Raw genomic sequence first — 60,948 nt, 5'->3', positions numbered from 1 at the left:
AGAATATGGTAAAAATAGGCTTGTTTGTAAAAGGGTCATATAAACATTTCTCAATTGTTTTTACAGGCAAAATACCTTAAATCCTATGTCAAAGCAGTATATGATTAATTTTCTCCCATTTGGAAACGACAGGCTGTCTTAGGTTAGTTATCTTTTTGGTTATTACTATACTTATGGCCCAACCCATTGGTTTCTGGGACCAATCAGACGGTCCGAATGTGTTCGCATTCAATAAAGGTCTAAGAGTCAAATCCAGACTCATTGCAGAGAAGAAACAAACCTTTGTGGGTGTGGCTTTCGGTCTGAGGAATTAGTCTGGGTAGCCAGGTAAGTATGTCAATACATTAGTTCATTAAAATAACCATATATTTATACACTTTTCCAGTTATGTTATTGCTAAATTTTAAGTAAACATATGAGGATTAAGGACCACTACTGCAATGATTTCCTTTATTATGATCTCATCTCTACGATTTGCTCAACACAGATTGCAGTCATTTTAGGGCACATAGATTTAACAGAATAACAATCAGCTTGAAGTATAAATAAATCAATGTTGTAAATCACAATAACAGTGGAGTGAATGTGTTTCTTTGGCTGTTTAAACCTGCCCTCTAGAGGCTAGAACCCTCCACTACCCTCCTATTAACCACACGATAGGACTAAACCAGAGTACATATACATTTTAGCAATTTCATGAAATCAGTGCATAGGTAAAACAACCAAACATCACAATCATTGCAAGAAAGAGAACCATCTAGGTCAGGAGGATGCTAGAGCAGACTTCAGACATGGTTGAGAGGAGACAGAGAGGACATCTCTGTGCTCTCTACTTGTGTTTGTTGCTGAGGCTGTGTATGTTGTCTTCGACTGACATTTCCCAGGAACCCCCGCCAGCTCTTCTCTGTAGAGAAAAAGGAGTTTGAAATGTTCATCTGTATGCACTCAAATGACTGATACAGTATATTAATGTCCATATACACTCAGTGGCCAGTTTATTAGGTACCCCGTTCACGAAAATGGTGGCCGTGGCTTGCTATATAAAGCAGGCAGGCGGGCATCGAGGCATCCCATTACTGTTCGATTGAACATTTGAATGAGCAAAAAGAGTGACCTAAGTGACTTTGAGCGTGGTATGATCGTTAGTGCCAGGTGTGCCGGTGTTGTGCCGAAAATCTCCCCCCTGACATAATTCTCCCCACTTTCAACGTTCTTCATTGCTGCCCATGTCGCTGTATTTGACTCTAGTGACAAAATTAAGGAAATTAGAAGGGGGGGATTCTGGCAGGGGCACAACACTGTTCCAGTATCTCAGAAATGGACACCCTCCTGGGCCTTTTACGCACAACAGTGTCTAGGGTTTACTGAGAATGGTGTGACAAACGAAACACATCCAGTCAACGGCAGTCCTGTGGGCAAAAACAGCTCGTTGATGAGAGAGGTCGAAGATGAATGGCAAGAATCGTGCAAGCTAACAGGTGGGCCACAAACAGGCAAATAACGGCGCAGAATGGCATCTCGGAATGAACAACTCGTCTGTTCTTGTCACAGATGGGCTATTGCAGAAGACCACACCAGGTTCCACTTCTATCAGCGAAAAACAAGCTGGGCCACCAACACTGTACAATTGAGGAGTGGAAAAACATTGCCTGTTCCGACGAATCACCGTTCTTGCGTCAATCTGATGGCAGAGTCAAGATTTGGCGTAAGCAGCATGAGTCCATGGCCCGATCCTGCCTGGTGTTAACGGTACAGGCTGATGGCATAGTCAAGATTTGGCGTAAGCAGCATGAGTCCATGGCCCCATCCTGCCTGGTGTCAACGGTACAGGCTGGTGACAGTGGTGTAATGGTGAAGGGAATATTTTCCTGGCACACGTTAGGTCTCTTGATACCAATTGAGCAACGTTTGAATGCCAGACCTTGTAGAATCCATGCCCTGAAGAATTCTGGAGGAAAAGGGTGGTCCTACTCGGTACTAGATTTGTGTACTTACATTTGAATAGTACTGATTAGGACAGAATAATATTATGTGATCCAGAAGGTGTAAAATTGCCTCCAACCAAAAACTCATAGTTTTTCTTTCTCTCCCAACTCACACACAAACGGACACACACACTAGGCCTATACCTCTGCCTAGCGTTCTGCTGCTGTGTGTAGGGGACAGCCTGGCCGTATCTCCGCTCCCTGGATCCTCATTGATTATTCCCAGGTTGGTGTTCCATTTGTTCCAGTTGACTTCCTCCACTCTGAGAGGACAGACAGATAGACAGACACATGCTCCAATTACTGTCCCTGAGTGTATGACACATCCATCAGCTGTCACAGAAAGCAAATCAATGATGCAGCACACCATGTACCAGGCTGTGGTGCTGCTGTGCACAGCGGCTGTGGAGTGCATTCAGTCATTTAATTCTAGACGCACAATTACACAGCTGGGGTTGTATGAGGGGCTTTAAATTATATTTTCCTGATATGATGGGTTCCTGTCGAAATGGGTTAGTGTTGGGAATGATTGTCATGCTATTGATATTGGACGCAATCAAATCTATAGAATGTTATCCAATAGGAATGTACAGGTATGTTCACTTGTACTTTTGTCAGAAACATTTTTTTAATTTGATCTATTCTCTCATCATTGATTCAACATCTACAGTATGTAAATAAATTGACTACCTGAAGCACCATCGGCAGTCTTTCTCTCCAGCCCTGGTCCCCAGGTCCTTGTCCACCCCAGAACGAAGCCTCCTTCTCAAGCAGCGAGGCAGGCTCCTTTCCAGATCCAGGATGGTGAGGGCCCGCTGTAGACACACGTGTTCATTACAATGAATGAGCTAAGATCAAACTATCCACAAAAACAAACACATAAAAAAATTGTGCCATTTTCCTGTCAGTCAGTACATCTGTCTGTCTGCCAGTGAACCCATGGAGGATCACCTGTAGTTTCCAGATGCTGGTGCTCTCCAGGGACATCTTCTCCACAGTGCGGCTCATGAGGGCGATGAGCATGTTGAGCAGCAGGATGTAGGTGAGCACGATGTAGGAGATTAGCAGCATGTAAAACACTTCCTTGTACTGGTACCTAGAAAAAACACATTCCTAATTGCCTAAATAACTGCCCATTTCCCCACCATGATAGCTAGTACAGTATATGGAAGCAAAAATAGCTGTTTTGGCATCACTCAGGTGGGTGCTAGACATGTCTATCTAAATAGCCTTTTAGCATCTGGAAAATCAATTATTACCCCTCTGTGAACTCCAGGTCTCCCATGCCGATGGTGAACTTGAACAGCTCCATGATAGTGTGAGAGATGTTCCTGAAGGTGGGTTTTATACATGAATCCTCAGTGGGAAGGAAAAATGTACGACCTCTTCCATCTGTACTGTCTATTGGCTGTGCTGTATTATTGGCTGGCAAATCAGGTTCCATCAACAAAGTGACCACCGCTGTGGAGGGACAGAGAATGCTTTACTACGGTCCATTCACAGAGTTTTGTTTACATACAGTACCAGTCAAAAGTTTGGACACACCTGCTCATTCAAGGTTTTTTTGTTTTTTCTACTATTTTCTACAGTGAAGACATCAACACATATGGAATCATGCTGTAACCACAAAAGTGTTAAACAAATCAAAATATGTTTTATATTTGAGATTCTTCAAAGCAGCCACCCTTTGGCTTGATGACAGCTTCTAATCACACTTTATTTGTCACTGCCAGTTCTCTGACGTCCTCCATATAGGCTGTCTCATTGTTGTCGGTGATCAAGCCTACCACTATTGTGTCGTCAGCAAACTTAGTGATGGTGTTGGAGTCATGTTTGGCCATGCAGTCGCGGATGAACAGGGAGTACAGGAAGGGACTAAGTACACATCCCTGAGGGGCCCCAGAGTTGAGGATCAGCGTGGCATACGTGTTGTTGCCTAACCTTACCACCTGGGGGAGGCCCGTCAGGAAGTCCAGGATCCAGTTGCAGAGGGAGGTGTTTAGTTCCAGGGTCCTTAGCTTAGTGACGAGCTTTGTGGGCACTATGGTGTTGAACGCTGAGCTGTAGTCAATGAACAGCATTCTCACATAGGTGTTCCTTTTGTCCAGCTGGGAAAGGGCAGTGTGGAGTGCGATTTAGATTGCGTCATCTATGGATCTGTTGGGGCAGTATGCGAATTGGAATGGGTCTACAGTATCTGGGAGGATGCTGTTGATGTGAGCCATGACCAGCCTTTCAAAGCAGTTCATGGCTACCAACGTGAGTGCTATAGGGCGGTAATAATTTAGGCAGGTTACCTTCACTTCCTTGGGCACAGGGACTATGGTGGTCTGCTTGAAACATGTAGGTATTTTCGACTCAGTCAGGGAGAGGTTGAAAATGTCAGTGAAGACACTTGCCAGTTGGTCCGGTCATGCTTTGAGTACACATCCTGGTAATCCATCTGGCCCCATGGCTTTGTGAATGTTGACTTGTCTAAAGGTCTTGCTCACATCGGCTACCGAGAGCGTAATCACACAGTCATCCAGAGCAGCTGGTGCTCTTGTGCATGCTTCAGTGTTGCTTGCCTCGAAGCGAGCATAAAAGGCATTTAGCTCATCTGGTAGGCTCGCGTCACTGGGCAGCCCGCGTCTGGGTTTCCGTTTGTAGTCCGTAATAGTTTTCAAGACCTGCCACATCCAACGAACGTCAGAGCTGGTGTAGTAGGATTCGATCTTAATCCTGTATTGGTGCTTTGCTTGTTTGATGATTCGTCTGAGGGCGTCTGGATTAGTGTCCCTCTCCTTGAAAGCAGCAGCTCTAGCCTTTAGATCAATGCGGATGATGCCTGTAATCCATGGCTTCTGGTTGGGATATGTACGTATGGTCACTGTGAGGACAACGTCGGCGTCAATGCACTTATTGATGAAGCCGGTGACTGAGGTGGTATACTCCTCAATGCCATTGGATAAATCCCGGAACATATTCCAGTCTGTACTAACTAAACAGTCCTGTAGCATAGCATTCGCGTCGTCTGACCACTTCCGTATTGAGTGAGTCACTGGTACTTCCTGCTTTAGTTTTTGCTTGTAAGCAGGAATCAGGAGGAAATAATTATGGTCAGATTTGCCAAATGGAGTGTGGGGGATAGCTTTGTATGCATTCTGTGTGGAATAAAGGTGTTGCACATGTGACATGCTGGTAATAAATTTGGTAAAACTGAATTAAGTTTGCCTGCATTAAAATCTCCGGCCACTAGGAGCGCTGCTTCTGGGTGAGCATTTGCTTGTTTGCTTATGGCCTTATAGAGTTGGTTGAGTGCGGTGTTAGTGCCAGCATCGGTCTGTGGTGGTAAATAGATGGCTACGAATAATATAGATGAGAACTCTCTTGGTAGATAGTGTGGTCTACAGCTTATCTTAAGGTACTTTGCCTAAGGCGAGCAATACCTCGAGACTTCTTTAATATTAGACGTCGCGCACCAGCTGTTATTGACAAAAAGGCGCACACCCCTACCCCTCGTCTAACCAGACATAGCTTCTCTGTGCTGCCGGTGCATTGAAAATCCCTCCAGCTCTATATTATCCTTGTCGTCGTTCAGCCACGACTCGGTGAAACACAGTTCTTAATGTTCCGTTGGTAAGACAATCGTAATCGTAGGTCATCAATTTTATTTTCCAATGATTGCATGTTAGGAAGTAGAATTGATGGATGTGGGAGTTTACTCGCTCGCCTACGGATTCTCAAAAGGCAGCCCAATCTGCGTCCTCTTTTCCTCTGTCTTTTCTCCACAAATGACGTGGATCTGGGCCTGTTGCCGGGAGAGCAGTTTATATTTTTTGGCGGATTCAAAGGAAAAAGCTTCTTCCAGTTCATGGTGGGTATTCCCAGTTCTGATGTCCAGAAGTTATTTTGGGGCATAAGAGACAGTAGCAGCAACATTATGTACAAAATAAGTAAAAAACAAAGTTACAAACAATGCAAAAAAGCAAACTAAATAGCACAATTGGTTACGACATGTAAAATGTCACCCATCCTCTTCGGCACCATCTTAACAAGAGCTTTGCACACTCTTGGTATTCTCTCAACCAGCTTCATTAGGTAGTCACCTAGAATGCATTTCAATTTAGAGGTGTGCCTTGTTAAAAGTTCATTTGTGGAATTTCTTTCCTTCTTAATGCATTTGAACCGATCAGTTGTGCTGTGACAAGGTAGGGGTGGTATACAGAAGATAGCCCTATTTGGTAAAAGACCACGTCCATATTATGGCAAAAAAACAGCTCAAATAATCAAAGAGAAACCATAGTCCATCATTACTTTAAGACATGAAGGTCAGTCAATCCGGAACATTTCAAGAACTAACCATCAAGCGCTATGATCCAATTGGCTCTCACGAGGATCGCCACAGGAAAGGAATACCCAGAGTTACCTCTGCTGCAGAGAGTAAGTTCATTAGAGTTAACTGCACCTCAGAAATTGCAGCCCAAATAAATGCTTCACAGAGTTCAAGTAACAGACACATCTCAACATCAACTGTTCAGAGAAGACTGTGTGAATCCAACCATGCTTGAATCGCTGCAAAGAAACCACTACTAAAGGACACCAATAATAAGAAGAGACTTGCTTGGGCCAAGAAACACGAGCAATGGACTTTAGACCAATGGAAATATCTCCTTTGGTCTGATGACTCCAAATTTGAGATATTTGGATCCAACCGCCGTGTCTTTGTGAGACGCAGAGTAGGTGAAGGGATGATTTCCGCATCTGTGGTTCCCAGCATGGAGGAGGAGGTGTCATGGTGTGGGGGTGCTTTGTTGGTGACATTGTCTGATATATTTAGAATTCAAGGCACACTTATCCAGCATGCCTACCACATCATTCTGCAGCGATACGCCATCCCATCTGGTTTGCGCTTAGTGGGACTATCATTTGTTTTTCAACAGGACAATGACCCAACACACCTCCAGGCTGTGTAAGGGCTATTATACTTAGAAGGAGTGTAATGGAGTGCTATGTCAGATGACCTGGCCTCCACAATCACCCAACCTCAACCCAGATTAGAATGTTTGGGATGAGTTGGACAGCAGAGTGAAAGGAAAAGCAGCCAACAAGTGCTCAGCATATGTGGGAACTCCTTCAAGACTGTTGGAAAAGCATTCCAGGTGAAGCTGGTTGAGAGAATGCCAAGCGTGCGCAAAGGGTGGCTACTTTGAAGAATATTTGTTTAACACTTTTTTTGGTTAGTACATGATTCCATATGTGTTATTTCATAGTTTTGATGTCTTCACTATTATTCTAAAATGTAGGAAATAGTAAAAAATAAAGAAAAACCCTTGAATTAGTAGGTGTGTCCAAACTTTTGACAGCTACTGTAAATATACCCTACCATTCAAAAGTTTGGGGTCACTTAGAAATGTCCTCGTTTTTGAAAGAAAAGCCATTTTTTGTCCATTAAAATAACATCCAATTGATCAGAAATACAGTGTAGACATTGTTAATGTTGTAAATGACTATTGTAGCTGGAAGCGGCTGATTTTTAATGGAATATCTACATAGGCGTACAGAGGCCCGTTATCAGCAACCATCACTCCTGTGATCCAATGGCACGTTGTGTTAGCTAATCTAAGTTGATCATTTTAAAAGGCTAATTAACTTTTGCAATTATGTTAGCACAGCTGAAAACTGTTGTTCTGATTCTGAGAGTACCTCTGTCCACTGTCGGTGTTCTTTTGCCCATCTTAATATTTAATTTTTATTGGCCAGTCAGAGATACCTATTTTCCTTTGCAACTCTGCCTAGAAGGCCAGCATCCATGAGTCGCCTCCTCACTGTTGATGTTAAGACTGGTGTTTTGCAGGTACTATTTAATGAAGCTGCAAGTTTAGGACAAACTAGAAACTCTGATGTACTCGTTTGTGCACCGGGGCCTCCCACTCCTCTTTCTATTCTGGTTAGAGCCAGTTTGCGCTGTTCTGTGAAAAGAGTAGTACACAGCATTGTATGAGATCTTCCGTTTCTTGGCAATTTCTCGCATGGAATGGCCTTTATTTCTCAGAGCAAGTATAGATTGACGAGTTTCAGAAGAAAGTTATTTGTTTCTGGCCATTTTCATCCTGTAATCGAACCCACAAAGGCTGAGTCTCCAGATACTCAACTTGTCTAAAGAAGGCCAGTTTTAATGCTTCTTTAAATAGAACAACAGTTTTCAGTTGTGCTAACATAATTGCAAAAGGCTTTTCTAATGATCAATTAGCCTTTTAAAATGATAAACGTGGATTAGCTAACAATGTGCCATTGGAACACAGGAATGATGTTTGCTGATAATGGGCCTCTTTATGCCTACGTAGATATTTCATAAAAAATCTGCTGTTTCCAGCTAAAATAGTCATTTACAACATTAACAATGTCTACACACTATTTCTGATCAATTTGATGTTATTTCAATGGACAACAAATGTGCTTTTCTTTCAAAAACAAGGACATTTCTAAGTGACCCCAAACGTTTAAACGTTAGTGTATATATATATAATTTTTATATATATATATATAAATAAATCATATTGTTTGCTTATATTCTCTAAATAGGTCTTTTGATGATGTTGGAAGAATAAACAAATACATTTTGAATTCATGAGCCACTGACAGGCTATGTTTGTGTCCCTGCGTGCAAAAGTGACAGAGGAAAGTTGAAATACCTGCTGAAAACCCAAAGAGGAAGGTAACGTAGACAAAGAGAAAGCGCAAGATATCACAAAGGATCATCTACAAAGGGAAAAAAAAAGAGAGTAAGAATGAGAGTATCAAATGAACTGTGGATTATAACTACAGCTCGGTCATAACACCAATGTTGTTCCAATGGTAGATACCCTGTGGCAATGAATCCTGTAGCTTCTCTGTAAGAGTGTCAAAGGGACTGAAGTCTAGAGTCTCAGTGCAGGAGTGCTGATCTAGGATCAGGTCCCCTCTCTACATAGAATTGTATTCCTTGTGTTCTAAAAGGCAAGTGTTCCTATTTCAACAACTCTGGTATCCAGTGTACCTTCTGTATCATGACACTGTAGATGCCCATGTGTCTGTATCCCCTGGAGAAGTAGAGCAGGTTGACCCAGCTGAGAGCCAGACACAGCACAAAAAAACCCAGGTACTCCTCCCTACCACAGCAGTACAGCACTGAGGAGGCCAGGAAGAAGATCGCCTGCAGAAAACTACACACAAAGGCAAGTTAAAGTCAAGCGTTGCATCAACTCACTGCAGAAGAGAGTTGGAATCACAGAGGGATAACCTCTGACACTAGTGAAACACAAACTTCCTACACACACATGCATAGAGCTGCCAAGAAACATTATCAACATGGCTTAGAAAAATGTATCCTAAGATGTCAGGATGAAAGATAGACTAGTACTGCGTTGGACCGCTCTGACTTCAGCATGTTATTATACAGTGTGTACCAGTAGGAGTGTGTGGGTCTAGCCCACAAGCTTGCAAGGCATTCTGAAAGATGTGGCGTTGTCCTTATTAGAAGTTCTTCTCATCCCTTAGTTATTGCTTAAGTATGCAGGGGCAGGTGATAGATAATCTATCAAATAATTAGTGCGTGTGGAGAGAGATTTTGTACAACTCACAAAAGGATTTCACTGTATCCGTCAATCAGCAAAGTGTCCAGGCTTGGACGTTTCCTCTTCAAGTCTAATATCTTGGGATAGAAAAAGAAAAACATTTGATCAACCACACTTTTGAATACAGTTTTGTTAAATTATATTTCAAACATTTAGGCCGGGATTCAATCCAATCGCGCTTGTAGACAACACAGCTTTTAAAGGCAATCTTACCGCGTTAATGGAGATAGCGTTCAAGGTAAACGCTGCAGGTGTCGGCTCAATTAGAAAATGCCTTTAAGTGTCAACAGCGCTATAACATGGATCTAGCGCGAATCGATTGAATCCTGGCCTTAATCCTCATATAATCAAAGCACATCACACATACCCCTCTTATGAAGAAATAGCAGGCTCCCACAGTTATAAAAAGCTGACCGGCGAGTCGCAGGTACTCCTGTCTGGTATGTTCCAGAGTAAAAGGTGGCTGGATATCAGAGGGTGAGAGAAGAAATTAAGCTGAAGTTAAAATAACTGTCTTTGGACAGCAGGTAGCCAGCCTAGTGGTTAGCGTGTTGGCCAAGTAACCAAAAGGTTGCTGGTTTAGATTTTTTTATTTAACCCTTATTTTACTAGGTAAGTTGACTGAGAACACATTCTCATTTACAGCAACGATCTGGGGAACGGTTAGAGGGGAGAGGAGGATGAATGAGCCAATTGTAAGCTGGGGATGATTGGGGATGATTAGGTGGCCAGATTGGGAATTTATAGCCAGGACATTGGGGTTAACACCCCTACTCTTACAATAAGTGCCATGGGATCTTTAGTGACCACAGAGAGTCAGGACACCTGTTTTATGTCCCATCCAAAAGACAGCACCCTACACAGGGCAATGTCCCAAATCACTGCCCTGGGGCATTGGGATATTTTTTTTAACTAGAGGAAAGGCTGCCATATGCAGTATCAGGTCTCCTATCCAGGGACTGACCACAACCAACCCTGCTTAGCTTCAGAAGCAAGCCAGCAGTGGGATGCAGGATGGTATGCTGCTAATACCTGGGCCATCAAGGTGACAAATCTGTCGATGTGTCCTTGAGCAAGGCATTTAACCCTAATTTGCTCCAAGGACACCATAATACTGTGGCTGACCCTGTAAAACACCACATTTCACTGCACCTGTATGTGACAAACAATTCATAAATAATCATTTGATCTCCTCTATATCTGAATGATATTTGCATGGATCCAAACATAATTGCTCTGGGACCAGCCAGGCTAGAATAATGTAGCTTATTGTGATAATGCAAAGACCTCACCGTTCCCTTCTTCCTGTAGTAGGCGACAGCAGTGAAGACGGAGAGGTAAACCAGGTAAACCATGAAGTTTAAGAAAAACATCCGAGCAGCAAACTTGTCCCACTTCTCCTCCAGTAGCCTGTTCAGAGGCTCAATCTGCAGCATCTCATGGCGATTCTGAAATGATATTTTATAATATTGATATAATATAGCCACACTTTTATGCTAGTATATCTATATTTTAGTCTTTCTCTCTTTAGAGACACAGATTCACAGAGAGGTTGGAGAACAGCTGCACAGGGTTAACCACAGTGCAGAACTCATGGAGCAGTTTAGGTGTTAAGTGCCTTGCTCAAGGGCACAACAGCAGGAAATGGAATCTAGAGCCCCATTTATACCTGGTGCTAACATGTGTCCTTCCTAATGTTGTCCACATTCTGATTAGTCAATGCTATCAGATAGCATGGATCCATTCTCAGTGTGCCCATATTCTTTAGACAGGTGTAGACTATTAAGATGCTCATATCCAGAATCATTTTACGTGTCTATTTTCAAAGGATAAAGCTAAGAATATTAATGACTTCAGAGTTGGAAGAAAATTCAATGTATTCTACAAGAACGAATATCACTCTCTAAAAACACAACTTTATGGACCAATCCTTGGATAGCTTATCAGAATTCACCGATAAATTGGTCCACATGTAAAAACTAAAGGCATAGAAACTGTACATGACTTGGTAATTCTGAAAAGCAATATTGTCAAATACATGCAACTTAAATGTTTTCGATCACAAAATTTTGATTCAAAATCTTTTGGATATGAGATCAATCTTGAGGAAATCCTATCTGAGTCAGAAAAGGATATTCATATGATAGGTAAGCTATACAAAACCTTGCAGAGAGTCTATCCAGCTGACAATCTCTTCGAAAAAAAGTATCAACTATTGGAACCCAGACTTAAAAATAAATAACTGATGTTGGCACAAGATGGAGGGAATGTTGGACCATAATTGAACAATATTACAGTTAACAAAAATGTACACTTAATCCAGTATCAATACATTTATAGAATAATATTGAGACAAAATTCACAAATTCTGCAGCACAACGGCAGAGTCATGTCTGAAGTGTAAAACGAATAATGACTCAATAAGTTATGGGCGGAGTTAGAAAGTTGGCTTTCAGAAGTATTACAATGTAAATGTACTTTTAATCTGTAAATCTGCATATTTCAAGACATGGCATAAGAGGGGGTGCAGTGAGATACCCGATGGGTTGGACGATACTTTACTCGTCAATCATCTTTTAAAAAATCACATCATAAAAACTGTAAATCAAGCAATCGTTCATCGTTAACACAGTGGAAAGGTCAAACACTTTACTATCTAAAAATTGAAAGTGAGTGCGCTATGGAGAGAAACAGAGTGATGGGGCGCTGGAGATGGGGGTGTGTGCTAATGGGTCGGGGCAGGTGTGATGTAGTTGATGTTTGTACGATGTTGTCATTTGTATGTGAATGTTTTGTATTGTTTATAAAAGATCAAAGAAAATCTACAAAAATAAATAAAAGATGCATTTTGATGTGATTGTGATCTGATCTTCCTGACCACCAGAGGTAGTCAGGCATGCATTGTGTCTGGAAGTGTAGCTGGATCTGGAAAGTGAAACCATTTAAATTATCATTATCCAGCCCTCTAAAATCATTGACAGGTGGTACCATTAACTCAGGCCATCAAAATGTGTCTTAAAATAAATAAATGTTATTTAAAAATAATACCTCTCAAATAATTTGCATAGAGGGAGGGATCAGCAAATTTGGTCACAACGCAGTGGATAGATGTGTAGACGAATGTCTGAAAATCTAGGCACAATCAGAATGTGGCCAAGATTAGGACAAAGGATGCATGATAGCACCAGGTATAAAGGGGCTTATGATTTGATCCTTTTGATATAAATGTGACTCACAGGAATGTCACTGCTGTAAACGATGATCTCCAGGACAGAGTTCTTCTCGTAGGAGTCCAGTGAGTCCAGGTCATACAGGGAGGAGTGGACAGGTCCGTAAACCCACTCAGTGAATTTACGGGACAGGTTTCTGGTCTCCCTCTCCTGGAACTCACGATGCATCATGTGCTTAAACAGCTAGATGAGGAATAAAACAATTGGTTTGCACATAATGGAAGGATGTAGCACATTATGATAAACACATACAGTGCATTCGGAAAGTATTCAGAATCTTGACTTTTTCCACATTTTGTTACGTTACAGCCTTATTCTAAAATGGATTCAATTGTTTTTTTCCCCTCATCCGTCTACACAAAATACCCGATAATGACAAAGCAAAAACAGGGTTTTAGAAATCTTTGTACATTTATAAAAAATGTAAAACTGAAATAGATATAAGTATTCAAACATTTTACTCAGTACTTTGAAACACCTTTGGCAGCGATTACAGCCTCAAATCTTCTGGGGTATACCGCTACAAGCTTGGCATACCTGTTTTTGGGGAGTTTCTTCCATTCTTCTCTGCAGATCCTCTCAAGCTTTGTCAGGTTGAATGGGGAGCATCGGTACACTGCTATTTTCATGTCTCTCCAGAGATGTTCGATCGGGTTCAAGTTCAGGCTCTGGGCCACCCAAGGACATTCAAAGACTTGTCCCGAAGCCACTCCGGCATTGTCTTGGCTGTGTGCTTAGAGTTGTTGTCCTGTTGGAAGATGAACCTTTGCCCCAGTCTGAGGTTCTGAGCGCTCTGGAGCAGGTTTTCATCAAGGATCTCTGTACTTTGTTCCTTTCATCTTTTCCTTGATTCTGACTAGTCTACCAGTCCCTGATGCTGAAAAACATCCCCACTGCATGATGCTGCCACCACCATGCTTGGTTTCATCAGACCAGAGAATCTTGTTTCTCAGGTTCTGAGTTTCTTTAGGTGCCTTTTGGCAAACTCCAAGTGGGCTGTCATGTGCATTTTACTGAGGAGTGCCTTCCATCTGGCCACTCTACCATAAAGGTGCTGCAGAGATGGTTGTCCTGCTGGAAGGTTCTCCCATCTCCACAGATGAACTCTGGAGCTCTGTCAGAGTGACCATTGGGGTCTTGGTCACCTCCCTGACCAAGGGCCTTCTCCCCCGATTGCTCAGTTTGGCTGGGCGGCCAGCTCTAGGAAACATCTTAGTGGTTCCAAACTTGTTCCATTTAAGAATGAAGGAGTCTACTTCATTCTTGGGGGCCTTCAATGCTGCAGAAATGTTTGGGTACCCTTCCCCAGATCTGTGCCTTGACAGCATCCTGTCTTGGAGCTCTACAGACAATTATTTCGACCTCATGGCTTGGGACCTTATATAGACAGGTATGTGCCTTTCAAAATAATGTCCAATCAATTGAATTTACCACAGGTGGACTCCAATCAAGTTGTAGAAACAGCTCAAGGATGATCAATGGAAACTGGATGCACCTGAGCTTAATTTCGAGACTCATAGCAAAGGGTCTGAATAGTTATGTAAATAAGGTATTTCTTTTTTAAATTTGTAATAAATTTGCAACATTTCTAAAAACCTGTTGCTTTGTCATTATGGGGTATAGTGTGTAGATTGATGAGGAAAAACATTTATTCAATTTTAGGACAAACTAGAAACTCTAATGTACTCGTCCTCTTGCTCAGTTGTGCACCGGGGCCTCCCACTCCTCTTTCTATTCTGGTTAGAGCCAGTTTGCGCTGTTCTGTGAAAAGAGTAGTACACGGAGCCAGAATAGGGCTGTAAACGTAACAAAATGTGTAAAAAGTCAAGGGGTCTGAATATTTTCTGGATGCACTGTATGAAAGAAAAATGCGTACGTCTAACAGGAACAACAGGACTCCTCCCTTACCCCGATCTTGCCAGTCTTGGCAGCCAGTTTTATAGTCGTCAGGCCCTGGTTGTTCTCGATGTCCTCCAGCCTCCATTTGGGGTGGAGGCGGGCAGCTGTTGTGAGGATGTGGTCGTACATAGAGGTGATGAAGTCAGTGTTCTCTGGTGTGTTATCAGCCAACACCACCAGGGCATGCAACACCATGTTACCCAGAGAATCACTCTCCCTCACATCCACTCTCTGGTAGTCATTCTCCAGCAGAAAGTCCACCACCTCAGGCTGGTTGGTACACGCAGCCAGGGACAGAGGTAGCTCACCTAGAAACACATTTTCCCTCAATTCAATGTCCTTTCTATTAACCTATCCACCACAACAGTGACAACCTTGTTGGAAATATTTTCTGGATATGTAAATCAAATTTAAATAAAGCTTCATAAAACACTTATTAAAATTCCCTTAGTCATAAAGACCTCTACTGACAAATAGAAGAGTCTGTTGTCAACTACCAGAGGAGGATACTGTTCAAGGCTCAGTGATACTGACACACTCACCAAAGTAGAAGCTTGGTCCATCATTGAGCTGGAAGAATTTCCCACAGGCTTTGGCATGGACGTTTGCTCCTTTCTTGATCAATAGCTCAACAAAATAGGTGCTCCTTCTCTCAATGGCAATATGAAGGGCTGTTTGACCTATTTGACCCGTAGATAGAAAGGATAGAATATCATAACATGCATGGCCTGACATATACAGTTACATGACTGTTTTGATATGTTGAGGGCTGTGTATATAAAACTGAGTTGTCAGAGACATGTGTGGAATAGATGAACAACAGCACGTAATGATAATTCTGGTTATATGACAGTTCACCTTTGTAATAGCTGTCTGTGTATGCAGCATTTACTAATTCTTTGATGTCCCCCATCTTCTCTGAGATGTCAAGGAGATATTCAATTGTGTTATTTCTGCCATTTCTCAGATTCAGTAGAGCCTTCAGCAGGACGTTTTTACCATACGATTGATCTAGGAGAGCAAGAGGTGAAAGAATGGGGTATAAAATAATACACTTGAGGGTCAGCGTTAGTATTAAAGCTATAGGTACAATGCATTACCACTCTAGGGTTAGGGTTGAGGTTAGGGTTAGAGTTGAGGTTAGGGTTAGAGTTGAGCTGGGATGTGGACATGAAGTTAAAGTTAGGATTTATGCTAGAGTTAGGGTTGAGCTGGGATGTGGACATGAAGTTAAAGTTAGGATGATGCTAGAGTTAGGGTTTAACTGGGGTGTGGACATGAAGCTAGGGTTATTAAGGTTGAACCGGGGTGTGGACATGAATCTATAGTTAGAGTAATGGCTAGAGTTAGGGTTTAGCTGGGGTGTGGACATGAAGGTAGGGTTAGGTTAATGGGTAGGTTTTGGGTTGAGCCAGGGTGTGGACATCAAGCTAGGGTTGGGGTTAGTTTACAATACTCATTACACTGTAATAACACAAGTAGTTACACAGCAATAATAGCACTGTAATTTAAAGTGGTACCCTAAAATGCTACAATTATACAATACTATATACTGTAATGCATAGTCGCCCTCACACTCAGTGTTGGAGAGCTTTTTCATGGACTGATGCAAGTACTGATGCAGCCCCTCCAGCTTCATGACATCACCAGTGGACACGGCCTCAAACAGCCTCTTGATGTCAAACCTCTTGCTGTCCCTGTCCTCTTTGTTCTCCTCCAAACATCGTACTTCTCTACAAAGAAAAATGTTAGACTTTAGTATTGGGAAAGCATTTCTTCTTCAATTGGAAAACAAAAAACGAATGGTCTTTCCCAAAAGGGCTTCAAAACAAAGACCTTACTCTCATGTTATATTGTAAATTAACTTCTGATTTAAAAAAAATGTCCTCCCTGAGGGATGACATCTGTGTTTTCTCAAACAGTATTAAGACTGTTATTAGTGTGACTTAGCCCTACAATCAGGCATTAAACACCATTTGTCGCCATACTGTACAGAATGTGTTATTATATTTTGTGAATGCGTTGTCTCACTTGTCAAAATTGAGATTGAATCTAATCTTGGGAGCGGCCTCCTCCAGCTCATCCTGGTAGTCTGAGTCCATGGGGGCTTTGGGCCCCCCCGAACTGCCTAAGCCTAGGGCAGACACCAGCCGGTCAGGCTTCTTCACCTGTCTGCTCTGTGCCCTCTCATCATCTGTCCTGTCATCCGTCTCCAGAGAGAAGGAAGGGTACTCTGGGCCCTTTGACTTGCTCATAATGACTCCTCAGACTGGTGGTCTAGAGGAGGAGTTACAATGATAACACATCACAGTCATGTAAATACAGTATATTCAGTATATTATAAATCCCATGAGAGGATTGACAAGTTCTAATTTTATTTTATTTTTCTGCAGTGAGGGACTGCATTCATGGTTATCTTTCGGAGTTTTGGCATGATGAAATATTGTTTGGTCATACACATTTTAATAACTAGACATTAACTTGACAATTTCTTCCATTTATCGAGATTCTCAGAAACATAATAAGAGAGCTGACCTCAAAATACACCAGCTTTCAGACATGTGATGTTTCACCCCCAGATGACTAACAAAGCTGGTTATTTATTAGCACTTCCCCATGACAACTGTATCTAATACAAAACTCTATCCAGGCCTGGAACCCTTTCTTTACTTAAATAACTGACAAAACATTCCCAGACAGCCATTACTGAGACACATTGGAAATAATCACATTTCTCTTCAAGCTAAGCTGATCAGAATGAATCATTATTCTGGGGATTTAAATTATTTATCAGAAAAAGGATGGCATGAGAAACAAATTGTTTTGTTATTTCCCTGTAGATGCCCTAGAAAAGAGGAAGGGGGTTGACAATGACTCAGAGTGAAACTCTGAAGACCTCTGCCTACCATGAGGAGAACATGTGTGGAACAGCAGAAAGAGAGAGGTCAGGACCATGATTCAAACGCATCCCCATTTATAACCCAGCACATCTAGATCCATCTCATTCTCATCAAATAATTTGGTTTATGATACCCTTGACAAATTAATGAAATAATACAGAACTGTGTTACTAGGAAATACAGCATTGTGAAAGCAAATCATCTAAGGCTCAACATTAGTCACGTTTGTTTTTTTGAACATGTTGTTATTCTGCTGATCCATTACTGTAAAAGAAAAATGAGTGTAATGTGTACTTCAGGTCCATTTGCAAGGCACAACACACGCTCAGTGTAAAACAGTGAGCACATAAAACAGTGTGCAGCACGTGAACATTGACTCTTATCCACTCTATGAGATAATGTCTGTATGCATAATTGGTGGCCATTTTGCTGTCACTTGATGTACATTATAGATCCTCATCTACTCATCTAAAGCTGCTGGACCTGGGGCTCAAAATGGCTTCTTCCTCTCAGAGAAAGGCTATTTTCTGATGCGGTGTCATATGATTGCTAACCCCTCCCTACTTACAAAAAAACAAAACCACAGTGTCTACCAACTGTAGCACATCAACGATGAGCTCTCTCCCACCACAGCGTATAGTCTGTTCCTCATTTAAACACATTATTGTTTATCTTATGCTAATTGAATCTTTTCACATTAACTACAGTATAGCTGAAACTCAAGCTGAATAATCTAATTGTTGTGCTTGTCTTATTCTGCTCTGATACAGTCTTTATGTAACCGTGTACATTTGAATCGTCCTCTTGTTAGAAAACGACTAGACTGGTAGACAATAACAACATGGATCATCATGAAAACAAAAAATGTTAGAATCACAGTTTCAGACACATCTAACTAATAAATTGCATGCAAAAATGTAAAACCTAACAGTGAGCAATTATGATTTGATTATATTCATGGTTTCTATTAGTAGCCTGCTCTACAGTACAGTTTCTCACAGTGAGCTCATGCACGACATGTTGACTGGACTGAATGTTTACAGTTTGGAGTGAATTCAGTTATGACAATAGAATAACTGAACCTTTCCCACACAAACAAAGCAAATGCAAAGCCATCATCAACACCTGCTTATGATTCTATAATTCAAACATGGACATGAAGCCATCTGGGACCTGAAGGTCTAACATACAGATAACTGTACTTACACAGAGATGAATGAATTCCTTCCATGTATGTATGAAGACAATTTCACAGAGTGGTCTGCTGGATCACATTTTCTCTTATGTCTTTGTCTATCATATCATCCGTGTATTAAATAAACACCTTAAATGCACAACCGCATGACAAATCAACCTCTATACACAGAGCGTGTGTGTGTGTTTGAATCTTACTCTCTACTACTGTGAGTAGTAGAGAGGGATGCTATGGATAAAGCGATGGGGATGATGTTGGAGAGCGGAGAGAGAGCCTGATGCAGAAAGATAGGTAGAGGCCATCCCCTGGGAGTATCAGAGTACATTACCACCAGAGAGAGCTCTGCTCTGAGAGCTTAAAAGGCTACATGGCTGAGCCTTGGTGTTATTGATCCAGCCTCTGTTGCACTGCTGAGACAGCAATGATATAGTGACCAGGAGATGCACAAAGGATCTTAGCTTATTTTTATGAATGTTGACTAATAACTGTTTTAATGTACATGTGTTTTGTTAACATTATATTCAAAAGTAAATGGACATCAGTTTAGCCATGGGCTCTTATTTACTCTCTGCATCCGAACTATATGCATACTATATTCCTATTGATAGAAACATAGAATACCACATAAGTACATTGATAAGGTGTTGAACCAACATTCTTAGCAAATCCTCAAAGTTCACATACACACGTACTCAGTGCACACAATGGCATGGTCAAATTCTGCATTTCACAATCTCTATTCAAAAGTAAATTCCAGTATCCTGATTTGCCCCTTGTTGTACAACATTATGTTGCAAATTCTTAAAGCCAAAATATCATCCCCTTCTCATTACTTCACACTTTGAGTAGCCTACAAAATGTTGCACAGCTGATCAAAGATTTTCTAATATCCTCATAAGACCTAATGGTACTGTGTAGTTAGTTTGATGCAAAGGCATCTATCTTCTTGAATACTGTATATCTCATAACAATGTAATAACACAAACATAGATGATTAATCTAATCATACATAATTACATATTATCAGATAATATATTACTTACTTATTGTTTTGAATGTGTCTCGTCTCACAAGGGATTTCCTTCTCCTTTAACACAACATTCAATTCAGTAAGCGTTTCTTCTTCTTTCTTTCAGAACAACTTCTCAGAGCTTCCGGAGTGTGTGCCTTCTCTTAGGTCTACTGCCTGGTGAGCTGGGTTGTTGGTGAGTCTGTTCCTGTGACTAAGATTGTGGTTGGAAAAAAACTTGTCTTGTGAGATTAGACTTATTATATACTGTAGTTAGAGGGATCAACAAACTTTGACTTCTTTTACATGCGCCATGATAACATAACAATTTTATAATTTAGTAAAAACAGTATTAAATAATTGTAATCATTATAAATGATAGTTGTAATGATCAACGATACTAAAATCTTGTTAATAACACTGATGTGTAAGCCAGCAGTAGCAGAACAATGTTTTAGTTAAAAGTTCAAGTTCACCAATGCAAACATTTCAAATACAGTACATTATTTTACTATAGTTAACCATGTCCTACATTACCACTTACCCCTTACTGTAGGCCTAATTTAACTTTTAGTTTGTACTATAAATGTGAGACATCATTTTGATTGGAGATTGCACAATGGATTTCAAATAGTATTAGTTCATAAACATTTCTGGGGATATCACAGAATAGTAAAATAAGCATGATGTTGATTGTAATAGTCACTGTTAGCCAATGAAAAAAAAAAAATCAAATATTCAAGTAAACTGTCATGTTGGCATGAATGATTCGGGAGACAGGCGCAGGAATGCGTAACAGCGTTTTTTATTTTTTATTTACCCAAATTACGGCGTGCTGTGCTAAGGCACGGGGACGAAGACCAAACAAACACGTAACAAAACAAAGGGTAGAAATCCAAACAAAAGTGCGAGGAGTACCTTGAATAAATAATACAAGCGCACGATGATTAACACACAGGACGAGACACTTGTAACAATAATCGACAGCACCATGGTGAACAAAGGGCACATATATACAAATACAATCAGTGGGAATAGGGGCAATGAATGTTGCAGAGGGATCCGTGACATAAACAAATAGGAATGCCCCTCTGTGTGTGAATTTGTAACTCATAGTCTGCCATGAAAGACCATAACCACGCCCACAGCTGAGTCTACATCCTGCCCATATTCCACAGGTAAAGAAAACACCCTCTGCTTCATGTCTGAGCACCGCGTTATGGGAAAGGCACTCCCACTGCCCATGATCCTTTGCAATCCGGCATCCAGAAGGAAAATAGGGTGCATCATGGAGGTGATATTGTCCAGAACGCCCGGCACACTGCTCTGGTTATGTGGTCCAGGGAGAGTTTGGAGGGGTGTATTCTTTATACCTGGCCCAGGCTGAGCGGGTCGTGTCTTTCCCCCCAGATGGTAAGACTCATCCTCAGGTCACTACTGTCCACTCTAAGGGCACATCTGATCAGCTCCTCATTTTTATTTTATTTTACCTTTATTTTATTTAACCAGGTAGGCCAGTTGAGAACAAGTTCTCAATTACAACTGCGACCTGTCCAAGATAAAGCAAAGCAGTGTGACAAAAACAACAACACAGAGTTACACATAAACAAACGTACAGTCAATAACACTATAGAAAAAGAAATATAAAAATATATGTACAGTGTGTGCAAATGTAGAAGAGTAGGGGTGTAAGGCAATAAATAGGCCATAGAGGAGAAATAATTACAATTTAGCATTAACACTGGAGTGATAGATGTGCAGATGATGATGTGCAATTAGAGATACTGGGGAGCAAAAGAGCAAGAAGGTGAGAAATAATATGGGCATGAGGTAGATGGAGTGCTAATGAGGTAGATGGGGTGCTATTTACAGATTGGCTTTGTACAGGTACAGTGATCGGTAAGCTGCTCAGACAGCTGATGCTTAAAGTTATAGAGGGAGATATAAGACTCCAGCTTCAGTGATTTTTGCAATTCGTTCCAGTCATTGGCAGCAGAGAACTGGAAGGAAATGTGGCCAAAGGAAGTGTTGGCTTTGGGGATGACCAGTGAAATATACCTGCTGGAGCACGTGCTAAGGGTGGGTGTTTCTATGGTGACCACTGAGGTGAGATAAGGCGGGGCTTTACCTAGCAAAGACGTATAGATGACCTGGAGTCAGTGGGTTTGGCGACGAGTATGAAGCGAGGGCCAGCCAACGAGAGCATACAGGTCGTAGTGGTGGGTAGTATATGGGGCTTTGGTGACAAAACGGATGGCACTGTGATAGACTACATCCAGTTTGCTGAGTAGAGTGTTGGGGGCTATTTTGTAAATGACATCACCGAAGTCAAGGATCGGTAGGATAGTCAGTTTTATGAGGGTATGTTTGGCATCATGAGTGAAGGAGGCTTTGTTGCGAAATAGGAAGTCGATTATATATTTATTTTTGGATTGGAGATGCTTAATGTGAGTCTGGAAGGAGAGTTTACAGTCTAACCAGACACCTAGGTATTTGTAGTTGTCCACATATTCTAGGTCAGATCCATCAGTCAGAGTAGTGATGGTAGCCAGGCGGGAGGGTGCGGGCAGCAATCGGTTGAATGCACCTATTTTTACTAGCATTTAAAAGCAGTTGGAGGCCATGGAAGGAGTGTTGTATGGCGTTGAAGCTCGTTTGGAGGATTGTTAGCACAGTGTCCAAAAAGGGCCAGATATATACAGAATGATGTTGTCTGCGTAGAGCAGGGTCAGAGAATCACCAGCAGCAAGAGCGACATCATTGATATATACAGAGAAAAAGTCGGACCGAGAATTTAACCTTGTGGCACCCCCATAGAGACTGCCAGAGGTCCAGACAACAGGCCCTCCGATTTGACACACTGAACTCTATCTGAGAAGTAGTTGGTGAACCAGGCGAGGCAGTCATTTGAGAAGCCAAGGCTGTTGAGTCTGCCGATAAGAATGCGGTGATTAACAGAGTCGAAAGCCTTGGCCAGGTCAATGAAGACGGCTGCACAGTACTGTCTTTTATCGATGGTGGTTATGATATCGTTGTGGAAAGCATGTGGAAAGCATGGTCAGCCGTAGAAAAATGCTTATTGAAATGATCGATTATCGTAGATTTATTGGTGGTGACAGTGTTTCCTATCCTCATTGCAGTGGGCAGCAGGGAGGAGGTGCTCTTATTCTCCATGGACTTTACAGTGTCCCAAAACTTTTTGGAATTAGTGCTACAGGAATAAAATTTATGTTTGATAAAGCTAGCCTTAGCTTTCCTAACTGACTGATTATTTTGTTTCCTGACTTCCCTGAAAAGTTGCATATCGCGGGGGCTATTCGATGCTAATGCAGAATGTCACAATATGTTTTGTGCTGGTTAAGGGCAGTCAGATCTGGGGTGAACCATGGGCTATATCTGTTCTTAGTTCTACATTTTTTGAATGGGGCATGCTTATATAAGATTGTGAGGAAAGCACTTTTGAAGTGCAACCAGGCATCCTCTGATGGGATGAGGTCAATATCTTTCTAGGATACCCGGGCCAGATCGATTAGAAATGCCTGCTTGCTGAAGTGTTTTAGGGAGAGTTTGACAGTGATGAAGGGTGGTAATTTGACCGCCGACCCATCACGCACGCAGGCAATGAGGCAGTGATTGCTGAGATTCTGGTTGAAGACAGCAGAGATGTATTTAAATGGCAAGTTGGTTCTGATGTTATCTAAGAGGGTGCCCATGGTTACGGATTTAGGGTTGTACCTGGTAGGTTCCTTGATAATTTGTGTGAGATTGAAGGCATCTAGTTTAGATTGTAGGACGGTCGGGGTGTTAAGCATGTCCCAGTTTAGGTCACCTAACAGTACAAACTCTGAAGATAGATGGGGGGCGATCAATTCACATATGGTGTCCAGGGCACAGCTGGGGGCTGAAGGGGGTCTATAACAAGTGGCTACAGTGAGAGAATTGTTTCTGGAAAGATGGATTTTTAAAAGTAGAAGCTCGAATTGTTTGGGCAGACCTGGATAGTAAGACAGCACTCTTGCAGGTTATCTCTGCAGTAGATTGCAACTCCGCCCCCTTTGGCTGTTCTATCTTGTCAGAAAATGTTATAGTTAGGGATGGAAATGTCAGGATTTTAGGGTTAGGGTTATAATTTAACCTTTATTTAACTAGGTAGGTCAGTTAAGAACAAATTCTTATTTACAATGACGGCCTACACCAGGAAAACCCGGACGACGCTGGGCCAATTGTGCGCCCCCCTATGGGGCTCCCAATCACGGCCGGTTGTAATACAGCCTGGAATCGAACCATGGTCTGTAGTGATGCTTCTAGCACTGAGATGCAGAGCCTTAGACCGCTGTGCCCTCGAAGCCCCCCTACCATTAGCATTTAGGCACTACTGTAGATCTGAAAGATGGATAGGTGTAAGCACAGAATGGTTAGTTTTCCACCTAGAATATTAGGAAGTGTAAGGTGGAGCTATTACCATATAGCTTAAACCTATCCAATCCTCGTTCAGCAATACTATTGACATTCAAAGGTCAGACCACCCCTCTTCCCCAGGCTTCACCTGCGTTCGTCCTGTTAGTCATGCAGGAGTAGACAGAACACTGGAAGTCCCCTAGGGCTGCCCCTACAGGTGTGTTGGCGTGGACACCATGCCACTCAGAGCACGTCTGCACAGCCATGCAGCCAGATGGCACACACTCAGGTAGCAGGTGCACAGGAAAGCCAGCATCCCAGGGAGGCAGGTGCACAGGAAAGCCAGCATCGTTCAGATTAGAGCATGCACACACACACAGTCTTGCTCATCTAACCTTCTGGGGACATACAATTCACATTCAAAATCCTATTTTCCATTACCCCTAACTCTAAACCTAACTCCAACCCTAACCTGTACCCTTACCCTAACCCTGACCCTAACCTTAACCCTAACCCAAAAACCATAACCCTAACCCTAGCTCCTAACCCTAACCCTAAAACTAACCGTAGCTTCTAACCCTAACACTAATTCTAACCTCAACCCTAAACCTCCTAGAAACAGCATTTGACCTTGTGGGGACCAACATAATGTCCCCAGTTGGTAAATGTTTTGTTGGTTTACTATTCTTGTGCGGACTTCTGGTACCCACAGGTATAGTTAAACACGTCCACAGCTGCATGTTAGCTAACCTACAACATAACACAACACATCCATTCTTATAATGTTCAGTATGTAGTATGTTAGTAATAACATCCTTCTGTACTAAAATATACTTAGTGCTAAAAGAAGAACAAGAAGAAGATCAAGAAGAAGAACAAGAAGAACGAGGCCAGGACATTGTGCTCACATATCTATGTTCCACTGGTTGGTGGCAGTTTTGAAGTAGCCCAGCTGGCTGCATACTGGCCAGTCATCATGGCACAGCTCTCCGAACCACAAAGCATGGACACCATATATTCATTGATTGTTCCTGTCACAGTGAAGTCAGACAGGAACCCCAGCCTGCATTCAAATGCAAAGTGAAAAGCAGAATGCTGTTGCACCTTCTTCATCACATTGTCTGTGTGGGTGGACCATTTCAGCTTGTCAGTGATATGTACGCTGGTATATGTCTCATGTACCAGAAGATAGTGTCACAATCAAAGCCCGTGGCTATGATGCCATGTGAGTCTGGGTTTGGAAGAGTACACAGGAAATGACAGTTGCAGCACCCATCCTGCCGGGTGATCAGCTGACTGGTGTCTCTAGGTCTGAGGAGCCTGAGGGTATACAGTGATCATAAAGGACTTGTTTGGATAAAGAGATCTGGTATTTTCTAAATCAAAAATCTATATCACATAGGCCTAATAGTTGGTGACACACTATTTATGACCCCAAAAATGTTTTACCTTTTTGGGCTTTCCAGAATATAACCGCATGCATTTGTCCAGACACCCCAATTCTACAGACATTCTGTAGCTTGTCTCTAAGCAGAGATGTGATACACTCATTCAGAGTTGTTATGATTTATCAAGTGTCCTGCTTTTTGGCCTGCAAAAGAAAACCCAATCATATATTTTTTAACTAAATCTATAAATCAACAGGATTATATACAATTTGAGAACAAACGCACAGCAGCTTAAACTGCTAAAAAGGCTGCACAATTAAAGCTGGAATCGTTTGTTTTGTAGAATCCTTTAAGTGACAGGTAGCCTAGCGGTTAAGAGTGTTGGGCCAGTAACTGAAAGGTTGCAGTTTGGACACACCTACTTATTAAAGGGTTTATCTTTATTTTTTACTATTTTCTACATTGTAGAATAGTAGTGAAGACGCCATAACTATGAAATAACACATATGGAATAATGTAGTAACCAAAAAAGTGTTAAACAAATCAAAATATATTTTATATTTGAGATTCTTCATAGTAGCTAAATCAAATCAAATGTTATTTGTCACATACACATGGTTAGCAGATGTTAATGCGAGTGTAGCGAAATGCTTGTGCTTCTAGTTCCGACAATGCAGTAATAACCAACAAGTAATCTAGCTAACAATTCCAAAACTACTTCCTTATAGACACAAGTGTAAGGGGATAGAGAATATGTACATAAAGATATATGAATGAGTGATGGTACAGAGCGGCCTAGGCAAGATACAGTAAATGGTATTGAGTTCAGTATATACATATGAGATGAGTATGTAAACAAAGTGGCATAGTTAAAGTGGCTAGTGATACATGTATTACATAAAGATGCAGTAGATGATATAGAGTACAGTAGATACGTATACATATGAGATTAATAGAGTAGGGTATGTAAACAATATATTAGGTAGCATTGTTTAAAGTGGCTAGTGATATATTTTACATAATTTCCCATCAATTCCCATTATTAAAGTGGCTAGAGTTGAGTCAGTGTGTTGGCAGCAGCCACTCAATGTTAGTGGTGGCTGTTTAACAGTCTGATGGCCTTGAGATAGAAGCTGTTTGGCCTTGATGACAGCTTTGCACACTCTTGGCATTCTTTCAATCAGCTTCATGAGGTAGTCACCTGGAATGCATTTCAATTGAGAGGCGTGCCTTGTTAAAAGTTCAGTTATGGAATTTCTTTCCTTCTTAATGCGTTGTGACAAGGTAGGGGTGGTACACAGAAGATAGCCCTATTTGGTAAAAGACCGAGTCCAAATTATGGCAAGAACAGCTCAAATAAGCGAAGAGAAATTACAGTCTATCATTACTTTAAGACATGAAGGTCAGTAAATCCAGAAAACGTCAGGAACTTTGAAAGTTTCTTCAAATGCAGCCGCAAAAACCATCAAGCGCTATGATGAAACTGGCTCTCATGTGGATCCCCACAGAAAAGGAAGACCCAGAGTTACCTATACTGCAGAGGATAAATCCATTAGAGTTACCAGCCTAAGAAATTCCAGCCCAAATAAATGCTTCACCGAATTCAAGTAACAGACACATCTCAGCGTCAACTGTTCAGAGGAGACTGCTTAAATCAGGCTTTTTGGTCGAATTGCTACAAAGAAACCACTACTAAAGGACACCAATAATAAGAAGAGACTTGCTTGGGCCATTAGACAAGTGGAAATCTGTCCTTTGGTCTGATGAATCCAAACTTGAGATTTTTGGTTCCAAAAGCCGTGTCTTTGTAAGACGCAGAGTAGGTGAACGGATTATCTCTGCATGTGTAGTTCCCACTGTGAAGCATGGAGGAGGAGGTGTGATGGTGCTTTGCTGGTGACACTATCAGTGATTTATTTTTAGTTCACGGCACACCTAACCAGGATGGCTATCACAGCATTCTGCAGTGATACGCCATCCCATCTGGTTTGGGCTTAGTGGGACTATCATTTGTGTTTCAACAGGACAATGACCCAACACACCTCCAGGCTGTGTAAGGGCTATTTGACCAAGAAGAAGAATGATGGAGTGCTGCATCAGATGACCTGGCGTCCACAATCACCCGACCTCAACCCAATTAAGATGGGTTGGGATGAGTTGGACAGCAGAGTGAAGGAAAAGCAGCCAACAAGTGCTCAGCATATGTGGGAACTCCTTCAAGACCGTTGGAAAAGCATTTCCAGGTGAAGCTGGTTGAGAGAATGCCAAGAGTGTACAAAGCTGTCATCAAGGCAAAGGGTGGCTGCTTTGAAGAATCTAAAATATATTTTGATTTGTTTAACATTTTTTGGTTATTACATGATTCCATGTGTGCCATTACATAGTTTTGATGTCTTCACTATTTTTCTACAATGTAGAAAATAGTAAAATAAAGAAAAACCCTGGAATGAGTAGGCGTGTCCAAACTTTTGACTGGTACTCTACATATATGCTTTTCGTCGCTGATGATAGCCGTCTTGGTTTGCAAAGATAAGCTATTCGTTACTGTTTTTGATCTAATATCAAGTAACACAACTTTGACTGAAGTAATTCCTATATCTATGTCCAGAACATAGTTCGCCATGGTTAGCTGCTTCTGAGATTGCGTCTGAGCCTATTAATTATTGTAAATTTTATCCAGAGCCCAGCGATTGTAGAGGGCAGAGGGCGCTACTAATTTGATCTAAATCGGACACCATACACCAAAGTTCGTTTTGGTCACAGTTCACAACAAATACAGTTTAAAGATATTACAAAATTGAATTAAAGAAAATAAATGTGTGATTAAATTTCATTGAAAAGCACATCCACTGACTTCATCAAAAACGAGCAGTTGATACAAAAATAAAAGTCCCAGAATGCATTTCGCAAAAAAGGCAGATTCAGAAAGACGGGTCGCATCGCAGTTACCTTTGCGCCATTTAGCTACAATCAGCTTTAGTTCTGTAATTACATTCCAGTAGTGAAGGGGTTAGTAAATCCATTGACATGGAATATTAAGTGTCACAAACTAGCTATGTGCCTTTGATGTGTTTGTGAAGTAAACGAAGTACTCTATATTGTTTTTATTTCGGTGAGTAAACCGCTTGCTAGCTGCTAACGTTAGCTCCCAGTGTCCAGCTGGATGTCAGCTGGCAAGCCGGTTCGCTAGTGACAAATGCTTGCTTTAAACAAGATTATATAGAATTTGTACGATACAATAACGTATATGCAGCAATGTAAGCATTCAATATTATGTAATGATTTTCTAATGACCTCTTGTTTGCAGCAGTCTTCGCTGGAAAACAAACGAGGTGCCGACATGGCCTCAGTCGTAGCGAAACGAGAAGGACCACAGTTCATCAGTGAGGTTGCTGTGAGAGGCAACGCCGCAGTGCTGGACTACTGCCGGACGTCGGTGTCAGCTCTGTCGGGGGCGACAGCGGGCATCCTTGGGCTCACAGGACTGTACGGATTTATCTTCTATTTCCTCGCCTCGTTCCTCCTCTCCCTTCTTCTCATCATCAAGGCCAGTCGCAGGTGGAACAAGTGCTTCAAGTCTCGGCGGATGCTCTTTACAGGAGGGCTTGTTGGAGGTCTTTTTACCTACGTCCTGTTCTGGACTTTCCTCTACGGAATGGTGCATGTGTACTAATGAAATTGACCAGAATGTTGAGCAAGTTTTAAACCTAATGTCATGTAAATCCAATTATGATTGTCTAACTGCCCGCAAAACTTTGTAGTTATAGGCGATTGATTAAATACTTTTCTAGATTAACTGTTTATTATACAGCTACGTGACGTATGTCTGTCAGCAACTCTATTTATACATAAACTAAAACATGTCCTGCTTTCTCTCATTTACTGAACTGTTAACCGCTGCAGTATGTTATTGTTTAGCTCTGCTTTTTTGCATCTCTAGGATAACTGAATTTACCAAATGTTGTCATCTAGCAGTTGATACATGTTATAATAAACATTGATGGGTAGTAGGCATCAGAGTGATGTGCCTGATAACATATTTTTCAAGTAGTGTAAATAGGATATAACGGCTCTGGTTGGATCCTTCAAAATAAATAACTCCATACAACCTGTTTGTATAATTAATTGATCATAAGATTTGGCAGAAAACTGATATGATTGTTCTAACAATAGCCATTAGCCCTAAAAATGCAGTATCATACAATATTTTGCATTTAAGTGAAATACATTCAACAACTTGCCTCACTCCTCTAGTTCTGGCTTTGTATTTACAGACATATTGAACAGGACAAGGCAGAAGTTACAAGCAATCACAAATTAGAAGTATTTATGATAGACAACCTTACACCCGGTGTATTTTTCAATTGTGTTAAAAAGCAACCGTTCTCTCACGATGTATTCCATCATATGACTCAAGGATTTCATTCTACTACAAGCGGTCTGTCAAACACCGCTGCCAGCATAATAACCTAGTTGAATACTCTGCAATGGTTTGATTGCATGGCCTAATTGACCCATTAACAGATGCATTATGATTCGATCTTGGAACAAGTAAATAAGACGTCAGAAACAGAATAGTTCTTTTTCTCTTTGATAAATATCTCGCTTCTTGGAGTGTCTGCATTATCATTGCAGCACTAAAAGTGTAAGGAGAGGAGAGCATTTCTATTTTCCACCCCATCAGTCATCATGTCCAATCAGGACATGCATCACTCCTGAGAGACATAGGAAAACCAGAGCCATTTATCAGCATCAGTAACATCTGCTGGAAGAGGAGGAGGGTGGGCATTGGGATCAGGACCTCACCCACCCTCGTTTTACTTTCCACCTGCTACAGGACCCAGTTTAGACATCTTGACAATAGCAGAACTTCTTTGTTTCGGGTCTCTCTTGAAAAACAGGTCTTCTGACCTCAATGGGACAACCTGTGTTAATAAAGGATCAATAAAAATGTATCTCACAGAGCTGCCTCTTGCCTTTTGGGAGCCCTAAGCGGGAATTTAAAAAAAATAACATTTCATGCAGTTCTACACATTTTGCCTTGACAAATGCCATGTTAATATGATATCTGGTTGTATAAACAAAATCAATGGGGGCCTTCTGGAGGTAAAGGGCCCTTGGAGGTCAGGGCCCATGGGCACGTTCCCTTCGAGCCCAGCAGGTAATTCAGCCTTGAAGGTTTATTTTATTTATTTAACTAGGAAAATCAGTTAAGAACAAATTCTTGTTTAGATAGCTGACTAGCCTAACTTACCTAGCAATCTTATAAAATGTTAGCTGACATGGGCTAATAGAGTTACTGTCAGTGACTGACATAGAATAACTGCTGATGCACTACCACATTTTTTAATTGCACGTAAAATCAAAGTTAATTGGTTGTGTACACAAAGTTGTGTATTCTACTATGCTATCTCAATAGTAAGTTGTCCTACGTGCAGCTTCTAGTCTGGTGTCTCACTCTGAATTAATCGGTTAGTGTCGTGGAGGGTGAGTATTATACCGTTGCCCCACAGTTCGTGGAGAGAGAATGTGAACCTCATTTTTCTCTCCGGTTTTAGGGTCCTGTTTCTCCTCATTTTTTGGAGAGAGTGTGGTAAGCTCGTGTTGTTCCCCAGCATGTTTCCTGTGTTTTCTTTTGTCTCGGTTCACCAATGTCTTCGCAATCTCTTTGTGCTTCTTGATCCGTTCTTTCCTGTTAAAGGGATATTTTTTTTGTTTTACTGACAGACAGAAAGAAAGAAGTAGCAAGGCAATCCAAGACTGAAATGATTTACTTTACTGAATAAACGACAAAGTGTATATTCTGTAGTTAGTAGTAATACCATGTCATAGTGTCTTACTTGAGAATTTCAAATTTCCTGTCTCGGTAGAAGGAACTCGTGCTCAACATGTAGACAAATATCATATCACATGCAAATTTTCCCTGAAACAAAGGTAAGGTTCAAGTCAATACATACAATAGAGTCACATTAATCATGATAGAAATAAGGCTAACCCCCAATAAAGCTTCAGGCAACTTCACAGGCCATAGAGAAAAAAACAAGAAAAAAACACTAACTGTCCTGTGGATGTGTACAGCAGACTTCAAAGAGCTGTCTCCTCAGATAAATAAGACTGAAATAGGGCACTAAAGCATTTTGCCAGGGGGCAGAGGGCTTCTGATGCCAAATTGACCCCTATACACCCAAGGTACTCCTGTAAATATGACAGGTTTAGACAGTGAAAATAAAATGTAGAGATATTGCTTAGACCTACACAAATGTTTCAGATCTACAAACAAGGGGATAGGGATCGATTTGGAATGAAGAAGATTAGTATATTGTATGAAAAACGATAGGGGATCGCCCTCTTGTGGTGATACAGTGCATTCAGAAAGTATTCAGACCCCTTGACTTTTTACATATTTTGTTACATTACAGCCTTACTATAAAATGGATGAAATTAAATACAAATCCTCATCAATCTACACACAGTACAAAGCGAGAAAAAAAAACAGGTTTTTAGAAATGTTCGCAAATTTATTACGAATAAAAAACAGAAATACCTTATTTACATAACTATTCAGACCCTTGGCTATGAGACTTGAAATTGACCTAAGGTGTATCTTGTTTCCATGGATAATCCTTGAGATGTTTCTACAACTTGATTGGAGTCCACATGTGGTAAATTCAATTGATTGGACATGATTTGGAAAGGCACACACCTTGTCTATATAAAGGTTCCACAGTTGACAGTGAATGTCAGAGCAAAAACCAAGCCACGAGGTTGAAGGAAATGTCTGTAGAGCTCCGAGACAGGTTTGTGCTGAGGCACAGATCTGGGGAAGGGTACCAAAACATTTCTGCAGTGGCCTCCATCATTCTTAATTGGAAGAAGTTTGGATCCACCAAGACTTTTCCGAGAGTTGGCCACCCAGCCAAACTGAGCAATCAGGGGAGAAGGTCCTTGGTCATGGAAGTCACCAAGAACCCGATGGTCACTCTGAAAGAGCTCCAGAGTTCCTCTGTGGAGATGGGAGAACCTTCCAGAAGGACAAACATGTCTGCAGCACTCCACCAATCATGCCTTTATGGTAGAGTGGCCAGATGGAGGCCCCTCTTCAGTAAAAGGCATATGACAGCCCACTTGGAGTTTGCCAAAAGGCATCTAAAGGATTCTCAGACCGTGAGAAGCAAGATGCTTTGGTCTGATGAAACCAAGATTGAACTTTTTGGCCTGAATGCCAAGCGTCACATCTGGAGGAAACCTGGCACCATCCCTATGGTGAAGAATGCAGCATCATGCTGTGGGGATGTTGTTCAGCCGCAGTGACTGGGAGACTAGTCAGGATTCAAGGGAAGATGAACGAAGCAAAGTACAGCTATATCCTTGATGAAAACCTGCTCCAGAGAGCCCAGGACCTCATACTGGGGCGAAGGTTCACCTTCCAAAAGGACAACGACCATAAGCACACAGCCAAGACAACACAGGAGTGGCTTTGGGACAAGTCTCTGAATGTCTTTGAGGGGCCCAGCCAGAGCCCGGACTTGAACTTGATTGAACATATCTGGAGAGACCTGAAAATAGCTGTGCAGCGATACTCCCCATCCAACCTTACAGAGCTAGAGAGGATCTGCAGAGAAGAATGGGAGAAACGAGACTCGAGGCTGTAATCACTGACAAAGGTGCTTCAACAAAGTACTGAGTAAAGGGTCTGAATACTTATGTAAATGTGATATCAGTTTTACATTTTTAATACATTTGCAAAAAACTAAAAACCTGTTTTGCTTTGTCATTATGGGGTATTGTGTGTGGATTGATGAGGGATTTTTTTTAAATAATCTATTTTAGAATAAGGCTGTAACTTAACAAAATGTGGAAAAAGTCAAGAGATCTGAATTCTTCCCGAATGCATTGCATTTCAACGCATTTGACAGCATCCAACCTGGGCATGCTGCATGAAACAGAATTACAGAGAAATCTTTTTTGGAGGGGAGAAAATAGACAAGCATATGTATTGGAAACAAATTAAAACACAAATCTATTAAATTACTTACCATGCCCATAATAGCGAGCCCAGACCCAATAGCTATTACTGTGGGAATGATATTGAATTTTCCAGCCTGAAGAACACAATAAAGAACAAAGAACATTTGATCTGACACAGACTGTAATATTACTACTATCAACCCATTCAATTAGACAAGTAAGTGTAGCTAGAATCACTGTCATACCCGTCCATTCACCATGATATCAAAGCGAATCCCATAGACTTTATACAAAGTCCGATAGCTCTCTCCAGCTTCATCTTTGTAATAACGGGCATATCTGGAAAACAAACAAATCAGCTGTTTGGAACAGAAATGTCAACAACTGCATGGTAGAAATAGATCTGACATTAAATACAGTACTTGGAGAGAGCTCAAGCTATATTAGCTCAAGCTAATAACTTTTTAGAATTAGTGCATGGATTATTATATCTGCATGAAGTAAAATGTGCTTAAGATGCAGTACAGGGATCTTAAGCACAACAAATTTGAAACCTGTTGTACAAATTGGATTCATAAAATATCATGCGAATTGCAACACCAACAAAAAATGGGGATCCGTTTCGGCTCATGAGCACCACTTTCAAAACTACTGGCTGAAATTATACAAAAGTTTGGGAACATTACTTTAATGCATGTCATGATGTACCTGAAGTTGTAGCCTGATGTGACAGAGCTGTTTAGGTTCATATCCAAACGAGTAAAGCTGTACTCTGGGTTACACTGTGAGTAGTCCTTATCCAAATCACAGTTCCACTCAATCAGAATTCCAACTGACCCACCCTGAGAGACGGAGAGAGAGAGAGAGCGAGAGAGAGCGAGAGAGAGCGAGAGAGAGAGAGAGAGAGAGAGAGAGAGAGAGAGAGAGAGAGAGAGAGAGAGAGAGAGAGAGAGAGAGAGAGAGAGAGAGAGAGAGAGAGAGAGAGAGAGAGATTACACTATTTATGAATAAACACCTGTGCTTGACGTTGCTCTAAATATGGAGAATGACTCTATTGCCCTGCTATTCAAGATTTACTTTCTTAACCTTGACTATGAACTGTGGTCACATTTACATCAACTCCTCTTTAAACATTAACAACTAGGAACATAAATATACTGTACTTCACAACATTAAAACGGGCAACTCTAATGATAACACAGTAGCTACTACACTGCTGATCATCTTCGCCATATATGGTAAGAATGGCTCTGGTTAACCCATTGTCTTCTTCTATGCTGGGTGTTCGGCTATATTAACAACAAAAGTTACTGTTTACTTGTAAATGTCTACCCTGAGCTTACTAGGGAGTTGAGGTGAATGCAGTTTATGCAGGGCTCTGTGACAAGCCACTTAATACAGATCTAGCAACTGCTATGTTTCATATTGTTGTTGTAAATATGCAACCATCATTGTTATTAATTTAAATGTCAGGCCTAATGACTGCAGCCTACATGGCAAATGTCCAATTAAATGTAATCAAAATTATGGTAATTACCTAACTGCCTGAAATCAAGCATCATTATCATATGGACTGGAGGAAAAGAGAATTACACCACTCCCACACTGCTTGGATAGAATGATGAAAGCCTGAAAAGCCTAATTTGGATTCAGTGGACTCAGTGTTTAACAAGAAACCCAACCCTCTATACCAGGTCTCTCTCTGCCAGAAAAAAAAAACATTTATGTACCACTACAGCCATGTCCTGAAAATCATGTCCAGTCCTGCTGACTAGGTCTCCCAGACGGAAGATGGGGCAGTAGGGATGTAGGTCGTTGTCATAGGAACATCTCTTTAGATAGGAGTCATTACCGGTGTCCAGGACATTTGACCTGCGGGAAAAGGAGACAGAACAGGACATGTCATTTTTTAAAATATATGATTAGTAGTCCAGTATCATACTTTCCTTGGCTAAATCTAAAAAAAGGTCATAGGCCTAAACCAGTAAGAATGAACAATTAAGTTATCTTATCAGCTTGAAATGACACGCTTTTCTCTTTAACCCTTAGATAAGGAATAGCACAGAGTTACATATATCATCTATAATTTCTTAAATAGCTCATATGGCACTGCAAATATATTATGCTATTTCAAGCTGCACATCTACTAAACTGTTTATTCATGCTGCTCATTCAGTAACTTCAAATCTGTCATTCTGACCCTGAACACGGTAGTTAACCCACTGTTCATAGGCCGTCATTGAAAATAAAAATTTGTTCTTAACTGACTTGCCTAGTTAAATAAAGGTAAAAAAATATATAAAGTAACTTCATAGTTCAAGCACTTCATAGTTTAGACACTTTCCATTCCATATGCACAATGTAGGGGAGAGTGGGGTATGTTGAGACATTTTTTTACATTCAGTATCACTACGTCAAGGGAAATAGAGTATTCTTTCTAACAAATATATGTACATTTATTTCAGGATATTGTGTATCGCTGGATATAATCGGAATTATTGTAAACATAACAGTTTTGAAAATATAGTTTGTACAAAACAAGTGGTCTCTTGGCACAACTTACCCTGGGTATGGGGCAAATTGAGCATAGGAACAGGGTAAGTTGAGCCACCTTGGGGTAAGTGGCTACTGGTGTCCTGTGCCAGTGGCGGGTGATGGTAGGTCAAAGTTGAATTAATGGAATGGTAGTGTGGTATAATTGTACATCTTCAATGTATGCCTACATTCAGCTATACACTGAGTAAACAAAACATCTTTCCATAACATAGACTGACCAAGTGAATCCAGATGAAAGCTATGATCCCTTATTGATGTCACTTGACATCAATAAGGTTAAAGAAGACAGGTTAAAGAAGGATTTTTAAGCCTTGAGACAACAGAGACATGGATTGTGTATGTGTGCCATTCAGAGGGGAATGGGCAAGCAAAAATATTTAAGTGCCTTTGAACAGGGTATGGTAGTAGGTGCCAGGCGCACTGGTTTGTGTCAAGAAATGCAAGGCTGCTGGGTTTTTCACGCTCAACAGTTTCCGGTGTGTATGAAGAATGGTCCCCCACCCAAAGGACATCCAGCCAACTTGACACAAAACTGTGGGAAGCATTGGAGTCAACATTGGCCAGCATCCCTGTGTAACGCTTTCGACAACTTGTAGAGTCCAAGCCCCAACAAATTGAGGCTGTTCTGGGGGCGGGGTTCCTAATGTTTGGTATACTCAATGTAGATATCTCTGTTTAATATCAATTACTCTTCCATTTCTGGACCAGAGGTCTGGGCCAGGGATGATGTTTCGATGTGCCAATTCATAGGAACGTTTTATGCATTTGAGGATACTAAAGCCCATGAAACTGGTCCACGAGATTCTTGATATGTTTAGCAAGCTCAGACTCCATTGTCATCAGATAAGATAATACTCTAACATAGCCTCTCTTTCATACAGGTTCATGTTCATTTTATTTTTTGTCAATGTTCATCTTCAGTGTCATTCAGTACATTTTCTCAGCCCTTACTGCTGCTCAAATGGACTTCCCTTCTCTGACTTCCTTGGCTGCACTCTCAAGAACCTCAAGGGGGGTTAGACCCCTGCTTGTTTTATGTTTGTATATACGGGGATGATGATGTCAGCTCTGTAACAATACACATCTTGAGTTCATATGCATGACACATTGCAAAAATACTATGCATAAAAATGACGAAATGTTAACATCAACTTCACCCAAAGGCAAACATTTTGACTATATTTGCCCACACAGCTTCAAGGATGCACTTTCATGCTAGGTTTAGGACCTCATATTGTAGCTTATAAGAGACCCCAACTGATGTACAAAACTATCTGCTTTGGTTAGAAACCTGAAACACAATACATTCATTTTTTAGACCTAACTTGCTTACCACTTTTTCCATGTGGTTTCAATCCTTCACAGACTCAATGAAATGATGACCTCTTCTTAAATATTTGGTCACATTATTCATTTTATGTATGGTTTCCTAGAAACACTCCCCTAATCAAAAGATCTACAACTGAAATGATGAATCATGAATTGGCAGAGGTCTGATGTCTCTGTGCTTTCCGATTAGGCTTGAAAAGACAACACCGATGTTCTGGCTGATGAACCCTTCCACAACAACAGCCTTACTTACTGACATGAGAGAACAGTGAGCCAATCAGATCTGTTCTGACACCTGTCCTGGACTGGGCCTGCTCTGCTGTCAAGGATGTCTCAGATGACCGCTCCACTGTCTCACTGAACACACACATACACACACGCACCCAGTATGCACGTGCACAGACACACACACACACATTCACTGGGCCCTGGGTGATATGGCTATGGGTGTATATAAATAGAAGGGACTGTGCACCCTCATAGCTATCCAAAGCAGTTCAAGGACATGTATCCCCCACTGCCCTACTTACACATACTTAATGATCTATGTCACTGACACTGACTGTTTCCCTAGAGACAGATAGCCTCTACTACCATGAAGTCTGCATGAACAAGCCCCACTTCACTTACTTGGAGAATTCAAACTTCGGAAACCTGACAGAGTTCTTGATGTAAATTGTGAAGATTTCTGCCTTGCTTAATAAGGCCTCCCTTGAAAGTAAGGGGGAAAGTGTTAAATCACAGTGACTTCTACATAATGGAAAATAGATGATCAGGACAAGGTACTTCAGAATACTGAAGTACATAACATGGGTACATTTATACTGAGACTCAATGCAAAAGTGGCAATTTCATTATTTTCACAGCAAAAGAGGATGAATTCTCACAAGGGTTTACGTCCCGTCTCAACAGGACACCAGCCATGTATCTCACAGGTCCCTGTAGAGTTTAAACACAGGCCGGTCTTCACCCCTGCAGGGAAAGGTAAAGATCGCTGTCAACATCCTGGAAAGAGATAATAATCTTGGGGGAAATTAGGGTGAAAGGTAATGCGTAGGAGTTACCAACGTTGAATAAGTTTGCCAATATTTTTCTAAGGAATTTCCTAGAGAGACATTTGTCCAATTCCAGCGCTGGTGATTCTCATACGCTTTCTACACATTAGCGGTATACATGTGCATCTAAGAGAAATGTGATCATAGCCCATGTTAATCTGTAAATAAATGTTAATATTGGAAATGTAAAAAGAAATTAGATAAAGACTGCCCCAGTTAACCATATTAGTCCTTACCATTGCCAGCAACTACCGCCTCACCCTCAGCACAATCCTCATTGTTTACACATTGGCCATCTGGCACCTTAGGGCTCTGGAGAACATAGGACACGTTGCTGCAGTTATAAATGCAAGCCTGTATTCAAAGCAATGTATTGAAGAGCCTAGAGATGATGACAACATACAATAGCATGGTGACCACAGTGGGGAGCACCATTTGAATGCTAAAGCAATTTAGGAAAACACAATGTTATTGGACCAGTGAACAGTGACACACTGAACCCTTCATACTATGAAGTTTTTATCTTCATTAAATATAATGAATCAATCATTCATAACTTATCATAGCGGTACTGAAAGCGTACTTCAACATAAAATAAGCAATTATTGGAAGACAATGGCAGGGTCAAACCATCTTTCTCTGAGGAAAGAACTGTTGGGCCTGAGGCATTACAAATAAAGCTCTATGCAGTTTGGATTCTGACATCCGCCTCAAATTACTAGCCATTTTTTTCTGCTTACTTTGCCATATATGGTAAGAACCATAGCATCATCAATGCTGACTTAGTGGAGTTTAATATCCTTGTTTGATTGGATCATTAAAGTATTGCTATCTCAGCTGCACAGTCATCCAATCTCTATCTCAGGGGGATATTTGAAAATAAATTCAATAAACAAGATTTTGTCTAGATTATGGTAGTACGAAATTGCTTTTCACTCACCTCAGCACAGAACCCAAGGCTCTGATGCGGGGTCTCGATGTAATTTGTAACAATGAAGAAAACCTGTTCACCCTGAAAAACAACAACAAGCTAAATCTATACTTTCCTCAATCAAGTTAGTCAGGGGACTGATAGACTGTGTGTCGACTATACAAAATGAAGTCCCTAAATACATATTCTTTAGTCAAAACCTTTAATAAGCTTAAATATAAATAGCACAGTTTCTCACCACATATTAATATAGTTTTAGAAAATAGAAAATGAAGGAGATCCAAGGGTGGCTGACTGGGCTCACCATGTGGACAAGAGCAGGCGTTTCTATGGAATCTGTTTGTCATTGAGTCGCTAAAGGTTAAGTGAATTATACTGATTAGAGTTGAGAATCAACTCCCTATCTTTTATTTAACAAGACAGATGAAATGGAGAGTCTATTGAGGAAACAGACTCATAGCTAAAATGCATATAACGATTGTCCTGTTGCTCTACAGCCTGTACAGTATAACGTCCAATGACATTTCCATGACCATACAAGATAAACATGATTTAAAGAAGAGTTGAAGAGCACTCTAAACACGTGTCAACTTCTCATATGCTAAAACAGTACCAAATGGATGTTCAAAATAGCTGACAAAGATGCTTATGCCAATGTTTCATAAAATGCACTTCTCTCATGCTATAGCCAGATACACTGTCTCTATGGATGTGATGTAAATCTGCATGTGGTGGCCTGTTACTTTAAAAATCAGTTGTGTGTGATTGAAAACTGATGAAAGTGAGTTAATGGAGATACCTCATAAAAATGTTACTCATTGTACTTGAAAACATACAATATCAATGACATTCTATATCACTGACTGAGCTTCGGCTTCAACTCAATAAGACTGGAATGAATCATTTAGCAGTAGGCTGTGTACTGTGTGTCGGCTCTACCTGTGTACATAAAACCTCCCAAAAAGTCCCTGAATCTCACCGTCGGAGGTATGACATAATCCTCAGGCCCCCACAGGCGAAGTCCAGTTTCCGTGTCGTTGGTCATGACCACTCCTTTCAGCTTGGTGATGACAGAGCTCTGGACGGTCTCCTCCCTCGATTGGTACCCCTTCTTAAACACTAAGACCCACCTGAGAATTTAAACACACTGATTATTGATTGATTGATTGTTTTCTGTAAATTCATTCATTTTAACTCTCGGTCACATATGAAAATAGAGTAGTTGTCAGTCACGTATAAAATTAACATGGATGGTTATTTGAACAAACTTGGATCCTTCATGTGCTGAGTGCCGAGTGTTCATAAGACAAAAATGTCAAATGCATTCTATAACACCGTTATAGAATACTGTAATACATGGTAATGAGATGAGGGAGAGGAGGCAGTCATGAAAGGATACTTTCATTTTGTGGAGGAATGATTTGTCTCTGTGACATGGGTGGATTATTTAGGGTCAAAAGTAATGTAACAAAAAAATGGGTACATGATGTTAAAAGTTAATGACGGTAGCCTCGTGAAGGGGAGATATATAATCCTTCTGGAATTCTAGGTCTCTGGAATTATTATTGCAAAAATGTATTTAAAAAAAGTATATTGTCCATATACTCTCATAGTGCATCAAGATAGTCATCTGAGGGTACCTTGGTAAAGCTGGTTTGAAATTCGATATTCACCAGACATTAGGACCTAAAAACTTCAATAGCTCCCAAATGATTTGAGCTACATACTGTACCTCAGGTTGGGTTATTTAAGAAGGAAAAAAGGTGTACAAAATTGCACGTCATATTTTCCAGATTCCGACCCGTGTTTCATAATCACATGGCAACAGTGTAGGGAGCCTGGTGCTGTGGTAATGCAAATAGTTAGGAACTGTCAAACAAAGTGCATGATCACAATATTCAAATTTCACCACGTGACTTTGCAACCTTATTTCTACTGTCCATTATTCCTTATATAGTGAAGCATGTTGCACACCCTTTAGTTTTCTCATACAATGAAAGGAAAGGGGGATACCTCGTCAATGATTCATACATTTTTTTTAAATCACTTAAAATTCAATAGCTCCTTGACCATGTGACCAAGACACCTCAAATCAACTTTGGAATGTTGTCGCTACCACAGCGTAGGGACACACATCACACCCTTTGGTTTTCTGAAGTTTAAAAAAAGTTATTTTACCGTAATTTATTCTTTCTAATCTTTTTTTACTTATCTCCTTGATCACATGACCTAAGCACCTTAAACCAACTTTGTATTGTTCACATCATAGGGAAACACATTGAACACCGTTTGGTTTTCCTATAAAGTGTTTACACAATTTTACAATCAATATTTGAAAATGTAAAAATTCAATATCTCTTTAACCAGGTGACTTAGCAACCTCATTTCAACTAGCCATTATTTTTATATAGAGAGGCAGGTTGCACACACTTGGGTTTTCCTATAAAATACATGATTTTACATAAATATATGAAACGTTAACAAATCAATAGGTGTTCAACCACGTCACTTAGCAGCCTCATTTCAACTGTCCATTATTCATTGGTTTTTATATACTGCATATATTTATAAAGAAATCACTCCAAATTCAATAGAACCTTAACCATGTGACCTTGACACCCCAAACCAACTTTGCAAAATTCACATGATAGGAACACACATCACACACCCATTGGTGGATTCATTTATTTTACCTTTATGTACTAGTAACATTTTTTACTTAGAATCTATATAGCTCCTTGATCTAAGTGAGCAGTCGGATTGCAGTGGTAATGAAGCTGCCCCTGCCTCAGTTGGTCATGAATGCTGGTGTATGTACTGTATCTCAGACCAGAGGGCAGACTCTGGAAGAAGCCACACAGATTGTGAATTGAGTCCCCAGCTCTTTGTGTTGCCTTCTTCATTTGCCTGTGTGTCATACAGCCTCTAAAGGCCTGAGCACTGCTGCTCTCAGACAGCAGAGCCCATACTGACTACCTTCCGCAGCTTGATGCAAAATGTGGCAGGTGTAATAGCTCTGCAGGATTGTGGGAACTACATTGATGCGCCTCAGTCTCCATAGCAGGTAAATGTGAAATGTACTGTGTTTTCAGTGAAGTTAAGGCATCTGCCTGTAATAGTCCCTAAATAATTGAAATTGATGCACCTCTCTACCTGTTCTCAATTGAGGGTCAGCTGAAGTAATGAAATCAGCCTTCTTTTTGAAGTCAAAGAGGACCTCTTCCGCTTTCTCCACACAGTGATTTGTAAATGGTGTACTCTGTAATAGACTCCATTACTTATTACATGTCTATCACCAATTTGTCATGCATCTTTATTTCTTATTTTATTCCATGTTTTCAGACACTGCTGATGATCATCTATTACCATGTCTACCTCCAGTTTCTAAATATAGCTTCAATCTCTAGCCATAGCTAAAAGACTCCTGATATCTCCAAGAGTGAAAGTACATTTTTTTGTCTTAATCTGTTGTTGTCTAGTACGGCCTTTTTGCTATCTAGGGTCATCTACTTAAAGTGCTGCCTGTCTTTCCAGTAGCATACTTGGTGTGAACTGCTGATTGCTCATAACCTGCAGTTGATTGTTGACACATCAACCAGGATTAAGGGGCAAAACTAAGACTGTCGCTGAAACAAAGACAGTTCTTCAGAGTTTTTCGAGGAATGAAGGTGAGGAAGGCTCCACAGCATTCTCTCACTTGATCTTTCCTAGTTATTTTCAGATGATCTCATTTTGCTCTTTTGTAGCTTTGTCAACTATGTGTATGTTTTCTATACCTGTTTGCTCCTCTCACTGTAGGCTTTAAAGACAACCCCCACCCCTTGACAGCAACCCTTCTATCAGAACAGTGCTGCAGGCAGCTGAGCCAAAATGGAAGAAAACTAAACTTCCTAGGATGACCTATCGTCCTTTCACTCCCTCTTCTCTACATGCTGCTAAAGCCACTTTCTATCACTCTACATTTCAAGCTTCTCTCTTTAACCGTAGGAAACTATTTTCTACCTTCTCCTCCCTCTAGCCACTCAAGCCATAGACTGACAACAACAGGCTCCTGAACAGCTTCTATCCCCAAGCCATAAGACTGCTAAATACCTAACAGAATGGCTATACAGACTATTTTATTTGTCATCTTTACGTCTTTATGCACACTTACAGGAGTCTACCGTCATGGCCAAAAGTTTCAAAATATTCATTTCCACAAAGTTTGCTGCCTCAGTGTCTTTAGATATTTTTGTCAGATGTTACTATGGAATCCTGAAGTATAATTACAATAATTTCATAAGTGTCAAAGGCTTTTATTGACAATTACATGAAGTTGATGCAAAGAGTCAATATTTGCAGTGTTGACCCTTCTTTTTCAAGACCTCTGCAATCTGCCCTGGCATGCTGTCAATTAACTTCTGGGCCACATAATAATAATCCTGACTGATGGCAGCCCATTCTTGCATAATCAATGCTTGGAGTTTGTCAGAATTTGTGGGTTTTTGTTTGTCCATGTTACATTCCACAGTTTCTGTGTTGTGGTTTTGTTTGTATGTGAGTGTTTCAGGAAATGGCTTCCTGAAATTCCCCCCAAGCAGCTGATTGGTCGGCCGCATTGATGATTGGAGATCTGACCCCGCCCTCTCGTCAGGGGATACAACTGTATCCCATTACAGACTCCTTCTCCAGCTATATAAGCCAGTGTTCTGTTGCTAATAAGATATATTATCGATATGTCCTGTGTTTGTTGGGTGTGTGTGTGTGTGTGTGTGTGTGTGTGTGTGTGTGTGTGTGTGTGTGTGTGTGTGTGTGTGTGTGTGTGTGTGTGTGTGTGTGTGTGTGTGTGTGTGTGTGTGTGTGTGTGTGTGTGTGTGTGTTTTCTTCTGTGGACAAAGGATCGGACCAAAGCTCAGCGTGGTTAGTGTTCAACATGTTTAATAAAGACCATAAACGTAAACACTACAAAACAACAAATGTGAAAAACCAAAACAGTCCTATCTGGTGCATAGACACTAAGACAGAAGACAGGAAACAACCACCCACAAAACCCAACAGGCTACCTAAATATGGTTCCCAATCAGAGACAATGACTAACACCTGCCTCTGATTGAGAACCATATCAGGCCAAACATAGACATGGGAAAACTAGACACCCAACATAGAATGCCCACTCAGCTCACGTACTAACCAACACTAAAACAAAGAAAACACAAAATAACTATGGTCAAACGTGACAGTGTGTATGTGTGCGTGCGTGCTGATGGGTAAATTCTGTGTTTGTTGTTGTTCAGAGTTTTTTGTTAAATATTGTATAGCCGCTGCTCCTGAGGTATGTGTGTGCCAATAGGATGCAGTGGTTTTGATTATTGGAATTGTTTACTTACATTTGTGTTATTCTGTTTCATTTGTTCCCAGGGGGGAAGGGGAAGGCACCTAGGGAGTGCTTAGGCAAGAGGCCTGCGGGCATACATAACCCATAGTATTTACTGTCTATACACACTAGGTAAGACCTGGGTGGACCATCCCCTATATTTTGGTTAGTGCACCAGGTGGTGCTAAGTCAGAATATCAGTCTGTCCCTGATGTTTTTCCTGGAGAGAAGTGACTTCTTTGCTGCCCTTCTTGACACCAGGCCATCCTCCAAAAGTCTTCGCCTCACTGTGTGTGCAGATTAGAGGTCGACCGATTAATCAGACTGGCCGATTAATTAGGGCCAATTTCCAACGCAATAAAGACTTGCCTTTTGTTGCACTCCACAAGGAGACTGCCTGTTATGTGAATGCAGTAAGCCAAGGTAAGTTGCTAGCTAGCATTAAACGTATCTTATAAAAAACAATCAATCAATCGAGTTAACTACACATGGTTGATGATATTACTAGATATTATCTAGCGTGTCATACGTTGCGTATAATCTGACTGAGCATACAAGTATCTGACTGAGCGGTGGTAGGCAGAAGCAGGAGCTGTTAACATTCATCCAAACAGCACTTTTGTGCGTTTTGCCAGTAGCTCTTCATTGTGCGTCAAACATTGCGCTGTTAATGACTTCAAGCCTATCAACTCCCGAGATGAGGCTGGTGTAACCAAAGTAAAATGGCTGGCTAGTTGGCGCGCTAAAAGCGTTTCAAACGTCACTCACTCGCTCTGAGCCTTGGAGTGGTTGTTCCCCTTGCTCTGCATGGGTAACGCTGCTTCGATGGTGGCTGTTGTCGTTGTGTTGCTGGTTCGAGCCCAGGGAGGAGAGGGATGGAAGCTATACTGTTACACTGGCAATACTAAAGTTCCTATAAGAACATCCAATAGTCAAAGGTTAATGAAATACAAATGGTATAGAGAAATAGTCCTATAATTCCTATAATAACTACAACCTAAAATGTATTACCTGGGAATATTGAAGACTCATGTTAAAGGGAACCACCAGCTTTCATATGTTCTCATGTTCTGAGCAAGTAACTTAAACGTTAGCTTTCTTACATGGCAAATATTGCACTTTTACTTTCTTCTCCAACACTTTGTTTTTGCATTATTTAAACCAAATTGAACATGTTTCATTATTTATTTGATGCTAATTTGATTTTATTGATGCATTATATTAAGTTAAAATAAGTGTTCATTCAGTATTGTTGTAATTGTCATTATTACAAATAAAATAAAAAATCGTCAGATTAATCAGTATCAGCTTTTATGGTCTTCCAATAATTGGTATCGGTATCGGCGTTGAAAAATCATAATCGGTCGACCTCTAGGGCAGATGCACTCACACCTGCCTGCTGCCATTCCTGAGCAAGCTCTGTACTGGTGGTGCCCTGATCCCGCAGCTGAATCAACTTTAGGAGACGGTCCTGGCACTTGCTGGACTTTCTTGTGCGTCCTGAAGCCTCCTTCACAACAATGGAACCGCTCTCCTTGAAGTTCTTGATGATCCGATAAATGGTTGATTTAGGTGCAATCTTACTGGCAGCAATATCTTTGCCTGTGAAGCCCTTTTTGTGCAACGCAATGATGACGGCACGTGTTTCCTTACAGGTAACCATGGTTGACAGAGGGAGAACAATGATTCCAATCACCACCCTCCTTTTGAAGCTTCCAGCCTGTTATCTGAACTCAATCAGCATGACAGAGTAATCTCCAGCCTTGTCCTCGTCAACACTCACACCTGTGTTAACGAGAGAATTACTGATATGATGTCAGCTGGTCCTTTTGTGGCAGGGTTGAAATGCAGTGGAAATGTTTTTGGGGGATTCAGTTCATTTGCATGGCAAAGAGGGACTTTGCAATTCATCTGATCACTCTTCATAACATTCTAGTGTATATGCAAATTGCCATCATACAAACTGAGGCAGCAGACTTTGTGAAAATTAAAATGTGTCATTCTCAAAACTTTTGGCCACGACTGTACACACTCCAGCACACACACATTTATACTGACTCTACACACACACACACACACACACACACACACACACACACACACACACACACACACACACACACACACACACACACACACACACACACACACACACACACACACACACACACACACACACACACACACACACACACACACACACAATCATCCCTTATACTGCTGCTACTCTATTTATCATATCCTGATGCCTGGTCACCTTACCTCTATACATACTGTATCTACCACTATCACTCCAGTATTCCTGCACATTGTAATTATGGTATTGGAACTGACCCTGTATATAACTTCTGACTTTTTCATGTTCTTATTATTTCTTATTTTTATTTTTTTGTTTTTTCCTACCTTATGTTATTTTTAGCTCTTCATTGATATAGATTACTGCATTGTTGGGTTTGGAGCTTGCAAGAAAGGCATTTCACTTGACTTGTGCACGCACAACTTGAAACCTGAAACTAATCCTACACTCCCTCCCTGTCTGCGGATAACTTTGTCAACCACTTTGAAAAGAAGGCTGATGACATCCGCTCCTCATTCACTCAGCCTATTGAGTCCACTGGTCCCACTCACACAGAACTATCCTACACTGACCTCTTTTTCTCCTCTCTCTCCAGATGAAATCATGCAACTTGTGAGGTCCAGCCTTCCAAACAACCTTCCCTATCGACCCCATCCCATCCTCCCGTCTCCAGACCATCTCTGCTGACCTTCTCCCATTCCTTACTTCCCTCATCAACTGATCCCTGACCACTGTCTACGTCCCCTCTGACTTTAAAATGTCCAGAGCCCCTTCACTTCTCAAGAAACCAACCCTCGACCCATCTGACATCAAACTACAGACTGGTATCTCTGATCACATGCTGTCTCTGATCACATCTCTCGTTATCACTCTCAGAATGTTCTTCTTGACCATAATCAGTCAGGCTTCAAGACGGGTCACTCAAGTGCGACTCCTCTGTGTCAAGGGGGGCTCTCTACACTCAAATACTTATTTTCCACCATAATTTGCAAATCATTTCATTAAAAATCCTACAATGTGATTTTCTGGATTTTTTTCTAATTTTGTTTGTCATAGTTGAAGTGTACCTATGATGAAAATTACAGGCCTCTCTCATCTTTTTAAGTGGGGGAACATGCACAATTGGTGACTGACTAAATGTTAAATTCTCGGGCCGACTCTTTCTCTGTATATATCAATGATGTCGCTCTTGCTGCTGGTGATTCTCTGATCCACCTCTACACAGACGACACCATTCTGTATACATCTGGCCCTTCTTTGGACACTGTGTTAACAAACCTCCAAACGAGCTTCAATGCCATACAACACTCTTTCCGTGGCCTCCAACTGCTTATAAATGCTAGTAAAACTAAACGCATGCCCTTCAACCGATTTGCTGCCCACACCTGACCGCCCGACTAGCATCACTACTCTGGACAGTACTGACTTAGAATATGTGGACACCTACAAATACCTAGGTGTCTGGTTAGACTGTAAACTCTCCTTCCAGACACACATTAAGCATCTCCAATCCAAATCTAGAATCGGCTTCCTATTTCGCAACAAAGCCTCCTTCACTCATGTTGCCAAACATAGCCAGTTTTACGAGGGTATCTACCGATCCTTGACTTTGGCGATGTCATTTACAAAATAGCCTCCAACACTCTACTCAGCAAACTGGATGTAGTCTATCAGTGTCATCCGTTTTGTCACCAAAGCCCCATATACTACCCACCACTGCGACCTGTACGCTCTCGTTGGCTGGCTCTCACTACATATTTGTCGCCAAACACACTGGCTCCAGGTTATCTATAAGTCTTTGCTAGGTAAAGCCCCACCTTATCTCAGCTCACTGGTCATCATAGCAACACCCTCCAATAGCATGTGCTCCAGCAGGTATATTTCACTGGTCATCTCCAAAGCCAACATTTCCTTTGGCCGTCTTTCATTCCAGTTCTCAGCTGTCAATGACTGGAACGAATTGCAAAAATGATTGAAGCTGGAGTCTTATCTCCCTCCCTAACCTTAAGCATTAGCTGTCAGAGCATCTTACCGATCACTGTACCTGTACACAGTCAATCTGTAAATAGCACACCAACTACCTCATCCCCATATTGTTACTTATCCTCTTGCTCTTTTGCACTCCAGTATGTATCTCTACTTGCACATCATCTGCACATCTATCACTCCAGCATTAATGCTAAACTAATTATTTTGCCTCTGGCCTATTTATTGCCTACCTCCTCATGCCTTTTGCACACACTGTATATAGACTTTTTTTCTACTGTGTCATTGACTTGTTTATTGTGTCATTGTATGGTTTATTGTTTATTCCATGTGTAACTCTGTGTTGTCTGTATCACACTGCTTTGCTTTATTGCAGTTGTAAATGAGAACTTGTTCTCAACTAGCCTACCTGGTTAAATAAAGGTGAAATAAAATACAAATGACCTGATGCACCTGTAACCGATGTTAAATGGCTAGCTAGTTAGCGGTGCGCGCTAATATCGTTTCGATCGTTGATGTCACTCGCTCTGAGACCTTGAAGTGGTGGTTCCCCTTGCTCTGCAAGGGCCACGGCTTTTGTGGAGCGATGGGTAACGATGCTTCGAGGGTGACTGTTAATGTGTGTAGAGGGTCCCTGGTTCGAGCCCAGGTAGGGGCGAGGAGAGGGATGGAAGCTGTACTGTTACACACCCTCATAGGAACGGCATGGGAGAGCACGAGCAGGCCAGTGACTCGGCCTCCGTAATAAGGTCAGAGGCAGAGAATCCCAGGAGAGTGTGGGGACCCGGCCAGACAGACACAGAAAGGGTGGTTCCTCTTGCCAGTGCCTTGCCGTTCACCTCAGTCATAAGACCTACTGAAGAGATGAGTCTTCAGTAAAGACTTAAAGGTAGAGACAGAGTCTGCTTCTCTCACAGAGATTGGCAAACCATCCCATAATAGAGGAGCTCTAAAAGAGAAAGCCCTGCCTCTAGCTGTTTCCTTTGAAATGATTGGGACAATAAGGAGGCCTGCATCTTGTGACCATAGCATATATGTAGGTACATTATGTATGGCAGGACCAAAACAGAGAGATAAGTAGGAGTAAGTCCATGCAATGCATTGAAGGTTAACAGTTAAACCTTGAAATCTGCATTAGCCTTAACAAGAAGCCAGTGTAGAGAATCTAGCACTGGAGTAATATGATACAATTTTAGGGTTCTAGTCAAAACATCTAACAAGAAATGTTGCTAAAATACCCATAAAACCCTTTTCCACCATTCCTTTTTCCCATAAGGAATTTTAGAAATGCTTAAAATAAGGGCAGTGTTTCGTGTAGGCTTACCCTGGTGTGATGTTTTGAACTGTGTAAATCTCTCTCGGACAAGGTGACGGACATGGTCTATTAATATATTTGGCTCTATTTACACTCAGATTCGAAAATGCTAATTATCATCAAAGTGGACATCATGCAAGACTACAAATCCCTGAAAGCTCCTCCACATCATCTCTAGCTGAAATGTTGCCAATTTATTAATTACTAAATTTAGCTAGCGTTAGATCGTTAATCCAGAGATTCTTACCTTTTCCTCAATTCCGCAGTCTCATTCAGATCATCATGGTATTTGTAGTTCTTTATGATAGCCACATTAACAGCTAATTAGCATTTCATTTCAGGGGGGTAAGTACAAGCAAATATATTGATAAATCTCACCTTGTCCTAGGGAGATTTATACTGTTATCAAAATGTCACACCAGGGTAAGCCTACACGAAACACAACCCTTATTTTAAGTGTTTCTAAAATCCCCTATTTATATATTTCACCTTTATTTAACCAGGTAGGCAAGTTGAGAACAAGTTCTCATTTACAATTGCGACCTGGCCAAGATAAAGCAAAGCTGTTCGACACATACAACAACACAGAGTTACACATGAAGTAAAACAAACATACAGTTAATAATACAGTAGAAAAATATGTCTATATACAATGTGAGCAACTGAGGTGAGATAAGGGAGGTAAAGGCAAAAAAAGGCCATGGTGGCAAAGTAAATACAATATAGCAAGTAAAACACTGGAATGGTTGATTTGCAGTGGAAGAATATGAAAAGTAGAGATAGAAATAATGGGGTGCAAAGGAGCTAAATAAATAAATACAGTAAGGAAAGAGATAGTTGTTTGGGCTAAATTATAGATGGGCTATTATTATTATTATTATATTATTATTATTATTATAGATAGTTGTTTGAGCTAAATTATAGATGGGCTATGTACAGGTGCAGTAATATGTTAGCTGCTCTGACAGCTGGTGCTTAAAGCTAGTGAGGGAGATAAGTGTTTCCAGTTTCAGAGATTTTTGTAGTATGTTCCAATCATTGGCAGCAGAGAACTGGAAGAAGAGGCGGCCAAAGGAAGAATTGGTTTTGGGGGTGACCAGAGAGATATACCTGCTGGAGCACGTGCTACAGGTGGGTGCTGCTGTGGTGACCAGCGAGCTGAGATAAGGGGCGATTTTACCTAGCAGGGTCTTGTAGAAGACCTGGAGCCAGTGGGTTTGGCGACGAGTATGAAGCGAGGGCCAGCCAACGAGAGCGTACAGGTCGCAGCGGTGGGTAGTATATGGGGCTTTGGTGACAAAACGGATGGCACTGTGATAGACTGCATCCAATTTATTGAGTAGGGTATTAGAGGCTATTTTGTAAATGACATCGCCGAAGTCGAGGATCAGTAGGATGGTCAGTTTTACAAGGGTATGTTTGGCAGCATGAGTGAAGGATGCTTTGTTGGGAAATAGGAAGCCAATTCTAGATTTAACTTTGGATTGGAGATGTTTGATGTGAGTCTGGAAGGAGAGTTTACAGTCTAACCAGACACCTAGGTATTTGTAGTTTTACATTTACATTTAAGTCATTTAGCAGACGCTCTTATCCAGAGCGACTTACAAATTGGTGCATTCACCTTATTAAATCCAGTGGAACAGTCACTTTACAATAGTGCATCTAAATCTTAAAGGGGGGGGGGTGAGAAGGATTACTTATCCTATCCTAGGTATTCCTTAAAGAGGTTGGCCACATATTCAGAGCCGTCCAGAGTAGTGATTTTGGACAGGCGGGCAGGTGCAGGCAGCGATCGGTTGAAGAGCATGCATTTAGTTTTACTTATATTTATGAGCAATTGGAGGCCACGCAAGGAGAGTTGTATGGCATTGAAGTTCACCAGGAGGGTTGTTAACACAGTGTCCAAAGAAGGGTGTAGAGGTGGATCAGAGACTCACCAGCAGCAAGAGTGACATCATTGATGTATACAGAGAAAAGAGTCTGTCCAAGAATTCAACCCTGTAGCACCCCCATAGAGACTGCCAGAGGCCCAGACAACAGACCCTCCGATTTGACACACTGAACTCTATCAGAGAAGTAGTTGGTGAACCAGGCGAGGCAATCATTTGAGAAACAAAGGCTGTCGAGTCTGCCGATGAGGATGTGGTGATTGACAAAGTCGAAAGCCTTGGCCAGGTCAATGAATACGGCTGCACAGTATTGTTTCTTATCGATGGCAGTTAAGATATCGTTTAGGACCTTGAGCGTGGCTGAGGTGCACCCATGACCAGCTCTGAAACCAGATTGCATAGCGGAGACGGTATGGTGGGATTCGAAATTGTCGGTAATCTGTTTGTTGACTTGGCTTTCGAAGACCTTAGAAAGGCAGGTTAGGATAGATATAGGTCTGTAGCAGTTTGGGTCAAGAGTGTCCCCCCCCCTTTGAAGAGGGGGATGACCGCAACTGCTTTCCAATCTATGGGAATCTCAGACGACACGAAAGTGAGGTTGAACAGGCTAGTAATAGGGGTGGCAACAATTTTGGCAGATAATTTTAAAAAAGATAAAAGGGTCCAGATTGTCTAGCCCGGCTGATTTGTAGGGGTCCAGATTTTGCAGCTCTTTCAGAACATCAGCTGACTGGATTTGGGAGAAGGAGAAATTGGGAAGGCTTGGGTGAGTTGCTGTGGGGGGTGCAGTGCTGTTGACCGGGGTCGGGGTAGCCAGGTGGATGGGTAAAATGAATGGTGGAAAAACGATTGGAGCCATTTGCTTATTTGACCGCTAGGTTTTATGGGTATTATGACTCATACTGTAGTTCTCTATTGAAGGAGCGCCAGGCTACCTACACAATTAATGTGTGATTATGAAACTCGAGTCTGAAAATAAAACGTGTGCAATGTTGCACACCTTTTTTCCCCCATCATAAAGTACCTGGAGGTATGTAGCTCAAATCTTTCGTTATCTATTGAAGTTTGAAGGTCCGAATATATGACGAATATCAAAACAACTTTACCACAGTCTTGAACCGTGAATATTGTAATGAAACAGCAGGGAGCAGGCCTCGAAACCTCGACCTTCGAGCCCGAGGTCTGGCGTGCCATCGACTGTGCCGCAAAAGCATGCTCGAGCGGCAGAGTCGATTTCCGCGTTTATAAATCCAGGGTCGTTACAATATTATAGTCACGAGGGAACAACACTCGAACTCCCTAGTCCCGTTTCATGATGACAGCTTGAACGAACTCAAAGACACCCACGATTGACAATTAAATCTATTTGCAACTTTGTATGGAAATAATTATTGTCATTTTAATACATTATTCATGCTGTAGTATTGATTATTTCTTAATCGCTAACATCCAATAAAAAAATACATACACCTCACCCGATCACGTATGCCAGCACACAGATCTGAAAAACTCTAAATGAGATTCCCAATTTTCTGTTTTCGGCGATGACATATTTTTCTGTCTTGAAATTAAGGAAACCCAGGAAAAATGATCCCCAAGTCAATTCGCCCATATTCCTGTCCCCAGAGTTCGACAGCTGGTGATCGCGAGTGTGAGACTGGCAGCACTGAAGTTAGTGTCACTGGCAACTGCATGGGCTTTGATTAGTCCAAGTAAATTGCTGCAATTCCAATGACTTGTGCCTCGGCTAACCTACCATGAACGCGGTTTTAGTTTCTGCTTTAAATTGTTAAATTGATAATGAAACGGAGACTGTAATAAAACATAACAATAATGTGTATAAATTATCATTCTTAATTAAATCAGATATCTGGTCAGCTAATAATTAACAGCGAATTCTTGCAATTAATATATTTATTCCCATGACTGCCAATTTTAAACATTACCTTCACCCTATACCAGGGTTCGGCAACAGGCGCCCCAAGTGATTTTTTTTAGGCATCAAAAAAGACTGTAAAATCACAAGGAATTCATTAAAAAAAATGTTTAATTTAGAAAATATTTTCCCAAGTACTCCCACAAATACAAAAAGAGACATGTGATCGTGTTTCAATTTAATCATGGTATGAAAGTATAGTTATTTTCAGATGTATTGATTAGGGTACTAGAGGAGTGTAGTTGGGAAACACTGGACTAACACAACAGTTTAATGTGTATGAGCTATCAAATATGGCAAGAGCAGCTGGGCTGGCCTGCAAAAATACAATTGTTCAGTTGAGTAGCTAACTAGAGCAAAGGTTAAAAAATATTTTAAAAATCTTACATTGGGAAATGTGGCCAGGACTGTCTGGGTAATAGACTAAATCTTATGTCCATTCTAACAAGCAATATGGTGTTAGGTCTATTAAATACCAAAACACATTGTGCTCATTAGGTGTGTGTGTGTGTGTGTGTGTGTGTGTGTGTGTGTGTGTGTGTGTGTGTGTGTGTGTGTGTGTGTGTGTGTGTGTGTGTGTGTGTGTGTGTGTGTGTGTGTGTGTGTGTGTGTGTGTGTGTGTGTGTGTGTGTGATATGACATTGTAGACTGCTGAACTGTGTCACCTGAACTGCAGTACCATCCCATTTAACTCAATCAAACTGTATATACAGAATATACAGTTGAAATCGGAAGTTTACATACACTTAGGTTGGAGTCATTAAAACTCATTTTTTAACCACTCCACAAATTTCTTGTTAACAAACTATAGTTTTGGCAAGTTGGTTAGAACATCTACTTTGTGCATGACACAAGTAATTTTTCCAACAATTGTTTACAGACAGATTATTTCACTTATAATTCACTGTATCACAATTCCAGTGGGTCAGAAGTTTACATAAACTAAGTTGACTGTGCCTTTAAACAGCATGGAAAATTCCAGAAAATTATGTCATGGCTTTAGAAAAATATATATATAAAATATATGCCATTTAGCAGACGCTTTTATCCAAAGCGACTTACAGTCATGTGTGCATACATTCTACGTATGGGTGGTCCCGGGAATCGAACCCACTACCCTGGCGTTACAAGCGCCATGCTCTACCAACTGAGCTACAGAAGCTTCTGATAGGCTAATTTGCATCATTTGAGTAAATTTGAGGTGTACCTGTGGATGTATTTCAAGGCCTACCTTCAAACTCAGTGCCTCTTTGCTTGACATCATGGGATAATCAAAATAAATCAGAAAAGTATAGATACAAAAGTATCTATATCCACAGTAAAACAAGTCCTATATCGACATAACCTGAAAGGCCTCTCAGCAAGGAAGAAGCCACTGCTCCAAAACCGTCATAAAAAAGCCAGTCTATGGTTTGCAACGGCACATGGGGAGAAAGATTGTACTTTTTAGAGAAATGTCCTCTGGTCTGATGAAACAAAAATAGAACTGTTTGGCCATTATGACCATCATTATGTTGTGAGGAAAAAGGAGGCTTGCAAGCCGAAGAACACCATCCCAACCATGAAGCACGGGGGTGGCAGCATCATGTTGTGGGGGTGCTTTGCTGCAGGAGGGACTGGTGCACATCACAAAATAGATGCCATCATGAGGCAGGAAAATGATGTGGATATATTGAAGCAACATCTCAAGACATCAGTCAGGAAGTTCAAGCTTGGCCGCAAATGGGTCTTCCAAATGGACAATGGCCCCAAGCATACTTCCAAAGTTGTGGCAAAATAGCTTAAGGACAACAAAGTCAAGGTATTGCGGTGGCCATCACAAAGCCTTGACCTCAATCCTATAAAAAAAATTGTGGGCAGAACTGAAAAGGAGACCTACAAACCTGACTCAGTTACACCAGCTGTGTCAGGAGGAATGGGCCAACATTCACCCAATTTATTGTGGAAAGCTTGTGGAAGCCTAACTGAAATGTATGACCCAAGTTAAACCATTTAAAGACAATGCTACCAAATACCAATGAAGTGTTTGTAAACTTCCGACCCACTGGGAATGTGATGAAATAAATAAAAGCTGAAATAAATCATTCTCTCTAGTATTATTCAGACATTTCACATTCTTAAAATAAAGTGGTGATCCTATCTGACCCAAGACACATAATTTTTACTAGGATTAAAAGTCAGGAATTGTGAAAAACTGAGTTTAAATGTATTTGGTTAAGGTGTTTGTAAACTTCCGACTTCAACTGTATAGGCTATAACACTTTTCACAACAATATTCTCACACAAATTTCTACGGTAAATCTCCCAGACAATCCTTATGTAAATACTGTTGGAGGGTGTCAGGGTCAAAGGCTGCTTTTATCACGTTCTGTGGGTGTTCAGCTCTTCACCAGTTCTGGGTTCAGGTTCAGCCCATTAGTGTACTGTAGACATTTAGGGAGTTTAATTCTATAGTATGTATGTACTATATGGGCTCCTCTTCAGGTTGCAAACACTTACAGAAGATGGATAGGTCACTGCATATGAGAAACTTTAAGTCAGGCTGCTTGAGCCAGCTCATTTTTGTGTGGTAGTAATCCTGTTTTATGAGGGGAATGTAAATACTGTTTACTTGATCCAATCCTATTTCAGATTCAGATGGAAAGATAAAAGTGCTATGATATTTTTCAGTGATCATATTTCAAATAACACCAGTAAAGTAACGGGAAAACAATATTTGAAGTACTGCTTCAGTAGTTTTTTGGGGGATACCTGTGCTTTACTTGAGTATTTATAGTTTTGACAATTTGTACTTTTTCTCCACTACATTCCTAAAGAAAATGTGTACTTTTTACTTCCATACATGTTCCCTGAAACCCAAAAGTACTTGTTACATTTGGAATGCTCAGGCAGGACAACAATATGGTCCAATTCACGTACCTATCAATATAACAAGTTGTCATCCCTACTGCCTCTGATCTGGCACTCACTAAACACAAATGTAATTTGTGTATCTTTACATAATAGTTGTACTGTATGTGTGTCTATAGTTTTGTTCAATGTTGTGTTAGTGTACGTAAGTTGTTTTGTCTGAAACTTAGTTCCCATTGCTGCTGTTTGACCAGGTCTCTCTTGAAAAATAGATTCTATCTCAATGAGAAAAACCTGTATAAATAAAGGTTAAATTGAAATTTAAAAACTTTGTAAATTGCTTCTTAATGTTGTGAGTGTGCCTCTGGCTGTCAGTGAAAAAAAAAAAAAAGACAACCGTGCCGTCTGGTTTGCTTAATATAAGGTATTTGATGTATATGTATATAATTTACTTTAACTTTTCACCTTTACTCAAATATGACAATTGAGTTCCCCCCCCCAAAAGTGTGCAAAGCTGTCATTAAGGCAAACGGTGGCTACTTTGAAGAAGAAATTATGGAGAAAAAAAAACAGACAACCATAGTCATGGATAGCAAACGTGTAAATGGTAAGCCATACGAGGCGTACAGTAACAAGCCTTTAAAGTAGGGTACAAAATCAAAATATTTTGTAAGGGAAGGGTGAAAGACGACGGTTGGTGAACAAAACCATTCGACAAAACTAGGTCAAGCCGAATTCTAGCAAGTAACTTTAGCAACTCTAGCACAGTAGTTAACACATGAATATCTGTAAAATACAAAAGTTCAACTGTTTGTAAATTGTTTCTGAATGTTGTGAGTGTGCCTCTGGCTGTCAGTGTAAAAAAATAAATAAACAATGCCATCTGGTTTGCTTAATATAAGGTATTTGATGTATATGTATATAATTTACTTTTTACCGTTACTCAAATATGACAATTGAGCCCCCCTCAAGGCTGTCATCAAGGCAAAGGGTGGCTCCTTTGAAGAATATCAAATATGAAATATATTTTGATTTACTCAACACTTTTGGGGTTACTACATGATTCCATGTGTTATTTCATAGTTGTGATGTCTTTACTATTATTCTACAATGTAGAAAATGTTTGTTTTTTTAAAGAAAAAAAAACCCTGAATGAGTATGTCAACTTTTGACTGGTCCTTTTGGATGTATTTTGGATTAATTGTTGTGTGGTGAAAAATGTCTCCAAACAAAATGAATGCACAATAAAAAGTGTTGAATATACAACTTGCTACATTAGTGTTACCAGTTCGGAGTTTTGTATAAACATTTTAGAAAATTCACCACATACACCAAAGCATAGAAAATAACTTTAATGCTCCATTTCATACATTGCAGCTTTGGTTTGTTTTAATAGTCAACAGGGGGCAGTAAAGGCTCATTCACAGGAATTCAGGTACAAAACAGTACTGCCCGTGACCCTTACTTTTATGTTTGGTGTCAGGGAGTATTGAACTACATATCGTTGAACTTGTAATTTTACAATGTTGCAGTAGCTTGGTCATTGAACTAAATGCAAATTTTGGTAGTGTTTTCAGTAGTGAATTACTTTCTTGCTATGCAGCGGTGTAGCTAAGTATTAGAACTACATTCGTTTTGCAAAAATAAAATGTGGGTGAAGAAAGCAATTGCAATTTTTGTTTTCAATGGGAGCAAGTGAATCCTAGTGGGAGAGCCTATTGGCACATTCTAGCATGTATGTGGATATTTCGGCGGGTAGCCTAGTGGTTAGTGTTGGACTAGTACCCAAAAGGTTGCAAGATCGAATCACAGTTGACAAGTTAAAATCTGTCGTTCTGCCCCCGAACACAGTTCCTAGGCCATTATTGAAAGAATTTGTTCTCGACTTGCCTAGTTAAAGGTAATAAAATCTTCCATTAGAACGCCTACTCTGAAATACGCACCCATGCACTCCTAAAAGTTGTAGAAACTTAAGCCAAGGGTCTCACTTGAAACTGGTGTCTAAATTACATTCAGGTAGCATAACCCCAAAGTGATCTCTTGCAATTTGACTCTTCAGATTTATATTCTTACAAAGTACATTTAGTTGATTCCAGTGGGAATCAATTGGTAGCATGGTATACTACATTTTCAGAGTAGCTTCCAACCCATTTCTTCCCCATTAAACTAAATCCTAGTAGAGTTGATCTGACAGGAAAATAAACTGCCCCTTGCCATCAGTGTGGCAGAGGTTGATTTGGAGCATGAGACTAGGAGTAGGGTGGCTACATTGTCAAATTCATCCCACGTAGACCAGATGGGTTGAGTCTGTCCAGCTTTAAAAACCAGCGACGTAATACCTCTGGCGAGCACATGAATTAATTTGACAAATCACTCAACCATCCTGCGATACATCGCCATAAATAGGGCCTTGGTAAGTACTAAGCGTGAAATGCTCCTGACCACTCATATGCGGCTGTATTTTGTACATCTTATAGCATGCCTTCACTGCAAGTGTGAGTTAATGTACCATTTCCTATACGTCATAAGTTCCATTGTTTTGTATCAGAACATTTCAGAAATCTATAAACACTGAAATTAATTGCATTCATTTAGCCTTTAATGACTTCAATAAAAAAAACAGAACATTTGAAGAAAAAAACAGAACATTTGCCAGAACAGAAGCAGGGGAAACTTTTACTGTCCTCCCCTGAGACGCAGCACAAGGTGGAGTGTGGACTCTTTCTGGATGTTGTAGTCGGAGAGGGTGCGGCCATCTTCCAGCTGCTTGCCAGCGAAGATCAGACGCTGCTGGTCTGGGGGGATGCCCTCCTTGTCCTGGATCTTGGCCTTCACATTCTCAATGGTGTCACTGGGCTCCACTTCTAGTGTGATGGTTTTACCAGTGAGCGTCTTGACGAAGATCTGCATGCCCCCCCTGAGACGCAGCACAAGGTGGAGGGTGGACTCTTTCTGGATGTTGTAGTCGGAGAGGGTGCGGCCATCTTCCAGCTGCTTGCCAGCGAAGATCAGACGCTGCTGGTCTGGGGGGATGCCCTCCTTGTCCTGGATCTTGGCCTTCACATTCTCAATGGTGTCACTGGGCTCCACTGGGGGATGCCCTCCTTGTCCTGGATCTTGGCCTTCACATTCTCTGGGCTCCACTTCTGGTGTGATGGTTTTACCAGTGAGGGTCTTGACGAAGATCTGCATGCCCCCTGAGACGCAGCACAAGGTGGAGGGTGGACTCTTTCTGGATGTTGTAGTCGGAGAGGGTGCGGCCATCTTCCAGCTGCTTGCCAGCTAGTGTGATGGAAGATCAGACGCTGCTGGTCTGGGGGGATGCCCTCCTTGTCCTGGATCTTGGCCTTCACATTCTCAATGGTGTCACTGGGCTCCACTTCTAGTGTGATGGTTTTACCAGTGAGGGTCTTGACGAAGATCTGCATGCCCCCCCTGAGACGCAGCACAAGGTGGAGGGTGGACTCTTTCTGGATGTTGTAGTCGGAGAGGGTGCGGCCATCTTCCAGCTGCTTGCCAGCGAAGATCAGACGCTGCTGGTCTGGGGGGATGCCCTCCTTGTCCTGGATCTTGGCCTTCACATTCTCAATGGTGTCACTGGGCTCCACTTCTAGTGTGATGGTTTTACCAGTGAGGGTCTTGACGAAGATCTGCATGCCCCCCCTGAGACGCAGCACAAGGTGGAGGGTGGACTCTTTCTGGATGTTGTAGTCGGAGAGGGTGCGGCCATCTTCCAGCTGCTTGCCAGCGAAGATCAGACGCTGCTGGTCTGGGGGGATGCCCTCCTTGTCCTGGATCTTGGCCTTCACATTCTCAATGGTGTCACTGGGCTCGACCTCAAGGGTGATGGTCTTGCCTGTGAGGGTCTTCACAAAGATCTGCATCTTTACACCTGATTAGAAAGTGAAACTTAATTATTAAAGCACACCACTGACATACATTTCCGCAATATGAAAATATTATACTTTGCTAGCTACTGGGATGAAGTAATACAAACAGAAAAGTGTGTATTGCATGTATTTACTTTCATTCAAGTCTGTCCAAAAGCATACGTAACAATTGTTTGAACTGCGTAGCGGTCGTTTGGCTTCTAAATTCGATCGG

General features: G+C 41.1%; 3 protein-coding genes and 1 pseudogene across 9 annotated transcripts in view; 1 reads left to right on the top strand and 3 right to left on the bottom strand.

Moving 5' to 3' along the window:
• Positions 1–436: 436 nt before the first annotated feature.
• On the bottom strand, positions 437–20,002 carry LOC124010807 (transient receptor potential cation channel subfamily V member 1-like). Its single transcript, XM_046323486.1, has 17 exons — positions 19,848–20,002; positions 16,741–16,986; positions 16,285–16,442; positions 15,568–15,720; positions 15,252–15,389; positions 14,719–15,017; positions 12,817–12,993; positions 10,873–11,028; positions 9,948–10,043; positions 9,587–9,657; positions 9,004–9,169; positions 8,660–8,726; positions 3,245–3,446; positions 2,937–3,081; positions 2,676–2,800; positions 2,130–2,248; positions 437–904 (listed from the first exon to the last, which is right to left on the bottom strand). The coding sequence occupies exons 2-17, from the start codon at positions 16,962–16,964 to the stop codon at positions 786–788; spliced, it is 2,415 nt and encodes an 804-aa protein (XP_046179442.1). The 5' UTR covers positions 16,965–16,986; positions 19,848–20,002; the 3' UTR covers positions 437–785.
• Positions 20,003–28,467: 8,465 nt separating this feature from the next.
• Positions 28,468–29,707, top strand: LOC124010788 (ER membrane protein complex subunit 6). 4 transcript variants are annotated; one of them, XM_046323475.1, is made up of 2 exons: positions 28,468–28,608; positions 28,910–29,707. In XM_046323475.1, the coding sequence occupies exon 2, from the start codon at positions 28,940–28,942 to the stop codon at positions 29,270–29,272; it is 333 nt and encodes a 110-aa protein (XP_046179431.1). In that variant the 5' UTR covers positions 28,468–28,608; positions 28,910–28,939; the 3' UTR covers positions 29,273–29,707. The 4 variants fall into 4 exon arrangements, with proteins under 4 accessions (XP_046179431.1, XP_046179418.1, XP_046179410.1 ...); XM_046323462.1 differs by having other exon boundaries at positions 28,493–28,711; XM_046323454.1 differs by having other exon boundaries at positions 28,493–28,711; positions 28,907–29,707.
• Positions 29,707–53,778, bottom strand: LOC124010770 (P2X purinoceptor 5-like). 3 transcript variants are annotated; one of them, XM_046323438.1, is made up of 13 exons: positions 53,534–53,778; positions 40,418–40,568; positions 39,448–39,519; positions 38,744–38,819; positions 38,340–38,424; positions 38,083–38,163; positions 35,298–35,439; positions 34,276–34,409; positions 33,813–33,906; positions 33,636–33,701; positions 31,440–31,522; positions 31,100–31,291; positions 29,707–30,524 (listed from the first exon to the last, which is right to left on the bottom strand). In XM_046323438.1, exons 1-13 carry the CDS (start codon positions 53,668–53,670, stop codon positions 30,512–30,514), a joined length of 1,326 nt encoding a protein of 441 aa, XP_046179394.1. In that variant the 5' UTR covers positions 53,671–53,778; the 3' UTR covers positions 29,707–30,511. The 3 variants fall into 3 exon arrangements, with proteins under 3 accessions (XP_046179394.1, XP_046179385.1, XP_046179400.1); XM_046323429.1 differs by having other exon boundaries at positions 29,707–31,291; positions 53,534–53,777; XM_046323444.1 differs by having other exon boundaries at positions 29,707–31,291; positions 53,527–53,662.
• A 4,403-nt stretch (positions 53,779–58,181) lies between these two features.
• The window catches only part of LOC124010763, a 3,322-nt pseudogene continuing 555 nt past the window's right edge, over positions 58,182–60,948 (bottom strand). The window contains exon 2 of the transcript XR_006834485.1: positions 58,182–60,736. The product of XR_006834485.1 is annotated as a polyubiquitin-B-like (transcript). The remainder of the gene's footprint in view (positions 60,737–60,948) is intronic.

This window comes from Oncorhynchus gorbuscha, linkage group LG02 (assembly GCF_021184085.1).
Source record: "Oncorhynchus gorbuscha isolate QuinsamMale2020 ecotype Even-year linkage group LG02, OgorEven_v1.0, whole genome shotgun sequence".
Lineage (NCBI taxonomy): Eukaryota > Metazoa > Chordata > Actinopteri > Salmoniformes > Salmonidae > Oncorhynchus > Oncorhynchus gorbuscha.
The sequence above is the reverse complement of the archived record's forward strand: the minus strand, read 5'-3'. Positions and strand labels throughout refer to the sequence as shown.

Excerpts from the sequence above, each read along its gene's own strand:
- LOC124010807 (XM_046323486.1), bottom strand. The coding sequence starts at position 16,964 with ATGAGCAAGTCAAAGGGCCCAGAGTACCCTTCCTTCTCTCTGGAGACG. Across the intron at positions 9,170-9,586 it reads GGATACAGTGAAATCCTTTT|TTTTCTGCAGGCGATCTTCT; the intron begins GTGAGTTGTACA and ends CTTTGTGTGTAG. Across the intron at positions 3,082-3,244 it reads GACCTGGAGTTCACAGAGGG|GTACCAGTACAAGGAAGTGT; the intron begins GTAATAATTGAT and ends TGTTTTTTCTAG.
- LOC124010770 (XM_046323429.1), bottom strand. The coding sequence starts at position 53,670 with ATGGGCGAATTGACTTGGGGATCATTTTTCCTGGGTTTCCTTAATTTC. Across the intron at positions 38,164-38,339 it reads GAGACGGGACGTAAACCCTT|GGAGGCCTTATTAAGCAAGG; the intron begins GTGAGAATTCAT and ends CTTACTTTCAAG. Across the intron at positions 33,702-33,812 it reads ATATCATGGTGAATGGACGG|GCTGGAAAATTCAATATCAT; the intron begins GTATGACAGTGA and ends TGTGTTCTTCAG.
- LOC124010788 (XM_046323475.1), top strand. The coding sequence starts at position 28,940 with ATGGCCTCAGTCGTAGCGAAACGAGAAGGACCACAGTTCATCAGTGAG.